This window comes from Magnolia sinica, chromosome 3 (assembly GCF_029962835.1).
Source record: "Magnolia sinica isolate HGM2019 chromosome 3, MsV1, whole genome shotgun sequence".
Lineage (NCBI taxonomy): Eukaryota > Viridiplantae > Streptophyta > Magnoliopsida > Magnoliales > Magnoliaceae > Magnolia > Magnolia sinica.
Genome location: NC_080575.1, coordinates 107,644,414 through 107,696,167, shown reverse-complemented (window position 1 = coordinate 107,696,167; position 51,754 = coordinate 107,644,414). Strand labels below are relative to the sequence as shown.

At 39.9% G+C, this 51,754-nt stretch overlaps 4 protein-coding genes and 1 non-coding gene across 6 annotated transcripts in view; 2 read left to right on the top strand and 3 right to left on the bottom strand.

Annotated features, from left to right (window-relative positions):
- Window positions 1-17,722: 17,722 nt before the first annotated feature.
- Window positions 17,723-19,884, bottom strand: LOC131240605 (ATP synthase subunit beta, chloroplastic). The gene has a single exon (XM_058238913.1). The coding sequence runs from the start codon at window positions 19,358-19,360 to the stop codon at window positions 17,864-17,866; it is 1,497 nt and encodes a 498-aa protein (XP_058094896.1). The 5' UTR covers window positions 19,361-19,884; the 3' UTR covers window positions 17,723-17,863.
- A 42-nt stretch (window positions 19,885-19,926) lies between these two features.
- Window positions 19,927-25,747, top strand: LOC131239064 (ribulose bisphosphate carboxylase large chain). Its single transcript, XM_058236624.1, has 2 exons — window positions 19,927-21,546; window positions 25,724-25,747. The coding sequence occupies exons 1-2, from the start codon at window positions 20,098-20,100 to the stop codon at window positions 25,745-25,747; spliced, it is 1,473 nt and encodes a 490-aa protein (XP_058092607.1). The 5' UTR covers window positions 19,927-20,097.
- Window positions 25,748-30,137: 4,390 nt separating this feature from the next.
- On the bottom strand, window positions 30,138-34,016 carry LOC131240604 (MDIS1-interacting receptor like kinase 2-like). The gene is made up of 2 exons (XM_058238912.1): window positions 31,349-34,016; window positions 30,138-30,757 (listed from the first exon to the last, which is right to left on the bottom strand). Exons 1-2 carry the CDS (start codon window positions 33,921-33,923, stop codon window positions 30,402-30,404), a joined length of 2,931 nt encoding a protein of 976 aa, XP_058094895.1. The 5' UTR covers window positions 33,924-34,016; the 3' UTR covers window positions 30,138-30,401.
- A 10,190-nt stretch (window positions 34,017-44,206) lies between these two features.
- LOC131241759 (small nucleolar RNA R71) lies at window positions 44,207-44,313 on the top strand. The gene has a single exon (XR_009169322.1). It is a non-coding gene; the product is annotated as a small nucleolar RNA R71 (small nucleolar RNA).
- Window positions 44,314-50,489: 6,176 nt separating this feature from the next.
- LOC131240603 (probable leucine-rich repeat receptor-like protein kinase At1g35710) overlaps window positions 50,490-51,754 on the bottom strand; it is a 2,258-nt gene continuing 993 nt past the window's right edge. For both annotated transcript variants that reach the window (XR_009168825.1, XM_058238911.1), the window contains exons 1-2: window positions 51,640-51,754; window positions 50,490-51,053 (exon numbers count right to left, since the gene is read on the bottom strand). The exon at window positions 51,640-51,754 is cut by the window's right edge and continues 993 nt beyond it. Coding sequence is in view for 1 of the 2 variants with exons in the window: in XM_058238911.1 (XP_058094894.1) it covers window positions 50,698-51,053; window positions 51,640-51,754 (471 nt within the window). In the remaining variant the exon portion in view is untranslated. The remainder of the gene's footprint in view (window positions 51,054-51,639) is intronic.

Genomic DNA, 51,754 nt, shown 5'->3' with positions numbered 1-51,754 from the left:
GTGGTTGGTTTGTTGGAAATATAAAAATCTTTTAAAAATTTGTCTTCTTATTTTGAAATTTGTTTTTCTTTTGTTGAAAAAAGATGTTATGTCATTTAAGTGTCTATATATATTTTGAGTGAATAATTTAATATGGGCTTTTTAATGTTTTGATTATAAATATGGCAAAGCAAATGTATGAGGCAAGCTAGAAAATTTTTGAATGAAATTTCTTTAAGTAGAACTCTTATTCCTCTCCTCCTAAAACTTTGACCTTAACAAATCCTCAGTTTTTGGATCAGTTGTAATCCTATATCTTGGAGTTCCCTTCTCATCTACCTGTTTATCTCTCTGCGCCTGTGTTTTCCTTCTCATTGGGAGGGTGAGTTGCATCACTTCATCACATATAAAAATTTTGAGTGCCTGCTATTCAAGGAGCATAAATTACCTCAGTATCTTATGACAAGAAGAAATTTTCTTTTTCTTTTTTTCTTGTTTTTAGTGGAAAGATTTGATAAAGAGAAACTTTTTTCTTGTTTTTAGTGGAAAGATTTTACAAAGAGAAACTAGACTCTGTTTTAGTGGTATCTTATGTCAGACAGGAAGAAATTTTTTTTTTTTCTTTCTTCTTTTATCCTTTTTTTTTTTTTAAGTGGAAAGATTTGACAGAGAAGCTTGAATCTGTTATAGTGGTATCTTATGACAGACAGGAAGAAATTTAATTTTTTCTCTCTTATTGTACAGTTATAATAAAGAAAAACCTCCAAGCTAGGGTCCCATTTTAACAAACAAGTGTTCATAGATAAGAGTTTAAGATTGCTGAATCAATCTGATTTTGTGATCGTGAGTTATCAACGATGGATTCCACAATTTACTCCCTTTAGCCTGAGCTAACCTACAACACGTGTATAATTTTTAAGTGCCTTCGAATCAAGCGGCATGGACTGCGTATCTTGTAACTCGTTGATAAATGTGGGTGCATTAACAATTAATATGGCCATCGGAAGGAAACTTTTAAATTAAAAAAAAAAAAACAAAAAAAGACAGAGTGCGTATGTCTGTATAAAAGGCGCATGGATGACACCAGCTCACAAAACACACCCATTCTCTCTCCCCATAGCTACAAAACACAATTTTCAACGTGTTAAACTTGTCTAGCTTCACCATGATTTATTTATTATATCTACACGGTCCATCAAATTTTCTAGATCATTCTTGAGCAGAAAGAAAAACAATCGAGGCACATCCAAAGCTGAAATAGATCACATCACATAAAGCACCAAGGATTTAATAATTACTGTTGAAACCATCCTAGGGTCCACCGTAAGTTTTCTTTGCTATATAACCTCTTCGTAAGGTCACACAGACCTGGATGAAGGGAAAATACAAACATGAGCTTAATCAGAGCACTCCGTGGCCCCAAATTTTTTTTAATGATAAGCATCCATTTCTCACGGTGTGGCCCACTTGAAACTGAGATCTCCCTCGTTTATTAGCTCATGTCCTAAAATAATATGGAAAAATAAATGAACCATGTGGATCTGCCACAAACATACTAATTATGACCATCCAAATTTCACATGTCAACACTACAGTTTTGTTATCTTTTCCGTACGTGCTGCACCGTACAGCAATTCTTGACACGTGAATTTTACGCTGACACCGTCCATCCACTTTTTAAAGATTATTCTAAGATATGGGCCCAAAAACAACGCGGATCCATAGTTCAAGTGGACCACATGACAATAAACAGTAGGAATTGGATGTCTATCGTTGAAAGCCTCTTGGGGCCATAGAAGGACCTTCTGATCATGCTGATATTTGTATTCTCCCTCTATCCTGGTCTTTATCCAAGTCCCCACCCAGCTGCTGCCCGCCGCACCCCCGCCCACGAGCAACAGCAATCCACTGGGAGTCCGCGTCTGTTGAATTAACGCACTTCTGTGAAAAGGTTTATGTCTCTTTGTTGGAGAGTCATGTCCTTTATTTATTTATTTACTTATTTTTTTTATTTTTTTATACTATAAATATGTGTATGGATTTCATTTCCATATACGAAGAAGCAATACAAACAAAAATCAGCATTCTCCTTTTCCCTTTTAAGTTATTTTTTTTCTAAGTAAAAAGGCTACAATAGCCTGCAGCGTCATGGTCGCAATCCGTCCCTGCTCTCTCTCTGTCCTCATCGATCGCTATCGCTAGGTCACAATCCGTCCCTGCTCTCTCTCTACCCCCCAATATCGCTTGCTCCCTGCTCTCTCTCCAACAGCCCACGCATCATTTCCCTCTCCCTCCTACCTAGGGTTTTGGTAAACCCCTTACCTAGGGTTTTGTCATTCTAGCTCGCGCGTTGCAGGGGAGTCTCCACCGGATCTCAGTTTGTTTGAGCTACAGCTTGCTATGGTAACGATACGAGTAAGTTCCCGGAGAACAATCTGTTTGCAGCAGCCGGCGAAGGGATATGGTACAATGGAGCGTCTTGTGGGAGGCAATTATTGGTATAGTGCTTTAGTGCCGCCACCCCAAGAAATGCTTGTGTTGTGGGTCAGACAATTCTGGTCAGGATCGTCGATCGAACGTCTACTTTGGGTTCGCGCCCTTCCGTTTCTGGGATAACAATGGCACTGTCTGTCAATGCATTTGGGATTATCGCCAACAGGTCTCTTACAGAGATGGCCAATGACTCATTACAAATTGCATGGAAGTTTTGGTAAGGATGTGTTGCAGACATTTTATTTTATTCTATAGATTATCCAGAACAACATGTTGAAGATGTAATATATCTTCACATTGGGTCAGATCATCATCTGTCCATTGATTTCTTTCTTAATACGGTGTGGCCTGCCTGATGAATGGACTATTCCGATTTTCGGCCAAAAAATAAAATAAAATAAAAAAATGAACAGTTTAGATGTCAAATAAACCTTCCCATAAAACATGATGGGGGACAGAGAAGTTCTGGGGGTTAAAAGCTGTATCATGTAGTATGCACCATGTGCCTTCCAGGCAGACCATCCGCACTCTAAAACACACCATCATAGCTAGGTTGGTAGATTTCATGCCTACCGCACACGAGGCATATTTGTATGGTGATCCAATCGATGCATCTTGTGGGCTCAGCCGTTTTTGGCACTTTAAACTAAGTCTTCTATTGCTGGACGATCCAAACCACACAATAAATAGGGCTTTTCTCCCTTAATGGGAGCAATTGATGATGTTTGTCTTTTAAGAGTCGTTTGGACAGTAAGTTACTTTAAATAAGCTAATTATGCTAGCTTATCTTATCTTGGTTTCTACTTAATTAGGAGACGTATCTTTCTTTTTTTTCTTATTTTCATATTATTATTTTTTTAAAATAAAAGATATCTTCACTAAGGAAAAAAGACTATACAAAGTTTCGGGCACCACTGTCGACCAAAGAACAAAAGAACAGCCTCGCATATTGTGAGAAGAATAAAGGAGGGTTATCCCTCTCTCAATCTGCCTAAACCTACTCTATCCAAAAATAGTACCCCTCTAACGGTAGAGGGGAGATGGGACTAGGACCAGTAGAATGAAGGCAATCGACCGATGCTGACCCCGCGAACTAGGTTGTCGACTACTGAGTATCTTTGATAAGCAACATACATATTAATAAATGGGCCCATTTCTTAGCCATCCTTGTTGTCTCTTTCCTTTCGGATCAATCTGCAGGGGGTAGAACATCCCAATGGTGGGCGATTGCCAAGGATTCCTCTACTTTGGGAGTCCTTAAAGGGCTTTCCCCGGGTCTTATCCTTTGGGAAATCTGGAAGGCCAGAAATGAACATCATTTTGAAGACTCCTACTCCAGAATCGCCCACGCCATCTGCCAGGTGAGGTCCTGGTTGTTCCACCTGTCCAATGCATTTCCCCTTCCGGCGTGCAAATCCCAGGAAGACAGGGAAGCGGTAGTTGACCTTCGGCTAGTCCCAGGGAGAATTTCCACCCTCTCATGGTCCTTGGTAAAATGGATCAAACCTCCTCGGGGCTGGGTGAAACTTAATGTGGATGGCTCGTCTAGGGGTAATCCAGGCCTTTCTAGGAGTGGGGGTGTGTGTAGAGACGATAAGGGCTCCTTCATGTTTGCCTTCTCAAAAGGCTATGGCATGGGATCGAGCTTTCAGGCGGAGATGAAGGCGGTTATTGATGGCCTCAAGTTTTGTAAGGATATGGGCCTCTCCTACGTCGAGGTGGAAAGCGACTATCAGGTCGTGGTTGACCTTTTTTCTACAGTAGGGAACCCTCTTGGAATGCTTTCTATTAGAAAAACCAGTTTCAAGCTCTTAGAGTCTCGTTGTCTTTTTCAATCAAGCATATCCCCAGAGAAATTAACACCGTTGCGGACTGCCTAGCCGGATGAGGCAGCTCTACTCAGAAGACCAAGTTCATCAATTCGGCGTCCGATCTCCCTCTCTTCGCCAAAGGGGAGTTGGTCCTAGATAGGACAGGATTAGGGACAGTTCGAATCTCCTAACTTTTTCCTGATTTTTTTCTCTGGTATATGATAGGAGAGCCATAGGATTTGTACCTCCCGAATGTGAATTTCTGTACAGCTGGGGGTCTTAGGCTATTTTTCGCCTCAACCCCCACGCAATGTTTTTTGTAAGCTCAATTCGCCTTGTCAATGAAAATTTGAGAATCCTTTTTGAAAAATAAAATAAAATAAAAAACATACATATTAATAAATGATTATCAGAAAGTTTGTTTGGTCCCTCTTACATGCACCGCCCATCATGTGGGGCTAACCTTTGATTAGATCGTTCATTGTGTGGGCCCCAATTTTGATGTGGGCCACCCATCATGCACAGCCCACCTTGGTTGCGAGCTATTCATCATTAGGGCCCAACTTTTAACGTGCACAGTTCATTAGATAGGGCCCACTTTTGATATAGTTATCTATTATGTGGGGCCAACCATCAATGCTATTATCCAGCATGTGGGGCCCATCTTCAATATTCATGGCCCATCATGTGCAGCTCACCTTTGATGTGGACCATCCATAATGCGAACCCACCTCCAACATGGGCCGTCCACTATGAGGCACCTGCCTTAGATATGGGTCACTTATCATTAGGCCGACCTTGATGTGGATTGTCCATCATGTGGAACCCACCATTATTAATTGCCTATCAAGTGGAGTCCACCTTTGATGTGGGTTGCCCATCATGTGGGTCCCACATTTAATGTGGGTTGTCTGTCATGCAGGGCTCGCCTTGGATGTGGGTCATTTATCATGAAGGGCAGATCTTTGATGTATATCATCGTCATGTCGGGCCCACTAGATCATCTATGTATTCATTTGATGATTTTCCAATCTCATGAACTTAACTAAGTTGTTATGTGGCCAATAAAAATTAAGGATGATCAAATTAACTTATTTAAGGAAAGTAATTTATTAACTTAAAAACACTACTTATTTGGTGGTATCCAAACCGACCCAGTATCTATGGTTTCCCACTATATTTCATCCCAACATTGTTGTTCTCTGACCGTGCACCTTCGCCGCGTGCGTGGAATACGCTACCAAAACAGGTACTGTTCACATGCAACTGAAAAGGGGTCAATATTATATGAACAGGATATTTGATCTTTATTGAAATTTTGTTAAAATCTTGATTAAGTGAGCCGCCCTCATGCAAGGACTCAAAACACAAGTCCAACATACGGCCCATTCATCCGGAAAGGTACGCCACCACCATGCGCATTCACCATGTGCCCATCTGATGAATGGTCCGGATTTATTCCGGCCCATCAAGAGAGGACTACTAACTAATTAATATTTCCCCTTTTTTTTTTATTACTGGACGGTGGAAATTAATGCGCATGTCAAGGATATAGAAACCATAGCCCACAGATCACGTGCTTGTGGAAAGTAGATCCACCTGCATTGTACAAACGAACAGAGATTTACGTAGATAAAGGAAAATGAAAGATATAGAAAATTGAAATATCTGAGGGAAACCGTCATCCAAGCCTATTGACAAATTGGTTGATGCTGATTTCAAGTCACACGGCGTCTACAATTTATTAAGATAAATAGTAATGAATCCGTGATAGGCGCTTGGATTTTATGCTTTCGTTTCGACTTTAGCTGTAGGTTCCTTTTATTAGAAAAAAAATAGAAATAAAAAATCGTGAATGCAGCTAGCTTATGTCCTACTCTTCCTACTTAGATTCATGTGCTTAAATTAGGGCTGTACACGAGTCGATTGAGCTAGCTCGTAAAGCTCACTTGACTCAAATCGATTCAGCTCGGATTGACTCGGCTTAAAGGGCCGACTCGAGGCGAGTCAAGCTCACTTTTGAAAACTCGAGTTGAAATGAGCCGAGTTCAAGCATAGTGCAGATCAACTCGACTTGACTCGAACTCGACTCAACTTGGCTTGAGTATCATATATTATATTATATTATATATATAACTTTAAAATAAAAAATAAAAAACAAAACAATACCCAACGCCGATCCTACCCGACCGTCTCTTTCCCCCTTTCCCTCTCTGTTCCTTACCATATAAACAAGCTCGACTCGACTCATACCACTAGCTCAACTCGAGATTGACTCGAAAGCTCGGGCAAACAAGCCAAGCTTCAATGTTGAGCTCGAAGGTGAGCTCAAGCTCAGGCTCAAACTCGAGTATAGTATGGATGAATCAAGCAGAGCTTGGCCTAGCTCGACTCGACTCGGCTCGATGCACAACCCTAGCTTAAATCCACTTTTTAGTGTGATGTAAGGTGTATAAGATTAGTTTTGTTTGGCTTCACTTCCTTGATTGTGCAATATCTTTTTTAAATGGTTGAAATATAGCAAATTAAATATTTGGAGTATGTGGAGTTGCTAAGAAAAGAATACGATTTCAGAATATGGTTGGTTAGGACTCGTAGAATTGACTAAAGGACAACAATTCATAAGATTTCTCAATTCGAGTAACTCCTTTATCAGTTTACACCATAGATTTTGGGTATGGAAATCGGTTATGGAAAATGAAGGAGTTAGACATCCTTTACTTTATAGAGTTGTACAATTTTTTAGGGGATTTAAAGGAACCTCCAATTATGTTACTGAATTAAGCTATATTGCGTTGGGCTACGTGACTCCAGATAGGTAAAATAAATAAAAGTAGAAAAAGTAATAGAAGTCGTGTATGTGTGTTGAAGTCATTGATGTTCAAGGTATGTATAGAGCGAAATGCGGTTTGATTTAAGATGCGAGAAGAAAAAGAAAAATCAAACCATTTTCGATCAAAAGGGATGACTGAATATTTCGAATTCCAAACTTATTCGTTGACTTTAGTATTTTTCTAGCCTTAACTTTGATGAGAGTAAGTAACTTGGCAAGGGAGTGCTTTAGAGAGGATAAAAGGGTCATGTGTACGTTGTTATATGAGTAAGGAGAGTATATGTCGCTGTTAAATTAAGCAGATTTTGGCGTAGCCTCACTCTCACAGCCAAATTCTTTGGCAACATCGCTCCTCCTGTCCCCCCTTACATTCATTAGGGAGCCCCTTAAATGGATGGTGAGGGCCTCTTTTGGCTAATAGTTTGGTTACCTGTGACTTCGAGCAGTGCACAAAGAGATTGTGGTAGATTCTGATTGGACTGTACATAGGTTGTGGCATAGGCGAAACCCAGAAATGATGGGCTGTGAACTCTGTTGAAATTTGTGGTTTTTTAAATAATTCAAATTTTCAAAATTTTGGGAATTTGCCGCCAAAATGTTTTTCAAAAATTTCAAATAGAAAAGTGCAGTGTGTGCTTTTAGTCCCACATCGAAAATGATAGAAAGGATTTTGGTGTTTATATGTGGATGTGTGTGTAGTATTCTTACTTGGATATTTCGAAGATGGAGATGCTCGGGTTGCGTGTTCCAGTGTGTAGCACTGAAACACACGCACACGCGTGCGTGCTTGGGCAAGGCGTGGTGTGGGCGAGGGCATGAGCAGTGTAGCTCCGTCGTGAGATGGTGCGAGTGGTCTGGTAGGAGCCTAGGTGCGATGGGTCTAAAATGATCTAGGGTTTTATAAGCGACTGAGAACAGTCGGATCATAAATCCGAAACGGTCAGCCGTTTCTGAAAACGGCTAGCTGCCTTGAAAGCCACAATGGTCCGAAAACGGATGGGCCATAATGATCCAACAATCAGATCTTCCAATCCGACGACCAAAAACTGCTAGAATTAATGATCAACGGTCAAAAACGTTTTTCAAATGTTCTGAACCATTGATGGCCACCTAGCAACGGTCCACTCCGAGGTACCTATATAAACTAGACCATTCCGATCCAAAATTCATTAACTCAACACCAAGCTCTCTCATTCCATCAGATTTTCCAGATCTCCTTTATAGAATATTGTGCACTATTTGATTCTGTCAGAACAGATGTACTACGTTAAATTGTTCTTAAGTGGACCTATAATGATTGCTGCCTGCCGGATCTAAATATGCTTGTCTTATCCTGAAAACAATTCGCCTGTAACCCATCAGCAATTGAAAAGGGGACAAATCGCGCTTTAAGGACAGCATATCATTTTACGTGATTCAACTTAGTGAAACGAAACTATTGAGATTTATTTTATTTCATTTTTAATTTTCAGTATATCCAACACTTTTCTAACATACTATTTTCACTATTAAAAAAAATGGTCCTTCCTAGACCTTTTTTGCATGGAAACAATCTTTGGCGGACCGTTTAGAAAGAGAAACGGACCTTTCTGATCCATATATAGCTGGATGGCCTTTTTAAATAGAGTTGGCGTCCTGTGGTTATTCTTAAGATCATACCCCTAAGAATACTTAGGTTCACCATATATTTACTAAATGCTCCCACGCTTATGCATGCAGTTTTTTTTTGTTTTTTTTTTTTTTTAAATCACTACCTGAACTTTTATTAAAGAAAGGAGCTAAACGGATATACAATATACCACATTTCGGGCGTACCCCCAAAAGAGGGACGAGGACTATCTATCATGTGCTGCACGCACATAAATAAAAAATAAAAAAATAAAAATAAAAATAAAAATCCTCCAGCCTCAAAAATTTTAATCATAATATAAATTTTAAATGTCCTAAATATGAAAATAGAAATATTCTTCGTGAAGCCATAAATCAAGAAATACCTTCAGGGCAGGTTATGAGTGCCATGCTTCACCAAAACCTACCATGTTGCTGAAGAAGTTTACCGTTAATAGACAAAACCGTTCACATTCACACAAAAGAGGCTAACTATTCCACACGTAGGATTTTTATTCTCACAATCGGCCATATAGGGGCCTCGTTACATCAACGGTAAGGATCACTGAACCACGGGCGGCACTTTAACAAAATTAAAACCCAACCTTACGTGAACCAGCCTGATTTTGTAAATATAGTGTCCCATCTTGTAAGTGGACCAGCCTCAATTTGTAAAAAGTGTCCCTTGTGACGGGCGGACCAGCCTCCTTTTCTAAAAGTGTCCCATGTGGTAAGTGGACCAACTGAATTTTCAGGTCAGGCGAATCTAGACAATGGAGCCTATCTGATAGACGGCTTGGATCTCACAGCTTGGTACCAAATGGAACACTTTCCCTTTGAGTGGGTACCTGAGGGAATTCAGAGGCAAGAGTACCTGCTGGGTCGTAGACGAGTTTTCCTCCCTTACCGGTAGAGACAGCAGTAATGAAAGCGAGACTCACGTCAGTCCCATGAGAGAGTGCTTGTTGGGGCGTAGGCAAATTCCCCTCTCTAACCTGCGAGAATGAAAGCGAGACTCACATCGGTCTTAGATAGACCGTAATTGTATACTCCACTTGTTTTACTCCAGGCTTAAGCACCCAAGTAATATAGGGTCCACATGTTGTATACGTCAAATCCACTCTGTCCATCAGGCAAGAATCCTTATTTGGACTGTACATATAGAAGCTAAGTCTGATTAACAACTCACATAGCCCACACTAATGAAAACAATGTAAAATTTCCCCCAAAACTGCTATCATCCGAATATTTCTTATCTTCTCCTCATCTTCATGAGTTACGCCTGATTAACAGTTTTCCGAAAGATAAACACCATGGTTGCCCCATCCACAAACATATGGTTGGCCCAATGTATCATGTGGTCTGGCCCTTGTGAGATATGGATCAGATGTCATTTGGCCTAAGAGCATAACATTGATGATTGAATGTGATTGATGGAAGGAATTCTAAATGGAATGATTTTGAACATCATTAGTTAGGTTTTTTTTTTATATATATATAAAAAAAGCCTTCTCCCACTGTCAAACAAGAACTTTATGTTAGAGTAGGAAGGCCGGAAAAGGAAACTGGGAAATTTTCTGTTGAGACCACGTACTTGGGTGTTTTTGAGGACGCCAATTTCCAGCAAAAGCATTTGGCTGGCAGTTTGTGTGATGGGATGCTAAGTGGGGCCACCATGAAGTTTGAGAGAAATCCACTCTGTTCATCTGTTTTGTCCGATCATTTTAGCACAGCATACCACAAATAAGGTGGATAAAAAACATAAGGTGGCCATACGAGAGGGAAAACTAGGGAAAGAGTTTCCTACCATTGAAACCTTCTTGCACTCCACCTTGATGATTATATGCCATCCAAGCCGTTTATAAGGTCATTACGACTGGGATGAAGTGAAAACACCAAAAAATCATACTGAAACAAGAAACTTTTGTGGCTATATATATGTTTCAACGGTGGTCACTTTCCTCTCGCCGCCTTGAGTTTTGGTCTATCGTACTAAAATGATCTGGAAAAATAGATGGACGGAGTGAATTTCTCTCCAATATTATTACAGTGGGCCCCACATAACATCCCGCAACTTTTGAGAAAGGCTTTAGCTGGAAATTCACGTATGGTGTTTTAGGCCTAAGAGTAGGGCATCCTTTGGCGAGGTTTAGACGTTGGATGACTGCCGGCAATGAAAGCGAGAGTCATGAAGGTCCCTCGGACGAACGTGGATGCCGCGCTACCTCGCCCTTTCCAGCTGGGAACGGTTAGGAGCTTTGAGTGTCCACCATGATGTATGGGTTTTATCTACACCGTCCATCCATTTGGTCATAATATTTTATGTAACAAGACCTAAAGTTAGGCAGTTCTAACCCAGGGGCGGGGGAGATGGTAAGGTCAAGGATTAGTCATGGATCGCCGATAGCTACTTCTCCTAGTGGGCGGCCGAGCTATTGTGATTAAATGGGAGAGGCCAGTGTCGGGATGGGTTAAAATTAATGTAGATGGGTCAGCCTGAGGAAATCCTGATAGATCAGGAGGGGGTGGAATCTGTCGAGGGGAGAAGGGTAATTTTCTGTTTGCTTTTGCAGCAGGTTACGGAGTTGGAACTAACACTGTTATGGAGCTTCAAGCGGTGCATGATGGGCTTTGTCTCGGTATGCAAGGAGGCTATCGCCATATCATTCTAGAGTCGGATTCTAGGCTGATTGTGGATTTGCTCAATGGAGTGGCTAAGCCGGGCTGGAAATGGAAGCCGTGGTTGTGTAGAATTCATCAGATGCATGTAATAGGCAGTATTAGATTTGTGCATATCCTGAGAGAAGGGAACTTCCCAACGGATTTCATGGCCCGTATAGGGAGTGCTTCCCAATCTTCTATTTCGGTAGATTGACTATCGGATCCCCCTCAGCAGGTCAGAGGTTCTATCTTTCTTGATAAATTTGGATTGGGATCGATTAGGGTGGTGTGACTCCCCTTGCTGTCTTTTGTGTAATTATTTTGGTGCATTCCTAAATGGGCCCTCGGTTTATGTTTAGGGGAGCTCAGTCGTATAGGTGATGATTTTTTGAAAGATCAATGATTTACACAGTTCTTTTGGGAAAAAAAAAACCCACACCAAAGCAACGCTGATAATGATGCTCATTTTAGGGGCTGATCCCAAAATTGAAGAATATCCAAAGCAAAAGCGGATCACGCCACAAGAAGCATCATAATAATGATTTCCATAGTTGAAACCTTCCTAGGGCCCACATTGATATTTATTTGTCACCTTACCTGTTCATAAGATCAAACGGGCATGGATGATGGGAAAACACAAATATCAGCTTGACCTAAAACTTCCATGGCATCCAAGAATTTTTCAATGGTAGACATTCAATGGACCCTCTTTCTTGTAGTGTGGTCCACTTGATATACTTCATTTTTTAATTCAAGCCTTAAATTTATCTGGTAAAATGGATGGATGGAGTGGATAAAATATATAAATCTTAGTAGGCCCCACAGAGTTTACTCAGTCCGCTATGCTTCGGGCTGCACCCTGATTGAATAGTTCAATTCACACGTTTCACTACAAATGAAAAGAATGAAAGGATGAAGGTGCAGCCCAGTTCTGGAATGAATAGCCGGTTGTTTTACTCTTTCCAAGTAATTCAAAAACAGTATGGGAATAGGGACCAACGAAGTGAGGAATGGTAGTTCAAGACAGGGCGTTTGTGTACAAAGGCTTAATTAATAATCTCCAGGTCCAAACATATGAAAGAAATTATTTGTTATTCAAAAAATAGAGAACTGCTTCATCTTTTTTTCCCCTCATTATCCCATCTGCGATGCTTATAGCTCTAGGCTTGAGTGAAGTAATTATGCACGCTATCCTCTCCTTTATGAACCTTCATGCTACAAAGTTCTATGTAACGCCAGGGAGCTAGTTTTTATCTTGTTTCTAGATTCATCAGGTACTTTAGCAAATAGACACTGTAGGTCTATTCAAATAAATAAATATCCTTTGGGTGTGAAAAAAAAAAGGCATTGCAGCCTACCTTTCAAACATGGTCTAAAATTAGAAGCAAGAGGGTGATTAGCCCCAATGGGAGACTATTCAAATTGGAGCTTCTTGTTCTATGGAGAGTATAGCTGTGAACTTAAAGGACTATTTGGTTTCTGGGGAATACATTTTCCCGGTTTTTGGGTAACCCGTGGACACTTAAAACAATATGGTGTTTGCAGAAACAACTAATTATGTTTGGTTGACAGTTTGTGTTTTCTTGGGAAAAGTCTAAATTCCATTTGGTTCATATTGATTGACACCGTGCATTTTCTCAGCCCTCATATCTCATCATCACCATCATTATCAATATAAAATAAAAGAAAGCAAAGTTGTACCTGTAAATTTGAGATGAAGTGCAAGCAACATAAATGTTTGAGATGACTCAAAATAATTTTTTGGAATGCACACGATTGAAGTAAATAGAACTTCCTTTAAACAAATCCACTACATTGCTTGATTGAATAGTAGACCCTGGCAATATCTTCTTACCTAAAGGGATATGAGTAGTTCAAAGTTTCTCGATGCGACCTTTTCAGCCATCAATCATGTGCATAGGAGGTTTCTCTTTGGAATATTGATACTAGAAGGTGATGAAAATGCATTTTTAAAAATGCCCTGTTCTAACAATTTGCTATCTTGGAAACAAGATAACACATGTATATATACACACTTCAACATCAACATATTCCAAGAAACAGAGTAAGCTAGGCCATGATTCAGGTTGGCAAGTACATTTGGACCAAATATAGGATAAGAATCTAACTTCCCAGTTATATATGTTTTGAGATCCAATAGCTGACACACTGTAGTTGTGTGGAAATGCTCGGGAATAGGAGTCTTGTTTGCAGATAGTTCCTGAGACACGTCCCGCATTGTTGGTAGAGATTTTGGAATGATACATATGTATGAAAGTTCTAGAATAACTGCAAAAAATCACTTCCTTTGTGTCTTTGACGGTGGGAAGAGGGAGTTGTCTGTCTAGAACATCCATTAGGAGTATCTTTTGATCACCTAATGATGATAAATAGGTGATGAATTCACTCGCATGCCTTCCCATTATCACTTCTAGAGCAACCACCCAAAATCTATACAGCACGTTTTTCAGTCAACCTCGCTGTTGAGGATGCTAGCCAAGCTTCCCCTTTCCATGTACTAGTACGCTAGAAACGTGCACCAAGCATGTAAACAGAACCCATAAAGCTTCACAATGTTGCAATGTCGGATTTCTGTTGATGCTTGTATCTCATTTCTAAAGCTTCTTTGTTCCACTCCCTCACCCCCTTCTAACGGGTTAAGTTTTTTCACAGCTGCTACTTGACCAGTTTGTAGATTTGCTTTATAAACTCTCCCGCACCCTCCTAGCCAATGCAATATTTGTTGTCGAAATCCTCTGTTACTACGATGATGTCTTCATACAAGGTCTTTCAATCAAAATTCCATATTGAGGAATCAAGGAATTTTTCCTATGGATTCTGAGAACTTGAGAAGCTTTTTTTATCCCTCGAGCCTACGGAATATCTTTCAAATAGATTGCCATTGTTCATTTCTGTCCCCTTTCTCTACATTTGTTCTTCTCCAGAGCAAAATGAAATAAATGACAACAAATAGAAATAGAAGAAGTAATGCTGCCACAATGGGAGTAATGATGAAGAACACAGTTCTGAGGTATTTCTTTCTGCCAACAGGGTCTATTAAAAAGTAATTACATGGTAGCATGCATTTTATTTCACTGCATAAACCTTTGTTTGAAAGGCTTTGCCCTCAGGGAGAGGGTCTTCCAAATCATTGTATGAAAAATCGATGGAAGATAAAGTGATCATCTCTTTGAAAGATGACAGGATGGAACCTGAGAGAGAATTGTGGGAGAGATTTAGCTTTTCCAACAATTTTAATTTCCTAAGCTGCTGGGATATATCTCCCATAAGCAAGTTATTACTGAGATCCTATATATCCTGTAGGTTCCCCCGGTTACATATCTGAAATGGAATGCTTCCATTCAAATAATTCTCACTCATTTTCAAATATTGTAGTTTGGAGCAGTCTCCCAGTCGTTGAGGTATTGTCCCACTAAGTTTGTTCATTGATAGGTCCCGAATCTTCAAATTGGATAGTTTCCAATTTCAGTTGGTACCCAACTAGACAGTTGGTTGCCTTCCAAACCCAATGTAATTGTGGAGCCCACCTGAAAGTTCAATCTGTACATCCTTGTTTCAAATTAAGAAAGATACAGGGTGCTAGTCCTCACTTTTTGAAAAAAAAAAAAAACTCAAGCTGTAAAGCATAGACGAACTCCCCAGGTTGCTGGGAATCTTTCCTTCAAGGTTGTTGGATGAAAGGTTGAGCTGATGTAGCTGACTTAATTTCTCAATTTCCAGTGGAATTCTACCAGTAATATTGTTGTCGGAGATTTTTAGCAGTGTTAGATTTCGGCATTCTCCCTAATTAGGCAACAACTCACCATGGAATCTATTGTAACTCGGGTCAATGTACTCTAAAACAGGATATACACTGAAAACTTGGGATATATTTCCAGTGAGCTGATTATGTTCAAGCCGAACTCTTGTTAAGCTGGTGCAGTTTCTCAGGATTTCAGGAATGGGACCAGTGAAATGGCTGTTAAACGCAGTGAAGTTTCTGAGTGATCCATTTCAGGACCAGAGAAATGGCTGGAGAAGAAGTTGTCAATCAAAGAGAGAATCTCCAAACATGTTAGATTTGAGATTTCTGGAGGTAATGAACCAGATAACTGATTAATTGATAGAGAGAGCAAGTATAGTTAGGCTACTCAAATTGCTGAAAGGAGGAATTGGACCAGATAACTGATTATCAATTAGAAAGAGTGAAGTTAGGCTGGTCAAATTGCTGAAAGATGGAGGAATTGGACCAATGAGCTGATTCCTACATATCTGTAGATGGTTCAGAATCTTAAGATTGCCAATTTCTTGAGAGTATCTGTCCTGAAAACTGATTTCCACAAAGGTATGAGCTGACAAATTCAGTTAGATTTCCTAAAGTGTAGGGTAAGGAACCAGTTATGAGGTTATGGGCCTGGTCTAGCTGATTCAGTTTCTTAAGTTTTCCTAACCCTTGAGGGATTGGCCCTGAAATACGATTCCTTAAGAGCTGCAAGTAAACCAGCTGGGTCAAGTTTCCTAAAGTGGAAGGGATAGAACCGTTTAAAAGGTTACCTTCAAACGACATATGTTTCAGATTCCTCATATTTCCTATTTCTTGAGGGATTGGCCCTAAAATATTATTTGTAAGGAGGTGCAAGTTAGTTAGCTAGGTCAAGTTTCCTAAAGTAGAAGGAATGGAACCGTTTAGAAGGTTACGGCCCATGTGCACTTCTTTCAGATTCCTTATATTTCCTATTTCCCAAGGGAAAGGACCTAAAACTCTGTTTTCTTGGAGGTCAAGATACGTCAACTGACTCAAATTACCCAGAGACGGAGAGATGACAACCGTGAGATTGATTCTACTCAATCTTAGGGTCAGGAGATCTTTAAGCATTCATATTTCTGAAGGTACCGAGCCAACTATCTGATTTCGGTAGAGGGTCAAGTGCTGAAGGTTTCTCAGCAGGCCAATTCTCGATGGAACATCTCCTGTGAGTTGATTGGTATAGAGTTGAAGGGATATGAGCCTGGTCCAATTGGCGAAGAAATGAGGTGATATTTCACCGGTTATCATGTTATCAAAAAGGTCGAGCTCTAGAATGCGAGTAAGATGTTCACCATATTTTTTCTTGACAGGAAGATAACGAGATGGCTCCATGTGCTCTGATTCATTATTTGTATTCTGATTCAGGAGCAATACCAAAGTGTTTCAAAGAAGGGTTACCTTGACGTAGGTCTGCCTCCGGCCTAGATCAACCTGACGTTAAATGGAGTCTCTATTGCTCCGCTCTAAGAGTCAAATATGATACTTCATACACCTTAAAGTTCATAGGACGAAAAGAGGTTATTTTGAGGTCCTTATACTCATATTCATTATGCCTAACATTGAATGGACTGGATATTCACCTTATCAATTATCAAATCAATGATGGGTTCTATTTGGCACCTGAATTGGTACCCGAAGCGGACCGAACAAAATATTTGTCAGGCTATTGTTCCCTCGAATCCATGGAGTAAGACATCGATTTCTCAATAAGATCAATTATGTTGATTGAATGATGGATTCCCCTGAAAAAGCATTGGCACGCGTGTAAATGAGGTGCTCTACCTAACTAAGCTATAGCCCTTGTCATAGACATCTTAACATCTAGATAATTTCTTGTCAAGATAGATATTCCATAATCCCACATGATAGCTCTCTGATAGGTTTCCTGCCAAGGATTGGTATTGCTTAGAAGTCATATTCCATCTATAATTCCCGATGTGATGGGTCCCATTTTTTTTTCTTTGTGATGATAAATAACCTACTTAACCCAGTGGTTAGAGTATTGCTTTCATACGGCGGGAGTCATTGGTTCAAATCCAATAGTAGGTAGAACTTATTAGATACCATTGACTCCGGTATCTAATAAGTTTTTCTACCCACCCTCTTTTCTTTTTTTTTATGGATTTTGTATCTTTTCCCTATTATCCTCCCACTACTCAGATTTGTTTTTTTTTGTTCGTTGCATCAGATTCCAATTGATTGTATCCAATTGGAGTAATCCAAATATGGTGTATAAACAGAACTTCTTTTGATTATTCTGATGCAACGGCTAGTACGAAATAGCATTGATAGCCTCTACTCGTGTCCTAGCTCGTCTGAGAGCTAGATTCGCCTCAATTGCTTGTCTCTTGCCTTCAGCTCTACTCAAGTTAGCTTCAGCTATTTCAAGAGTTCGCTGAGCTTCTTGTGGATCAATGTCACTACCCTTCTCCGCATCATTTACTAAAATGGTGATCTCATTATTACCTATTCTAGCGAAACCACCCATCAGAGCCATCGTTAACCATTGGTCGTTGAGGCGTATTCTCAAAATACCTATATCTACGGCTGTGGCAATAGGGGCGTGATTTGGTAATACGCCAATTTGGCCACTATTAGTAGATAAAATAATTTCTTTCACTTCTGAATCCCAAATAATTCGATTAGGGGTCAGTACACAAAGATTTAAAGTCATTTCTTCAATTTGCTCTCCACTTCTAAGTTCATAGCCTTCGCGGTAGCTTCATCGATGTTACCTACCAAATAAAAGGCCTGCTCGGGAAGACCATCTAATTCTCCGGAAAGGATCAGTTGAAACCCCCTAATGGTTTCTGCGAGACCAACATATTTTCCTGGAGAACCAGTAAATACTTCTGCTACGAAGAAGGGTTGTGATAAGAAACGCTCAATTTTTCGTGCTCTTGCTACGGTTAAACGATCCTCTTCAGATAATTCGTCCAACCCAAGGATAGCTATAATATCCTGAAGTTCTTTGTAACGTTGTGAAGTTTGCTTAACTCTTTGCGCAGTTTCATAATGTTCCTCGCCAACGATCCTAGGTTGGAGCATAGTGGACGTTGAATCTAAAGGATCTACTGCTGGATAGATACCTTTAGCAGCTAATCCTCTTGAGAGTACGGTAGTAGCATCTAAATGTGCAAATGTCGTAGCAGGAGCGGGGTCGGTCAAATCGTCCGCAGGTACATAAACTGCTTGAATGGAAGTTATAGATCCCTCTTTGGTAGAAGTAATTCTTTCTTGCAAAGAACCCATTTCTGTACTAAGGGTAGGTTGATAACCCACAGCAGAAGGCATTCTACCTAATAAGGCGGATACTTCTGATCCTGCTTGAACGAAACGGAAGATATTGTCTATAAATAGAAGTACGTCTTGTTCATTAACATCCCGGAAATATTCCGCCATGGTTAGGGCAGTCAAACCAACTCTCATACGAGCTCCCGGCGGTTCATTCATCTGACCATAGACTAGAGCCACTTTTGATTCTGCAATATTTTGTTCATTAATCACTCCAGATTCTTTCATTTCCATGTAAAGATCATTTCCTTCACGAGTACGTTCGCCTACTCCGCCAAATACAGATACACCTCCATGAGCTTTGGCAATGTTGTTGATCAATTCCATGATGAGTACTGTTTTACCCACTCCAGCTCCCCCGAATAGTCCGATTTTTCCTCCACGGCGATAAGGAGCTAAAAGATCCACCACTTTAATCCCTGTTTCAAAGATTGATAATTTGGTATCTAACTGGATAAAAGCAGGCGCAGATCTATGAATAGGAGATGTTGTGCGAGTATCTACAGGCCCTAAATTATCAACAGGCTCTCCAAGAACGTTGAAAATTCGTCCGAGAGTAGCTCCACCGACTGGAACACTTAGAGGAGCTCCCGTGTCAATCACTTCCATTCCTCTCATCAGACCATCTGTAGCACTCATAGCTACAGCTCTAACTCGATTATTTCCTAATAATTGCTGTACCTCACAAGTCACATTAATTTGCTGACCGACAGTATCTCGACCCTTAACTACCAAAGCGTTGTAAATATTAGGCATCTTGCCCGGGGGAAAGGCTACATCCAGTACCGGACCAATGATTTGAGCAATACGTCCCAGGTTTTTTTCTTCAAGTGTGGAAACCCCAGGACCAGAAGTAGTAGGATTGATTCTCATAATAATAATAAAGTGAAATATGTCGAAATTTTTTGCGAATATTACCGAATCGAAAATAAATGTCCGATAGCAAGTTGATCGGTTAATTCAATAAGAAATGGGAGCTAGCGCTTGATTTCGTTGGTACCATCCAACCGAATCCAATTCAATCGTTTACTCATTCAATGAGTGAATTTTCAAGTTCAACCAACCCTTTTTCAAAATCTCAAGTAGATGAATAAGAATCATGAGGAAGTGTTTCATTTTTCTATCATTATAGACAATCCCATCCATATTCTCTATGGAATTCGAACCTGAACTCTATTCATGATTCATTATTTCTATCTTATTGGCTGTTGTTCCTTATTTCAGGATATTGATTTCCACCTATTCTTGTTTTATACCTTTTCATGGATGAATTCTGCCTATTTTCACATCTAGGATTTACATATACAACATATATCACTGTCAAGAGTCAATTTCTTATTATTTAGATATTTAGATTAAAAAAAAAGGGGGGTCACTTAGAAAACTTGCAAAACAGGGATTGGGTTGCGCCATACATATGAAAGAGTATACAATAATGATGTATTTGGATGTATTTGGCGAATCAAATACCATGATTTAATAACGAACCATTCTAATTAGTTGATAGTTGATAATATTAGTTGATAATTTTGTGAAAGATTCCTGTGAAAGGTTTCATTCACGCCTAATCCATGTCGAGTAGACCTTGTCGTTGTGAGAATTCTTAATTCATGAGTTGTAGGGAGGGACTTATGTCACCAAAAACAGAGACTAAAGCAAGTGTTGGATTCAAAGCTGGTGTTAAAGAGTACAAATTGACTTATTATACTCCTGAATATGAAACCAAAGATACTGATATCTTGGCAGCATTCCGAGTAACTCCTCAACCCGGAGTTCCACCTGAGGAAGCAGGGGCTGCGGTAGCTGCCGAATCTTCTACTGGTACATGGACAACTGTGTGGACCGATGGACTTACCAGCCTTGATCGTTACAAAGGACGATGCTACCACATCGAGCCCGTTCCTGGGGAGGAAAGTCAATTTATTGCTTATGTAGCTTACCCTTTAGACCTTTTTGAAGAAGGTTCTGTTACTAACATGTTTACTTCCATTGTAGGTAATGTATTTGGGTTCAAAGCCCTACGAGCTCTACGTCTGGAGGATCTGCGAATTCCTACTGCTTATGTCAAAACTTTCCAAGGCCCGCCCCATGGCATCCAAGTTGAGAGAGATAAATTGAACAAGTATGGTCGTCCACTATTGGGATGTACTATTAAACCAAAATTGGGGTTATCCGCCAAGAACTACGGTAGGGCGGTTTATGAATGTCTCCGTGGTGGACTTGATTTTACCAAGGATGATGAGAACGTGAACTCCCAACCATTTATGCGTTGGAGAGACCGTTTCGTATTTTGTGCCGAAGCAATTTATAAAGCGCAGGCCGAAACAGGTGAAATCAAAGGACATTACTTGAATGCTACTGCAGGTACATGCGAAGAAATGATGAAAAGGGCCATATTTGCCAGGGAATTGGGAGTTCCTATCGTAATGCATGACTACTTAACGGGGGGATTCACTGCAAATACTACCTTGGCTCATTATTGCCGAGACAACGGTCTACTTCTTCACATCCATCGCGCAATGCATGCAGTTATTGATAGACAGAAAAATCATGGTATGCACTTTCGTGTACTAGCTAAAGCATTACGTATGTCTGGTGGAGATCATATTCACGCTGGTACCGTAGTAGGTAAACTGGAAGGGGAACGGGACATCACTTTGGGTTTTGTTGATTTACTACGCGATGATTTTATTGAAAAAGACCGAAGTCGCGGTATTTATTTCGCTCAAGATTGGGTCTCTTTACCAGGTGTTCTACCCGTGGCTTCAGGCGGTATTCACGTTTGGCATATGCCTGCCTTGACTGAGATCTTTGGGGATGATTCCGTACTACAGTTCGGTGGAGGAACTTTAGGACACCCTTGGGGAAATGCACCTGGTGCAGTAGCTAATCGGGTGGTGTTTGAAGCGTGTGTACAAGCTCGTAATGAGGGACGTGATCTTGCTAGTCAAGGTAATGAAATTATCCGTGAAGCTAGCAAATGGAGCCCTGAACTAGCTGCTGCAGCAAAGCAGGCAAGGCATCTGACTGTTGATTGGCGGACAAATCAAGGAGGACACGTAATAACCTTAAATTTTAGTGCATTTAAAAAATTAAAATAAATATTTAAAGATTTTATTTTTAAATAAAAAATAAAAATAAGTCAATAGTTGAGTTGGTAGAGACATTCTTAATTGAGAAAGATGTTTAGGGATTGATTTTTGAAGTAGTAATAATAAATTTTTTATCAAATATCATAAAAAAAAATTCAAATTTAAGATAAGGAAGGATGTGCTCATCCTATCTTATCAAGAGAAGTTTCTTTAAAAAAAAAGGTTTACGAGAGGTTTCTGCTTAATAGAAAAAAAGAAGCTCAAGAGAATAAGGGAGAGGAGATTTTAAGAAGGCTCAATCAGGTAAGTTCTAGCTGTTAGATCTTTTTAATTTTTTATTATGTTGTTAATTTCTTCTTGATATATACAATGGATGGTGTGGATCATCCACACGATCATTATATAGGTGTATAGAGCCAATTTTAATAAAGTGATGTTTTTATGATTTCAGATCTTATTAGTAATATTTTAGGAATATATTGAATGGATGGAATCTAATTGTGTTAAGATAGATCTGTACGGATCATATGATCCCTAAGGTCAAAATATACAATGACCCTAATTTTCAGATCAATCTAACCATCGGATGGGCTACATTAGTCAGATGTAGAAGTATTTAATAAAGGAATCCTAGATTTTTGCGCAAGTGTTGGTATCACTTGACGTAGAAGGTCGAGATAGGCCATCAGTGTATGTGTGGTTAGATCCACACAATCCATCTAATGTGTAAAAGCAAAACATGGTAACACCTCAAGAATCTGGATGATCTAATCATCCGGTGGGCTACCCTAATTAATTATTTAACATTCAATTTCAGAATCTTAAAAAGAAATTTTAAATCTTAATAATTAAATTTAAATAAACATATAATTTTAATTATTTGATCATTTAGGGTTTGGCCACTTATGATGTATATCAAGGTGGACCCCACCATGTAAAATAACTAGATGAATAATAATGTTGCTGATATAATTGATAAGATTTTTGAATTCAAACCAACTCATTTACCTTGTGGATTCTACACTATCAAACTCAAGTGAGTAATCAACTTGTCTCATAATTTATTAAAATTAAAATAAATCATTTGTGATTATTTGATTGATTGATATATTGATTTTGAGTATTTTGTTATGGTAATTGTACGATAAATTCATATGTGTATATTCTGATCTAGACAACTATGCCAAATATGAAAACAATACATCCATACACTATCCATCATTTATTGCATTTGCATAACGCATGGTCGATCATAGGGGCCCTCCTTGGAAGAAATGTCGATCATAGTAGAGCGTTACCAGATGCGGGCTATTCCCAAGCCTACCGAAAGGTGGAAGCCGGTTAACGACCTCCAACCCAAGCAGATAAACGATCATCCCATCTGATGCATTCATACATCATTTGCATCTATATCATTGTACATCTATTTTTATGTTATTTTAATTGCTATTATTATGAACCATGCTGGGTTATTTCACTAAGCCTGACCAGCTTACTTTTTTATTGATTGAAAAACCGTACAGAGGAGTCATTAGCAGATGATGTGACGCAAGAACCGGAAGGATGCACCGTACCTAAACATGATCCATGTGAAAGATAGTCATACTTATCTAAAGATGAAGTGACAACATTAGACTATTTCTAATTGCTTGCTAGCATAATTTGATTAACGTAAAATGCATATCAGTATTGATTTTGAGATTTAAAGAAATTATTTAGATTTATTTCATTAAAACAATGTTAGTATGGAATAAATATAATTGTAGTATGAGGATATAATAAATGAATGATTTTTAATGTTTATTTTATTTTAAGGGTTGTCAAGATTTATATATGTTTGGTTAATTGGTGTTAAGTGTTATGTATGTGTGATTGAGATTATGGTGAAACTTAGACTGAATATAATTATCATCTCTAATTAAACTGATTAAAGAATTAAATTAGTACACTTTGTGTAGAAGTCACGAACTGAAACTCGATTCTGAGGGTGCACACTCTATACCCGGATTTCAGGGCGTGACAGTACAAGTTTCGAAAGAGAACCAATCTAGGTGAGAATGGAGCGGATTAGATATTCAACGCTTCAGTAGCCAAAGTGATGTGGTGAAATACAATTGGGTGAATACCAAGAGTACGTTCCCTTACAATTAATGCTCTCTTCATTAAACGTTTCTCTTCGTTTGCCTGTGCACGCACTTGACCACACAAGGGTAAACGTCATTTTCAAGTCATTTCTTTTATTTCATCTCCCTATTGAAGTGACGTCACCACTTTCCATGGGCAACATCATAATGTATGTATTGTATCCACACTGACCATCTATTTCATGATATCATTTTAGGGCATAATCCAAACAGTGAGAAAGATCCAAATTTCAAGTGCACCCCACAGTAGAAAACAATGGAGATAGAACACCTACCATTAAAACCTTTTTGGGTCACATAAGCTTTTGATCAAGCTAATATTTATGCTTTACCTTATTCCATATCTTTTTAACTAATAAAAAGGTTGGATCTCAAATAAACATCATATTCTACCCCGGAAGGTTTCAATGATGGCCGTCACCGTCCCAATGTTTTCTATGGTGAGGTCCATTTGAACTTTGGACCTGCGTAATTATTTGGCTCACTCCTAAAATGATCTCTGCGAATGGATGGATGGTGCGGATACAACACATACAATATCATGGTGGGCACAAAGAATACTGTGATGTGACATCGGTAACCAGACTCGCTACTATCTGGTTCAGTAGCCAACCCGCGTCCCAACTCTATTTATTGTAAAGAATTAAAAATCCCATCCTCTACGAATTTCTAAAATGCCGTCACAGTATTAAAAGTAGTAACATGTCTAAGTGGCACCCACCGTAATGTTTTTGATAAATTTATCCCGGCCAGTAATTTTTCTAGATTATGTTACAACATGGACCTAACAATGATATTGATCCAAACCTCGAGTGGGCCCCATGATAGGAAAAGGTGAGAATTGAGCTTTCACCATTGAAATATTCAAGCGGCCAGAAAAGTTTTGGATTATGTTAATGTTTTTATAATTTCAGTTCATCCCAGTAGGAATGACCTCATGAACCATATGGATGACATATATACATCATGGTGGACCTAGGAAATTTTCAACCACAGGAATTCCCCCACTTACTGTTTCTAGCCATACGGCCCACATGAGTTTTAGATCTGCCTCATTTTTTTACCTATATTAACAGATGATATGGAAAAAATGATGGATCGGAATGGATTTCTAACAAATATCATGGTGTGCCCCACCAAGCTTGCCGTTGAAGGAAGTTCATGCGGATGGCTTTGGCCGCCATTGGAAACGGAAGCCGGTTGGCTTCTGTACCACGGTAGCCAGTCTGGTTGCCGGTGTTATGTAACCACGTTCTTTGGCCCCCACCATGATGTATGTGTTGTATTCACACCATCCATCCATTTAGAGGGATCATTTTAGGGAGGGGGCAAAAGAATTAGGCAAATCCAAAGTTCAAGAGGACCCTACACCACGGAAAACAGTGGGAGGTGACCGCCACCGTTAAAACTGTCATGGGGTTTATTTGAGATCCAACTTTTTTATGAGTTAAAAAAGACATGGAATAAGATAAAGCATAAATACTAGCTTGATTGAAAGCTTCTATGGCCCAAAGAGATTTTAAAGGTAGGTGTTCAATCCCCATTGGTTGGGGTGCACTTGAAATTTGGATCTTTCTCACTCTTTGGATTATGCCCTAAAATGATATCACGAAATGAATGGAGAGTGTGGATACAATACATACATCATGGTGGCACCCATGGAAAGTGGTGAGTCACTTTGGTAGGGCGAGCCAAGGAAAGAAATTACTTGAAAATGACGTGAAATCAAGTGGGTGAATAGCTAAAGGGAGAAAGACGTATAACGGAGCTCCAACTAAAAGAACATTAATTGTAAGGAACAGGCTCTTGATATTCAACCAATTGTACGTATTTCACCACGTCACTTCAGTCACCTCCTGGCTACCGAAGTGTTCAGTATCTAGTCCGCTCCCGGGTGAGAATGGTTCCATGGAGTGAGTTCTCACAAGGTTGGGAAATTAAAAGAAGCTCAAACTATTAAACTATTAAGCGTACCCTGTATTTAACCTCTTATTCCGCAGGTTTATTTCTGCTACACTTCGTGATTAATTGCGTGAGATTTTGGTCTAGTCGTATGGTAGCAGATCCTTCTCTTGTTTGAATCTTTCTTTTGTTACGTTTCTTGTTGTGATTGTTCCTCTCCTCTCGGCCAATTTTGTTTCTCTTTGTCGTCCTTTTATATCTTGAACTGCTCGGCCATGTTTCTTGTTTCTCTATTTGCTTATTAGACTTTTGAATTGCTCGACCACATCATTCCATCGACTACCCACTGACATGTAAAATTAGATTTACACCAACCGTAATCTCGTAAAAAGCGCTCCAAGCATTTTAAAGTTCTTTTCATCCATCTCTTATTTTTTATGCAATATCGCATGTCACTCTTTTATTGGCTTTCCCTGAACGGTCAAAAATAAGATACAACAAATACATTTAATCAAAATTAAAGCATTCAGCTAGTGGGCCAACTTTATACAAAGCATTGAAGGATAATGGACAATCTAAAATAAAGATATTGAACGGTCTAAATTCAACAAACAATTGGGTTGATTCAACAAACAATTGTCAACCCAACCCAATGACCTGATTGTTGCGTTCTTACCTACCTCTGGTGTATCCCATGATTTTCAATGTTAACTTCGATTTAGATATATGACACATATTGCATGTGCAAGAACTATCACAATGTAGTGGAGTATCAAAATAACTCTCGTTTTTGGTCGAAACTTGAGACTTCCTTGTGGAGGTGAGATTTAATTTGCTGCATCCAGGACAGGTGCAAACCGACAGCAATGAAAGTGAGACATGTCCAAATTTTAATGTTGTAATTGATGTCTTAAATTGAGTCAGTTGTAGGGTAGACTGTTCGATGTCTTCTTCGATGGCATCGAATAGTATTTGATCCCATCAAGAATTTTCGAATTTTCTCCAGTTAGTTACTAGACTATCATAGTGTCTTTTCGCTACCATCAGAAGATGTACGATGACATCAAAGGAAATGTTCAATGCCATCGAACATAGCATGATGCAATCGAGAATTTTTGAAAAATCATGTTTTGTCTCTAGATAGTTTGGGTGTTAGATTGATGTCATCGAATGATAAGTTTCGATAACATCGAACTATTTGGCATAAATTTATGTAAAACTGCGATTTTGTGGGATTTATTTCCGATTTCATTTGGGATTCCTTCTTAGCTTATAAATATAGATGTAAATGGGATCGGGGGGGATCATTCTAGGGTTTCTAAATCGTCTAAGGGTTTCAAATGATGTATTAAGGGTGAGATTCGAGATTGTTTGAGTCGGGTAATCTCTTTACTTTGTAATTCTACTTTCATAGTGATCATTTGTCACTTTGTGCCGTTATTTTTTTTTTTTTTTCGAAAGGGTTTTTTCACGTTAAATTCACTATGTTTATTTTATTCTTTCGTGGTGCTATCGGATTACTCTCCTAGATTTATCTCTGTGTGCTTTTGCAGTCCCCCAACATTCAATATCCTTCAGAAAGTTAAACACGTGTCGAGGCAGCGCATCTGTGCAGTATCTATATGACGTAGGGATGAACGTGATGAGGTCGATTGCCATCTTCCTCAAGGATAACTACTTCAAATCCATGAAGCTTCTCTTGACTCTTCACATAGACTTCTCGAATCCACGAGGAAAAAAAAATAAGAAAATAGAAATAATATTCTAGAAAATTCATAAATTGATTGATGAATGAATAAACGAGTTTACACCACTTTAAATAGGGATACTAAGCCATGGAAGAAGTTTCGGAATTAAACTACAACTAAAACTCCCATAAATCACAGCTTACTATAAATAGTAAGTTAAATCACGGCTTACTATAAATAGTAAACTTACTATTTATAGACGGTTGTGATTCCTACTGTGCACATGGTTTGTGGCCAAAAATAATAAGTGTCCTATTTGGCTTCACCACGTTGTTCTCCTAATTATTCTAAGCACTTTTCATGTTGGGCGCAACTCCTAAAGCCCAACAAATGAAGAGTTATAATCAAACTAAAACTTACTATAAATAGTAAAAATGAAATTAAAATAGGAATTCGCGATCTGATGGTATTTTGCAAATTCGGCATGCACAACCCGAGGTTGGTTATCTAAAAGTTCGTCTTACCCCAAATCATATATGGTACGTGCGATAGCTCATTCTAGTTCGCGAGATAAGTCCATTTTAAGTTCTGACGGTCTAAATCACCTCCATCTCCGATCAGACCTTTTCAGGTCCATCTTGACCATGAAACTGTTCGAAACCCGCTCTACATCACCATATTCATCTCTCTTTACCCCTTATGCGACCGCACATCAAATGAGAAAAGCATGATACTCTGACCATAGATGTTGGGTATCATTATTTTAACCACCTATTTCTTCATAAGTACGTGGCCCCGCAAAATACATGTACCGTGGAAATTTTGGCCAGGGAACTTTGACAATGTGGACCAATCTTTGATCTGACGGTGCCATTAATTAAGACCGCTTTGATTGGAAATCCTTCCATATTAGAAGATGTTAAATGTTGAATCACTTGATTATTCGCCCTTAATTTAGATTTTCTCCTTATATGTCTATTTGTAAACCACTAATCACAGGCTAGGATCAAATTTCTTCAACTAGGCACGGAAACTCATCTAATTTTGTGAAGGTCTCTTCAAAGATAGTGCAACCTGCAGGTCTAAGTCCAGCTAGGTCGACACATAATGCTATAATTAAAGGGCCACGCTTCCCTTTTACCGGTACCACTATAAGCTAAGGTGGCATGGGAAGATGTGGGGCCCACGTGATGCATGGATAAAATCGAATTTGTCCATAATATGAGTTAGATCATGTTATGCATGGCCCCCTAAAATCAGTCTGATGAATCGGGCCACAGGGAACAAATTGGAGAGAACTGTGGTGTGTTGATGTCATCAAGTGGAAGCGGCTCGCATGAGACCCTCAAGTTCAGCTCCTTACCTCAAGTCCCACCTCAAATAAGCGGGAGATCTTTCTTGATAAGGTGGGCCTAGGGAATATAAGGAAATCCTAACTTAGATGGTTTCCATTTTCTCACCTTGTGTATCGGCTCTCCCAGTGTCTTTCAGTGAGGCAGGGGTATATGATAGGTGTGGGTGGCTTCTTTTTCTTTTCTTTTTTTTTTTTTCCCTGAAAATTTCTCATGTAAAGCGTTGATCCCCGTGTGAATAAAATTTATATTCTCAAAAAAAAGAAAGAAAAAAAAAAAGAGTTGTATTGATCCCATAATGATACATCTGTCATGTCTGTATCATCTATCCATTTTTTAAGATTATTTTAAGGCATGAGTCAAAAAATAAGCAGATATAAAGCTCAAGTAGACCATTCCACAAAAAACAGTGGGGATCCCAATAAAAACTTCATAGAGCCACATTAGTTTTGTATCACACCAGGGTGGTGTTTGGCACACCACGCCAGGCAATCCGCTTCCCAATCTTGATTTGATTGGACGGCCTACAGTGTTGTATATATAAAATAGAGTGCATTCAGACCACTGATGTGATGTTGATGAAAGGCCAGGCTAAAAATCAAGCTGTTTGTAAATTCTGGTGGTCACCGATGTAAGCGTCGCCCACATGATTAATGTACCGGGAATTTTTTGGCCAGGAAACTTTGACAATGTCACCTGACCTGCCTTATAAAAATATATATATTATATTATGAGCGGACTTTTAGGCCAGGGACTTCGACCATGTGGACCATCCTGATTTGAAATCCTTCGGGATTAGAACGTGATTCTTTAATAAATTGATTATTTTCATTTTATTTTTATTTTTTTCCTTGGCTGTATATTTGTAAACATATTATCATATAGGACAGGATCAATTTTCTAAAACTTGGTACGTAAGCACATCCAATTACTCAAAGCAACCTGCAGTCTGAGTCCAACTTGGTGACATCATGAGTTCACCAAGTTGCAACCTTCCTGTTGTCTATCATGATGTTTTAATGTCATCCAAACAGTTCATAAGGTTATTCTCACTGGGATGAATTGAAAACACAAATATTAGCCTAATGCAAAACTTTCATGCCCAGGCTTTGCCAGTGGGCATTTCTATTTTCATTGTTTCATACAGTGTGGACCACCTTAGTTTTGGATCTGCCTCTATATTTGCTTTTTCGTTCCAATGTGAGCTTGCAAAACTGATGGACGGAGTGGATTTCTCACAGGGATCCACACGGTTTCTGCCTACAAGAATTGTGGGAGGGCAGGAATAAAAACAGCAAGAAGAGGTCAATGGTTGTATATATACAATTAACTTAAACTAGAAAATGGTGATCCTCGGCTCATGGATTCATAATTCCTTTAGAGACATGAACGAAATTTGTAGTGTTTGCCATTTGTTGCTCTACCATGTCATATAATGCACTTAAGTATCAACATACAAGCAACAGGAAGCATCAAAGAATAGACAAATGCTTGAATATCAAGGTACAACTACAAGAGGAACATCTAAGGACACAAATATACAAACACTTCAACATCCACAAATTGATATTTCTCCGTGCTGTGTGGGTTAGGTTGATGCGTTCTCCTGAGTAGGTGTATTTATCTATTTTAAAATAGAAAAACCATTGACGAAAGGCTCACTAGTTTGATGACTGATCTGCTCCATATTCCATGGTTTTTCCTTTTCTTCCCTGTCATCTCCTCCTATTACTCAATCACACCTGGATATCCGACAGTTGAGACAATGTAATCTTGTGGAAAGCCTCAGGAAGAGGATCCCTGCATGCAGATAGCTCCTGCGACACGTGCCGCATGGTGGGCCGAGAGTGAGGATTGGCACGCAAGCATGCAATTGCCAACATCACACAAGAAACCACATCCTTTCTGTCTTGAGGCACAGGAAGAGGGAGACGTTGATCTAACAAATCCATCAACAATGTATCTTGGCCACCTGATGATGCCAAGGATGAGAAGAGAAATCCAGGATGCCTTCCCATTACGAGTTCAAGTGATATAACCCCAAAGCTATATACGTCACATTTCTCAGTCACCCTCATTGTGTATGCAAGCTCTGCACCAAAAAAACGTAAAAAAAAAAATAAATAAATAAAAATAAATAAATAAATAAATAAATAAAAGAAAAAAAAAAGAAAAAGAAAAAGAAAGAGGTTGAGAAACAAGATCACGTTCCCATCTATGTATAAAGTTTGTTTTGAGCAAATGATCCTACAATTGTTAAGGAAAACATAGAAACTATACAAATACAGATAAGCTATATTATTTCACAAATTTGATTTAATAATATAGGTCATTAAATTTATTAAGAGGAAGTCCTTTTACCATTTAGGAAATTAAAATTGAAGTTTATATATCTTTGCATGAAATGAGATAAAAAAGAGGAAACTGAATTTAAATATTTTAAATAAGATGTGACTTAAAAAATTATTCTGCGTAGACTAGTAGTAAAATGATGATACAAAAGCATTTTAAGTAACATTTTCGGTGATCTTTAACTACTTTTAAGTATGCATTTAGACATTCCACACACACACAGATATATATATATATAAATTCCAAGATAATAAGAAGATTTAAGCAACATTAGGGAAAAAGATGGAAACAGAGAAAACTAGGCTCAATATACCAGTACCATCCGACGTACCTGGAGCTACATATCCGCAAGTGCCTGCAAGTTCGGACCAGTTTGATGAATCTGGTTTTACGAGCCTAGCGGTGCCGAAGTCAGAGACACAGGCCTCAAATTCCAAATCCAACAAAATGTTGTTGCTCGTTAAGTCCCGATGAACTATAGGAGGGGTGTGATCATGGTGCATGTATGATAAAGCATGGGCTATGCCTTTAATGATGTTCATCCTCTTCACCCAATCCAATTCTACAGCTCCTTCCTCACTGCTGAGGATGCAAGCTAAGCTTCCCCTTTCCATGTACTCGTACACTAGAAATGAGCACCGAGCATGCGAACAAAACCCATAGAGCTTCACGATGTTGCGATGTCGAATTTCTGTTAGTGCTTGTATCTCATTTATAAAGCTTCTCTGGTCCACTACACCCCCATCTAATGGGTGAAGTTTTTTTATAGCTACTACCTGAGTAGTTTGTAGATTTGCTTTATAAACTGTCCCGTACCCACCCACCCCAATGCAATATTTGTTGTCAAAATCCTTGGTTGCTCTGATGATGTCTTCATACACAGTCTTTCCATCAAAATTCCATATTGAAAATAGATTTCCATTGTTTACTTCTATGGCCCCTTTCTCTACGTTTCTCGTTTTCCGGAGAAAAATAAAGCAAATGACAGCAATTACAAATAGAAGAAATAATGCTGCCACAAGGGGAATAACGATGAAGAACACAACTTTTTTGTCTTTCTTTCCGCTAACAGGGTTTATTGAAGAGGAATTACATGGTAACAAACCTTTCACTTCACCACATAGACCTTTGTTTTCAATGAATGCCTCCAATGGAGCCAGGTGAAAGGCTTTGCTGTCAGGAAGAGGGCCCTCCAATTCATTATATGAAAAGTTGATGGAATATAAACTGATCATCTCTTTGAAAGATGATGGGACGGAACCAGAGAGCAAATTGTGGGAGAGATTTAGCTTTTCTAACATGTGCAGTTTTCCTAGTTGTCCAGGTATCTCTCCCGAAAGGAAGTTATGGCTGAGGTCTAATGTATACAGTAGGCCTACTAGATTTCCTATCTGAAATGGAATGCTTCCATTCAAATAATTCTCACTCATGCTCAAATACGACAATTTGGAGCAGTCCCCCAGTTGTTGAGGTATTGGCCCGCTCAGTTTGTTCTTCGATAGTTCAAGAATCTCCAAATTGGATAGTTTTCCAATTTCACCCGGTACCGGACTGGATAGTTGGTTATTGTTTAAACTCAACTTGTAAAGCATAGACAACATCCCAAGGGTACTAGGAACCTTTCCTTCTAAGTTGTTTGATGAAAGATCGAGCTCTTGTAGCCTACTCAATTGTCCAATTTGCAGCGGAATTGTACCAGTAATATTGTTGTTGGAGATTTTTAGGAGTGTTAGGTTTCGACACTCTCCCCAATTAGGCGACAGCTCGCCATGCAATCTATTGTAACTCAGGTCAATGTACTCTAAATTAGGATATACTCCGAAAACTTGGTATATATTTCCAGTGAGCTGATTATGTTCGAGCCGAACTCTTATTAAGGTGGTGCAGTTTCTCAGGCTTTCAGGGATGGGACCAGTGAAATGGTTTTTTTTGGCAGAGAAGCGTCTGAGTGAACCGCCTTGGCATACTTGAGGTAGCTGGCCTGAAAAATTGTTTTCAACCAAAGAGAGAATCTCCAAACGTGTTAGATTTGAGATTTCTGGAGGTACTGAACCAGATAAGTGATTATAGCGTAGAGAGAGTGAAGTCAAGCTGCTCAAATTGCCAAAAGCTGGAGGGATTGGACCAGTGAGCTGATTTTCAGGTAGGGAGAGTTCGGTTAGGCTTCTCAAATTTCCAAGGGAAGGAGGGATGGCGCCTGTGAGATTGTTTTTGTGCAATCTAAGGGTGAGGAGATCTTTAAGCATTCCTATTTCTGGAGGTATCGAACCGACTATATGATTTTCGGAGAGGTCCAAGTGGCGAAGATTTTTCAGAAAGCTAATTCTTGATGGAACTTCTCCGGTGAGTTGATTGGTATAGAGTTGAAGAGAGATGAGTCTGGTCCAATTGGCAAAGAAATGAGGGGATATTTCACCGGTTATCATGTTATCAGAAAGGTTGAGCTCTAGAATGCGAGTAAGATTAGCTAGTGAAGGAGGCAAGGTACCTGACAGTTGATTGGCAGACAAATCAAGAAAGACGAGTTTTGAAAGAGAACCGATTGGGGTTGGAATGGTTCCATGGAGTGAGTTTTGGCTAAGATTGAGGTTGATGAGGTTGGGAAAGGAGGAGAAGCTAAAATTATCGAGCATACCTTGCAAGCTTGTATTCCAAAGGTTTATTTCAAATACGTTGTGTGCATGATCGCATGAGATTCCGGTCCAGTTGCATGGAGAGCTCTGTTGGGTGGCAGAAGCGTTGGCAATGGGAATTAAGGACCATGAACGGAGAGCCTCTGTTTGAGAGAGACTGGCTTTCCATTTGAGGAGAGCTTTTGCTTCCTCAGATGCTGATGATGTTGCTTCATTGGAAGAAGCTATCAGTAGTAAGAAGAGGACAGAGAGAAGAGATTTCTTTGAGGACATGTTTGGATATTGGTTGGTAGTGCTGTGACTTGTTAGGCCAGGATGCATCGATTTTATAGTGGGAGTCTGGAGTCTAAACGCTTTGTGCGTATGCGTTGAAGTCACGGGGAAATTAAAATTTTGTGCCATCGCACCTCGTTGGTCCATGTCATGGCCGATGACAACAGCTCACAGAATACTCTTTCCTGAATAGACTGCATATTACACTACACAACTTTATGTATTAGATACATACCGTCCATCATTTTAAAAAAGAAAAATCATTCTATTCTAGAGTATGATCCAAAAAATGAGGCACATCCAAATCTCAAGTAGACCACAACACAGAAAGCACCGGGGATTTGAAACCTTACAAGGGCCAACCGTGGGGTTTATTTGTGATCTAAGATCTTCATGAGGTCACACATACGTAGATGAAAGAAAAATACAAATATCAGGAGCCTTTTATGGCCCGGAGAAGTTTTCAATGGTAGGCATCCAATTTCAACTGTTTCATGTTGTATGGCCCATTTTAGCCTTACTCTGCCTTATTTTTGGTCTCATGTCCTAAATGCTATGAAAAAATAGATGGGCAGTGTGGATCTGACACATACATTATGATGCAGCCCACGGAAGTTCCACGTGTCAACCCGTCCCTTTTCTTCTATCTCGGGAATGAGCTGCACTGCACAGCAAGCAACGGATTTTCTTGACGTCTGAAATTTTTGTGGGCGCTACCATGATGTATTTCTTAGATCTTCAAAATATCGTTTTTTTTTTCAAAGATCGTTCTAAGTTATGGACACAAAAACAAAGCAGAGCCAAAGCTCAAGTGGACTATAGGAAACAATAGAAATTAGACACCTACAGTTTAAAACTTCTTGGGCGACGGAAGGATCTGATTTAGCTGATACTTGTGCTTTCCCTTATACAAGCTTACGTTACCTTACCTGATGAACAGGCTAGATGGTAAATAAACCCCATGGTGCATATTTCCAAACACTATTGCCGAAGCCAGGGCCATGCTAGATGGTATCTTGATCGGTAGCGAAATGGGTTTATATAACATTCTAGTTGAAACTAATTCGCATATCATAGCCAAGGTAGTATCTTCTGGTTCTGATAATTGCCCTTGGAACATCTGGGAGTATGTGGGGCGTATTCTAGAGAAGCAGAGCCCCTTCTCTCTTTCGCCCACACTTTGCTGGAGGGTAACTCTGTAGCTGACGCTCTAGCTAAGAGGGCTAGCTTCGAATGCCCCAATAAGACTTACGTCAGTCTTTCAGACATTCCTTGAGACATTCGGGGCCTTTTGGATAGAGCAGGATTTGGGTCGCTTTGCCAATCCAACAAATCCAAAAAGGGAAAGTTGGTTCTGTTTCTTCTTTTCCTGCGGTGCTGGTTCCCCTGAGTTTCCCTGCTTTTATCTGTTCGTCCAGAATCCAGATTGCTCTCTAGAACTGCTTCTAGAGGCCAGTTTCTCTAGGTGGCTGGAGGCTACTTCTATGGAGATGTTCGGCTTGGTCCTGCTATTGGGTGTAACAGCCTTGTGATCACGGTGTGTATGGAGATTTTGCTCTGATCTCTTGATAACTTCTGCTATGCTGCTGCGATGTTGCTATTCTTTAGGATGTTGGGCGCTATCATGCTCTCCACTGCATTCAGATAGCACTGCCTTGAATTGGGCTGCTTGTATTACCTGTTTTTCTGGCAGCCTCCCTTTATAAAAAATAAAAAATAAAAAATGATTGTGTTCAAAAAAAATAAAAAATGAGGCATAACTAATTGCATTGCCTTCGCTTGGTCTGCTGCTCCTAGTTATCTACAGCCAAGGTTGCAGTTTCTCCTTGTTGGTACAGCTTTCAAAGAGCCTTGACGACATCTTCAGACTGGGCGGCTCTAACCCCAAGTGCATTAGGGCAGCGTGCTCTGTGCCGGACGCTGGAATATGGCTGGATACCAGTCTGCAATCGCTGGTGGGCTGCAAAAATTCTGCTCGGATGCTGGAATATGGCGGGATACCAGTCTGCAGTCGCTAGTGGGCTGCAAATTCTGCTGAATGGGGAAATCGGTTTTGGAAATTTGTTTTCTGCAGGGAGGACAGTGCTTTTGTTATCCTTTATTGTTCACTCCCCAAGTGTAGGGTTGTGATGTAGTAATAAACTCGGTAAGACCGAGGTCGAATCCACAGGGACTGAAACTTGTACGTTTCCTGAAACTAAATAGAACTAGAACTAGCCTAAGATGCAATCTAAATCAAATATAAATCGATGAATAATGGTGAGAGATTAATGTAAAACTTAAGGAATTCAGAGGAAGGAAACTAGGGATTCAGAGGATCCACTTGTAGGGATCAGGGAGATCTTTTGCCTGCATCAAGAATCACGGAAATCAAACTAAACCTACTTGATCTAGTCTTCACAAGATGAAAGGTATATGAATTAGAATGGATTCCATCATCTAACCATGCCCAGGAGACAAAGCAAACAACATGATTAAACTAATTACCAACCAATCACAGTGCATGCAAGTTAGAAAGGGTACCATCATCCTACCATGCCCAGGAGACGATGGTGAACAACAGGGCTTCCTGACGTCATATACATCAAAAGGGAAAAAGAGATATTCAAGGCCATTGCAGATCCATTGAAATTTCAGTCACAACAGACCATTAAAGACAAAAAACATTCCTTCCATAATCAACTAAAATCAAATTCAGTTCAGAAATTTAAAAGTATGAAATAGTATCTTCCATCTCGCTACAGGCTTCACCTCTTAGCCCTAGCTAAGAGGTTTAGCCACACATGAATGGGTTGAACCTTTAACAAAGTAAACAAAGCAAAAGAAATATAAAGGGAAGAAGGAAACCCACAACTGCTTCCTTCTCTCTCCCACGTTCTAATCGTCCAAGCTTCCTCTCTTTCCAGTCACGGCTCCTCCTTCAATCCTCCTCTCTTTTCTTCTGTTTTTTTCTCCTTTATACATCCAGGGGCGGTGGAGGGCTGGAGTCCCCGAACGAGTCAGCTGCGGAAGCTCTCTTTACGCACAGCAGTCCGCAGACGAGTCGGCTGCGTGAATAAACCTTACGCAGTCAAATTCGGAGCCTCCCACTCCCATTTTTCTTGCTTTCTTTTTAAAAGGAGAACGTCCTCTGGGAGTTTCTTGACAGACCTACATGATGAACGGTTCAGATCAGCTGTCCGATCGCCCCCAAGAGCACACAACTCGCCGCGAAAGCCGGACGGCGTCCAGCTGCGAAACAGAGTGCGTTACGTACGTACGCTGTATGATGGTGGGGTCCACAGTAAGCTTCAAATGATCAATCCAAGCCGTCCACCGGATTTATCTCGATTTTTCGGTCAGAATGGGCTGGTTTTTGTCGAGTTTTTGTGTGGTCCACCGATGTTTCTCTTCCACCGTCTATCGTCCGTTTTAATGATCGAAAACGGATCTCCGGAGTCTTTTGAATTGTTATCCACCTAGGCCTGAGTGAGATTGGCGGTGTGAGTCTCATAAATGGTTCGAATCCTTCGAATAACTTCTGTGTGGGGCCCACTAACGAAAAACGGACGGATAGCGTAAAGACGCTATCCGTTCTTTCGCAGAAGAGAGGGAGACGGGTCAGAGTCGGGTTTGACCAGACCGTCTGGTCCGGCGCAGCTCACGTGCGTGTGCACTATATGCACGTCCAACTCGTTTGGAGTCCATGATGATGGATCCCGGAAATCCGCTCCGTTCATCCGTCTTGTCTCCTCAGATAATGGGTTGAGACCAAATTTTAAGCATATCCAGATCTCAGGTAGGCCTAAAATCAATGGTTTATGGGCTGATCTGAGCGTTGGGCCACTTCCAGAAGGATCCAATGGCTGAAATTTGACGTGTACGGTTATTTTTTGGTCCTCGAACCATGAATAAAGTTTTGAGCCGAACAGATGATAGAAACCCAGTGATCTTGCATTCTGGCTGACTTTCAGGCCGCTTGAGCTTTAGTTTCTCGATTCTCACGGATCCCTGGCGTGTAATTCCGTCGATCTTGGTCTCCTGGGGTCCGTCCGTTGCCTTGGTGATTCTAGAGTGTCAAATCCATGCATTTAATACCTTTTCCCAGTCCAGGCTCGTAAATACACCTTGCAACAGAAACATGATTAAAAATGGGCTATTAAATGGTACCATGTTCGTAAATCTAGGCAACAACTGGGTCTGATATGCAATATTTGACCCTCAACACAACCCCCAACCAGCATTTTGCTAGTCCCGACCAAAATATGCGAAAAGTAAGTTGAGAATTACAGAACAATTTCTATAAACTCGAGTGGTTTTTGCAAAATAATTCAGATATGAGCATTCTCAGATTCATGAATGTTGGGTATTACTTCCTCCTAGACTCAGGCGCATGATAAACTTCATAATCAAGTTCAAAGCATTATTCCAGGAATTAGAAAAATTCTAAATATTGAATTCCATGGATGTATAGTCTAATCTCGACTTGTCAACATTAAGATTCACCTCTCTATTTAAGGATATCATTGGTAACCAATAAAAGAATTCACGATAACTCAAACTTGCCTCATACATTATCCTTTTATTCTTTTTAATTTTTAATTTTTCCATTAAACGTAATGCCAAGAAGGGGAATCAAATCCTCACCTAAAGGGAGCAAACCTATGATGAAGACTGTACACCCAAATTTTTCCACATATCATTCATAGGGAATTAAATCTACACCTATAGGGAGCAAACCTATGGTGTAGACCATTCGCCCAATCCTTTCAATTTCTCAGGTTGGTTCCTTTCAAGCTTAGTGATCACCAAATTAATCCTTCAATATCAAATGAAACCTTAATGTGTAAGCGAGATGTGACATGTAAGATCATAACTCAATTAATGTTTACAACTTCTAATTCTGGATTAACAATTCAAACTTAACTATGCAATCTAATAGATACTGAATCCAGGCGTCTTAAATTTCCAACATCATGTATTTTGAAATTTCAAGTGCCCTAGATGGCTGTCAAAATCCCTTCGAATTCACAAGAAAGTCCAGAAAAAATAAAAATTTTCACAATTTTTGTTCAAAACCAAGAAAATGCTGATTAGGTCACCTAATCTCCTACCCCCAACCTAAAATCTACATTGTCCTCAATGTAAAAGATATGAGCGTGCAATGCACTTGGGACAACGAACAGTAAATATGAAGTGATGGGAAGATAGTACCTGGATGATGAATCGAGAGACACTTTCCAAGAGATCGTAGCATGGGCGTCGGTCAGCATGAAAGAGAAGGCAACATAAAAATCACAAAAAAAATAAAATCCTACCTATACCACTTTTGTAGGTGCTCTCGATTGCATTTGGCATATGCAACAAGCCTTTAAACCCCTACGTTGCCCCTAGTGGACGAGTTGTAGTCTCGTGAGGGTTTGCAGTAATGTTACCCACAAACATTGAACTAACTAATGATAGAAATGAAATGAAGAGCTGGGTTGCCTCCCAGGAGCGCTAAGTTTACCGTCTTCAGCCAGACAAATAAAGCAACTACCTTAGTCCTATGAAAGCGATAAACCTACCTATACCTCCATCAGACTAGGAGATCAATCCTAGTAAACAGGAGCAGTCAGGGGCATGAACATGTCCTCTGAATCAAATTTCTCGACAAATGGTTTCAATCGATGTCCATTGGCTTTAAACTCCTTGCCATTGTCGGGATCTCTTATCTCAACGGCCCCATGAGGAAAAACAGTAACAACAATGTAAGGGCCGGTCCAACAAGATCGAAGCTTACCCGGAAAGAGATGTAATCGAGAATTGTACAAAAGGACCTTCTGACCGGGCGTGAATGATTTTCGCAAAATGTGTTGGTCATGAAATGCTTTCATCTTGTCCTTGTAAATTCTCGAATTATCGTATGCATCATTCTGGATTTCCTTAAGTTTATTCAATTGAAGTTTGCGTAGCGAGCCAGCGTTGTCCAGATTGAAATTAAGATTTTTAATCGCCCAGTACGCTTTATGTTCCAGCTCCACAGGCAAGTGACAAGCTTTCCCATAGACAAGTCTAAAGGGAGACATTCCAATAGGGGTTTTAAAGGCAGTACGGTATGCCCATAAGGCATCGGTCAATCGGATTGACCAATCCTTACGATCTGGGTTAACCGTTTTCTCCAAAATGTGTTTGATCTCCCTATTGGAAATCTCAGCTTGTCCACTTGTCTGTGGATGGTATGGGGTGCTCACCCTATGAGAGCTACCGTGTTTCTTCATTAAGCTCTCAAATGGTTTATTACAAAAGTGTGAGCCCCCATCACTAATGATGGCTCGAGGCGTTCCGAATCGAGAAATGATGTTTTCTTTTAGGAATTTAATGACCGTGCAATGGTCATTAGTTCGACATGGAATCGCTTCGACCTATTTAGTGACATAATCCACAGCGAGCAAAATGTACAGATTTCCAAACGATTAGGGGAATGGTCCCATGAAATCGATGCCCCAGCAATCAAATGCTTCAATAATAAGGATGGGATTCAAAGGCATCATATTTCGACGGGACAATGCTCCCAATTTCTGACAACGCTCACAAGCTTTGCAAAACTCATGAGTGTCCCTAAACATAGTAGGCCAGTAAAAGCCACATTGCAGAATCTTGGCCGTGGTCTTTTTAGCAGAAAAGTGACCACCACAGGCCTGTGAGTGACAGAAGGAGATGACGTTCTGATGCTCATCGTCTGGTACACATCTCCTTAATATTTGGTCTGGGCAATATTTAAATAAATAAGGATCATCTCAGAAAAAGTTGCGCACCTCGGTGAAGAATTTCTTCTTATTTTGTGCAGTCCACTGTGTCGGTATGGCACCTGTAGTAAGATAATTAGCAATATCAGCGAACCAAGGTGAATGGGAGACTCGAAACAATTGTTCATCAGGGAACATGTCGTTGATATGGATCGTCTCAAGGAAATCAGAGGTATTAAGGCGAGAAAGGTGATCGGCCACTACGTTCTCTACTCCCTTTTTATCTTTAATTTTCAAATCAAATTCTTGGAGTAGAAGGATCCATCGTATCAAACGGGGCTTAAAATCATTCTTAGAAGAAGATACTTAAGTGCCGCATGATTTGTGTAGATAATGATCTTGGATCCGATCAAGTAGGACCTAAATTTGTCCAAGGCGAACACTACAGCTAAGAGTTCCTTTTCCGTAGTCGAGTAGTTTACCTGGGCAGAATTTAAAGTTCTACTTGCGTAATGAATGACGTAGGGCCTTTTATCTTTTCTCTGGCCTAGGACCGCCCCAAGAGCATAATCAGAAGCGTCGCACATAAGCTCAAAAGGAAGGCTCCAGTCGGGTGGCTGCATGATAGGTGCAGTGGTTAACGTGCCCTTAAGCTTGGTGAAAGCTTCCTGGCATTGCTCAGTCCACTTGTACGGAGCATCCTTTTGAAGAAGAGTACATAAAAGACGAGAGAGGAGACTAAAGTCCTTTATGAATCGCCTGTAAAATCATGCGTGTCCTAAAAAGGATCGCACGTCTCTGATGTTCTTGGGTGGAGGTAGGTTAGAGATAAGATCGATTTTTGCCTTATCTACCTCGATTTCCTTAGACGAGATGATATGCCCAAGGACAATTCCCTTCTGAACCATGAAATGACACTTCTCCCAATTAAGTACCAAGTTCTTTTCTTCACATCTTTTCAGCACACATTTAAGACTTTCCAAGCACTCGCTGAAAGATGGACCGTAAACAGAGAAATCATCCATAAAGACTTCTAGATATTGCCCCACCATATCAGAAAAGATACTAAGCATACATCGCTGAAAGGTGGCAGGGGCATTACATAGTCCGAATGACATCCTTCGATAGGCAAAGGTGCCGTAGGGACATGTAAATGTGGTCTTTTCCTGGTCTTCAGGGGCTATCTCTATCTGGTTGTAGCCCGAATACCCATCAAGGAAACTGTAATAGGAATGACCAGCTAACCTTTCCAGGATCTGATCAATGAATGGTAAAGGAAAGTGATCTTTCCTCGTGACGGTATTCAACTTCCTATAGTCAATGCACATTCTCCAACCAGTAGTGACTCTAGTTGGCACGAGTTCATTATTGGCATTAGCTACGATGGTGATTCCGGACTTCTTAGGGACCACTTGAGTTGGACTCACCCATTGACTATCGGATATAGGGTATATGATACCCACGTCTAATAGTTTAAGAACCTCGGCTTTAACCACTTCCTTCATGTTTGGATTTAGTCTACGTTGTGGTTGCCGAGCGGTTTTTGCATTATCCTCAAGATATATGCGGTGAGTACAAATCGAGGGATCGATTCCCTTGAGGTCCGCTATCGTCCATCCCAGGGCTCCTTTATGCTCAATGAGAGTAGATATGAGCATACTTTCCTGTTCTTTCTCTAGGTGGGCAGAGATCACCACCGGGTACGTCTCATCTTGACCTAAATAGGCATATTTCAAATCAGAGGGCAAAGATTTTAGGTCAAGCTTCGGCGGCTTGAGGTTAGACGGTAGAGGCACTACATCGGTTTGTGGCAATTCTTCAAATTGTGGCCTCCACCGGTTAACTTCAAGTACCGGTGCAGTATCAAGCAAGGCACACGTCTCCCTAATCATGTCATCATCAAAATCATGGGAGTGGGCTAGGCACGCCTCTAGATGGTCGGAGGATAAGGTTAGAGGTTTCGTATCTTCCACGAAAGAGTCAATCATGTTAACGTCTTGGAAATCGTCATCCTCCTCTAAGTTTCTGCCGTTATTGAAAAAGATGTTTGATTCCAATGTCATATTCCCAAAAGACATAGTCATGACACCATTCCTACAATTGATAATTGTATTTGAAGTGGCAAGGAATGGGTGGCCAAGAATGACGGGGATCTGAGTGCTTATGTTATTGATGGGTTCGGTGTCCAGGATGATAAAATCTACAGGGTAGTAAAATCTATCAACTTGGACCAACACATCCTCGATTATCCCTCTTGGTACACGAACAGAGCGATCAGCAAGTTGTAGTGTGGTTAGGGTGAGTTTTAATTCACCCAAACCTAACTGTTTGTATACCGAGTAGGGAATCAGATTGACGCTCGCTCCTAAGTCAAGAAGTGCGTGATCAATTCGATGGTTCCCGATTACACATGATATGGTTGGGCTACCGGGATCTTTGAATTTCTGTGGCACGTCTTGCTTTAGGATAGCACTCACTTTCTCAGTCAAGAAAATTTTCTTTTGAATACTTTGCCGTCTTTTGGTCGTGCATAAGTCTTTCAAAAATTTGGCATATAAAGGAATCTGTTTCACGACATCAAGTAGAGGAATGTTGACTTTCACTTGTTTCAACACCTCTAGAATATCCTGAAAGTTAGAGAGAGGTTTTGGTGAAACCAACCGTTGGGGGAACGGAGCAACTAGCTTCTCTCGAAGTTCCGGTTCTAATTTTTGTGGGGCATCACTGGATCCATCATTGTTGTCCTCTTCTGGTTCTTGAGGCTTTTTGGGCCTAATCGGAAGAGTTTTATCAATGATCTTTCCACTCCTAAGAGTGGTGATGGATTTAGCGTGCCCCATCTGATTTGAAGAGCTGGGATCATTAATCTCGTACTATGGTTTAGGATTGAGGAGAGGTTGTGCAGGAAGCATCCCCTTTTCTATAACCGTCATACGAGAATCTATTTTTTGCATAAAATCTGTAATTCCCCGCATTGCTTGAGCCAGCTCTTGTATGGAATTTTGAACCGGTTCCTCTTGAGGTTTCACTTGATTTGGATTTTGATTGAAGAAACCTTGAGGGGTAGCCGTCTGTCCATTCCTCCAACTAAAGTTTGGATGATTTTTCCAACCAGGATTGTACGTATTGGAGTTAGGTCCAGTAAAAGGTCTTTGATAGTTGTTTACGGCATTAGCTTGTTTATTCAACACTCCTCGAAAGGCGGGTATTGTAGGACAATTTTCAGTTGTATGAATGTTGCAATCACAGATGCCGCAAACAATTTCATTAACCTTATCCTTCTTTCCTTCCATGGCCTCAACTTTCCTTATGAGCGTAGTCATTTTACACTTGAGATCATCTTCTTCTTTCAAGAGATATAATCCACCTTTCTCCTTTAATTGAGTCGGCCTAGACGTGGTGTTCGACTTTGGGTAATAGTCCCATGATTGTGTTTTTTCAGCAAGACTATCGAGGTAATCCCATACCTCGTCAACATCTTTATTAATGAACTTTCCATTACACATTGTCTCGACCATTTGGCGCATGGAAGATGTCAGTCCATCATAGAAAAAATTTGTAATGCGCCACGTTTCAAATCCGTGTTGTGGGCATGAACTGACCAAATCTTTGAACCTTTCCCAACATTGGAAGAATGTTTCATCTTCCATTTGGGCAAAGTTCATGATTGCTTTTCTAAGGGTAATCGTTTTATGATGTGGGAAGAATTTTTTTATGAATTCCCTCTGCATGTCGTTCCATGTGCCAATGGATCTAGGATGCAGTGAATGTAACCACGTCTTAGCTTTCTCTTATAAGGAAAAAGGAAAGAGTTTCAGCCTGATTGTATCCTCAGATACATTAGGAAAACATATTGTAGCTATAATCTCATCGAACTCTTTTAAATGTAAATATGGACTCTCTGATTCAAGTCCATGAAATTTGGGAAGGAGTTGGATAACTCCTGGCTTGATGTCCATTTGTCCTGTGTTTTCAGGAAAAATCATGCATAAGGGCATACTCACTCCCACCGGTTGTAGATAATCTCGTAAAGTACGAGGCGGGGGTGCCTGATGCACCTCGTTCTCATCTTGGGTATCCTCCACCCTGGGTGGAAGTAGAGGAGGCTGGTCTTCAGCCATAACTTCAATTAACTCAGGGGATTTTGAGCGGTGTCTAGTCCTGTGATGGGTAGTCAACCCCTCAACCAATCCTCCTTCAGTCAAGAGACGTCGAGTGTCGTCACGGGCCCACTTGGACATGAAACACTCGCAACCCTCAATTTAAATTTGAAACCTAATCCTAAGAAAGAAAATCTAAAAAGAAAGAGAGGGTTGGAAAGGAGTTACCAAATTGGAGGCCCTGAGTTGAAGACTTGCAAAATAGAACAAAATAAGTTAGATTCTAAAAAGGAGAAGAACAATCCTTTAAAAGAAAGATAGCAGTGAACTGGTTTATAAAAGAAGGAATTCCTAAAAGAAAGTGGAAATTTCTAAAATAAATTAGGAAAGTCCTAAACTAGAAAGTAAATTACTAAAAGAGAACTGAAAAATAGAAAGTAGGGAAGGATCTTACCGAATTAGAAATTTCTATCTTAAAGGCCTACAAAATATGAAGGTTAGTTTCTAAACAAAAATTCAAAAAATAAATTTGGAAACAAAATTAGATTCTAAAAGAGTTAAAATTAGAAAGTTACTAAAGAAATAAAAATAGAAAGTTAATTCCGAAAAAAGGAAATAACTAACCTAGTTCTAAAAACAAAATAGGAAAATTTCCAAAAATAAACTATTTCCTACAAATAGGAGAATACTAGAATTAGAAGATTTCTAAAATTTAAACCCTAATTTTAAAAGTAGAAAAAAAATAGAGAAATTAGGAAGGAATTACCAATTTAGGAACTTATGTCAGGATCCTACAAAACATGGAAACAAGTTAGTTCTAGAAATCAATTAAAAATCTAAAACTAAAGTTATTAAACTAATCCTAAACCTAATTAATTTCAGAGAATCGCAACCGTCAGTCCCCGGCAACGGCGCCAAAAACTTGTTCACTCCCCAAGTGTAGGGTTGTGATGTAGTAATAAATTCGGTAAGACCGAGGTCGAATCCACAGGGACTGAAACTTGTACGTTTCCTGAAACTAAATAGAACTAGAACTAGCCTAAGATGCAATCTAAATCAAATATAAATCGATGAATAATGGTGAGAGATTAATTTAAAACTTAAGGAATTCAGAGGAAGGAAACTAGGGATTCAGATGATCCACTTGTAGGGATCAGGGAGATCTTTTGCCTGCATCAAGAATCACGGAAATCAAACTGAACCTACTTGATCTAGTCTTCATAAGATGAAAGGTATATGAATTAGAATGGATTCCATCATCTAACCATGCCTAGGAGACAAAGCAAACAACATGATTAAACTAATTACCAACCAATCACAGTGCATGCAAGTTAGAAAGGGTACCATCATCCTACCATGCCCAGGAGACGATGGTGAACAACAGGGCTTCCTGACGTCATATACATCAAAAGGGAAAAGGAGATATTCAAGGCCATTGCAGATCCATTGAAATTTCAGTCACAACAGGCCATTAAAGACTAAAAACATTCCTTCCATAATCAACTAAAATCAAATTCAGTTAAAGGTATAAAATAGTATCTCCCATCTCGCTATAGGCTTCACCTCTTAGCCCTAGCTAAGAGGTTTAGCCACACATGAATGGGCTGAACCTTTAACAAAGCAAACAAAGCAAAAGAAATATAAAGGAAAGAAGGAAACCCACAGCTGCTTCCTTCTCTCTCCCACGTTCTAATCGTCCAAGCTTCCTCTCTTTCCAGTCACGGCTCCTCCTTCAATCCTCCCCTCTTTTCTTCTGTTTTTTTCTCCTTTATACATCCAGGGGCGGTGGAGGGCTGGAGTCCCCGGATGAGTCAGCTGCGGAAGCTCTCTTTACGCACAGCAGTCCGCAGACGAGTCGGCTGCGTGAATAAACCTTACGTAGTCAAATTCGGAGCCTCCCACTCCCATTTTTCTTACTTTCTTTCTAAAAGGAGAACGTCCTCTGGGAGTTTCTTGACAGACCTACATGATGAACGGTTCAGATCAGCCGTCCGATCGCCCGCAAGAGCGCACAACCCTCCGCGAAAGCCGGACGGCGTCTGGCTACGAAACAGAGTGCATTACGCACGTACGCTGTTTGATGGTGGGGTCCACAGTAAGCTTCAAATGATCAATCCAAGCTGTCCACCGGATTTATCTCGATTTTTCGGTCAGAATGGGCTGGTTTTTGTCGAGTTTTGGTGTGGTCCACCGATATTTCTCTTCCACCGTCTATCGCCCGTTTTAATGGTCGAAAACGGATCTCCGGAGTCTTTTGAATTTTTATCCACCTAGGCCTGAGTGAGATTGGCGGCGTGAGTCTCATAAATGGTTCGGATCCTTCGAATAACTTCTGTGTGGGGCCCTCTAACGAAAAACGGACGGACAACGTAAAGACGCTGTCCGTTCTTTCGCAGAAGAGAGAGGGAGACGGGTCAGAGTCGGGTTTGACCAGACCGGCTGGTCCGGCGCAGCTCACGTGCATGTGCACTATATGCACGTCCAACTCGTTTGGAGTCCATGATGATGGATCCTGGAAATCCGCTCCGTTCATCCGTCTTGTCTCCTCAGATAATGGGTTGAGACCAAATTTTAAGCATATCCAGATCTCAGGTGGGCCCAAAATCAATGGTTTATGGGCTGATCTGAGCGTTGGGCCACTTCCAGAGGGATCCAATGGCTGAAATTTGACGTGTACGGTTATTTTTTGGTCCTCGAACCATGAATAAAGTTTTGAGCCGAACAGATGATAGAAAACCAGTGATCTTGCATTCTGGCTGACTTTCAGGCCGCTTGAGCTTCAGTTTCTCGATTCTCGTGGATCCCTGGCGTGTAATTCCGTTGATTTTGGTCTCCTGGGGTCCGTCCCTTGCCTTGGTGATTCTAGAGTGTCAAATCCATGCATTTAATACCTTTTCCCAGTCCAGGCTCGTAAATACACCTTGCAACAGAAACATGATTAAAAATGGGCTATTAAATGGTACCATGTTCATAAATCTAGGCAACAACTGGGTCTGATATGCAATATTTGACCCTCAACATTTATCTTTCATTGTTCGGCTTCCTGCATAGCCTTTTTCTGTCATCTGATTAGCTGATATGATAGGTGAGGCCCAAGTTGTGTGAAGCCCACCTGAAAATTTAGTTTGTAATTCGTCTGCTCTTATCAACAAAGTTATAGGGGCATGGCCCTTCTTTTGAAAAAAAAAAAAATGATAGGTGAGGCCCTGTTGTTTATTGTATTTTTGGCTCCCACTCGAATGACTGTATAGCTATTTTGCCTTTTTAACAAAGTTAGTGTCCTCCCACACTCCCTACCAAAAAAAAAAAAAGATTATGCTGTCGTATCCACAGCTCATGGATTCATAATTCCTGGAGAGACTATAACGAAATTTGTATTTCTTGCCAATTGTTGCTCCCAATGTTTTATAATGCAGTAAAAGAGCCTTGCTGAATGCACACACTTCAATATCAACATACAAACAGAAAACATCTATAAACAACTACATACTTCAGTATCAGCCTACAACTACAAGATGAACATCAATTGATAAATATACACACACTTCCCCATAAAAACAAACAAGTGAAATCTTCTAATGGTGCTTGTCCATGATAGGCTGCACTTGATAGATGGTCCAAATTGATAATTCTCCTGCCCTATGCATACAAGAGAGAGAGAGAGAGAGAGAGAGAGAGAGAGAGAGAGAGAGAACTCTTCCATATTTCGGTTCTACCAGCTCTACTGAATCATTGCCCCAGTGATCAGAATGCGCTTCTACCAGCTCCACTGAATCATTGCCCCAGTGATCAGAATGCGCTTTTAAAACTGCTCTCCCCCTTGCAAAAATCTGGCTGCAAGATCATCGTTATACGGACCTTTTTTTTTTTTGTTAGCTTGTTTGTACACACCAACTGTCAGTACACACACTCCATGTTAGCCACCCCTGCTAGGGATCGATACCAAGACCTCGAGTGTTGAAACGAGGTATCTCCACTCAGTCTGCCAGTTGAGCTATGGATCTGGGTGTCATTATACAAACTTCAATATCATTACATATACCATAACATTTGAGGCGTGATTAATCAAACTTGTCAAATAAACTAGGACCCAATGTAAAAAGACCAATTCTATACTTTTGGTAGTGTGACTTTTAATATACATGCAATCAGAAAATGTACATGTACTATACACATACCTCAAATTAAATAGTCTAAACTCTGGGAACCACTGTAACTAGTCTTGAACCCCAAATAAGGTTGCTTGGATATTTGGATGATCCTCATGACTACTGATTGGTGGACATATTTTTGTTGAAGTCGAGCCATTTCATTTTAAAGATACATTGGTTGTTCATCAATATGAAGTGGTTTCCAAAATTTGAACCATCTAATTAACACCATAGAAACTTCCCAATTGAATGTAGTCTCCTGTATTGTCTATGCCATCTGACCTAAAGGTGGGCTAAACCTGGAAAATGTAAATGTGTTAGGCATGATTGGTACATTGCTCCCTTTGGTGTACCGAATGAGTTTGGGTATGAATGTATGGAGAACACAAGGAGGTGGGCATGATGCATGGTTTGGATTTCACATACACATCATGGGGTGCCATACCCTCGGACACATGGAAATTATAAAAGATACGCGCCCCTGCGAGCAAGTGCAGCTTACTTGTGTGCATATGTTTATCGAGTGCACGCGGATGATCAACCATCTAACCTTGCCTAAGCATGAGGTTTTTCATGTGTAGATAAAGCATCTGATGAATACAGGCTATCTGGAGGCGGATTGCGTGGTGACCCCAACACCAGCCTTATTACTGGTGACCGGACTCCATGGTGCCCAGTGTGATGTATGCGTGGGGCCCACCAAGATGTATATGTTTTATCCTCACCATCCACCCATTTTTCAGCTCATTTTACTGAATGAGCACGAAATTGAAGCATATCCAAAGCTCAGGTAGATCACACCACATTAAACAGTGGAGATTGAACACCTACCATTGAAAAGGTTGGATGGCAAATAAACAACATGGTATAAGGATCGATGGATGAATATACAAAAATATATTTCCAATCGTAACCAGATCTTCCTTCTTCTTCTTCCTTTTTTTATTTTTTTTTGGTAAAGGGGGAGATTGAAGCCAAATAGCTATTAAACGGCTCATGCCCTAAATTGAGTTGGCAAAGTAGATGGATGGCATTGATAAAACACATAAATCATGGTAGGCTCCAGAAAGTCTAGTCGCTAGGGACATCGTCACCGGCCAATCTGCTTCTAGGAGAAGCAACTCTGTATGGTACAAGTGTCAGGGTAATAAATCAATGGAGTCCGTCTATCTAGTTGCCCTACTTTGTATGGAAACTTAATTTTTCCAATTACACAAATATACCATTTCCTACCCACCTCAAAAAGGTGTGAGATGAAAAAAGTTGAGGGCCAAATATAGATATCTTTTGGGGGCCTGTTTGTTTTTCGAACTACCTCAATACGTGAAAGGAAATAGGCAATGATTACTATTTGCTTTGTTTGATGATGTCAGGTCCATTTAACAACGATTATACTATTCTTTCATTGTTGTTTTAACAGTGTAAATTTGTACAATTGAGATTTTATAATGTAAAATTATAATAATTACAAATGCATTTATTTTTATTCTATCACATATGAATTTAACCCACAATTTACATGCCGTGATATTTGTTTAAACAAACATTGAGAAGTAATAATTATGGCCAACTTAGATATTTGGAAAAACAAACAAACAATTTAAAAGATAGGCCGATGCACTCACTAAGTAAGTGTATTTATCTATCTTTAAACATAAGCTTGGTATGATTTCTTAAACATAAGCCATCCATGATATACTGCCCACTAGATGGATAGTTCTGATGATAAATCTCCTTGCCACGTATTGTGGAGAAATGACTCTACAATATTTCAATTTTTCTGTTTCTGCACCATCATCTCCTTCTATTTAATCAATCATACCTGGATATCTGACAGTTGAGACAATGTAATTGTGTGGACAGCATCAGGAAGAGGAACTCTGCCTGCAGATAGGTCCTGCGACACTTGCTGCATAGTGGGACGAGAGTGAGGATTGGCACATAAGCATGCTAGTGCCAACATTGCCGCACAAACCACATCCTTTATGCCTTGGGCTGTGGGAGGCAGGAGGAGTTGGTCTAACACATCCATCAACAATGTATCTTGGCCACCCGATGATGCCAAGGATGTGAAGAAATCCCCGGGATGTCTTCCCATTACAAGTTCAAGTGATACAACACCAAAGCTATATACATCACATTTCTCAGTCACCCTCATTGTGTATGCAAGCTCTGTAAGAATAAAAAACAAGGTTGAGATGCAAGATGATGTTTCCTTCTGTACCCTACATTCTGGCATGACATGCTCTAGCTGCTACTTTTCATGAATTCATCTATGTATAAAGTTAGTTTTGAATGGATGATCTTATAATTTTAAAGAAAACATAGAAACTATAATACAAATAAAGACAAAGCTAAACTGTTTCACAAAACTTCTAATTTTAATTTAATATAAGTCATTAAATTTATTAAGAAGAAGTCTGTTTACCATTTATGAAATTAAATTTTAAAGTTGACATATCTTTGCATGAAATGAGAATTGAAAGATGAAATGGAAATTAAATATTTTAAATAAGATGCGACTTAAAAACATTTTCTCCATAGACAAGTAGGAAAATGATGATAATTAAGCATTTTAAGTAACAATTGAAATAAAAGCAACTTTTTGAGTGATCTTCAACACTTATAAGTATGCTTTTAGACATTCCACATTCCATAATATTGTCTGACATAATAAGAAGATTTAAGCAACATCAGGGAAAAAGATGGAAAGAAAGAAAATTACGCTCCATGTATTACTATCAACTATTCACCATACCTGGAGCGACATATCCGTAAGTACCCACAAGTGCAGACCAGTTCGATGAATCAGGTTTTAGGATTCTAGCAGTGCCAAAGTCAGAGATACAGGCCTCCAATTCCAAATCCAACAA

Bases quoted from the DNA above. Each gene is read 5' to 3' on its own strand.
- LOC131240605 (XM_058238913.1), bottom strand. From the start codon at position 19,360: ATGAGAATCAATCCTACTACTTCTGGTCCTGGGGTTTCCACACTTGAA.
- LOC131240604 (XM_058238912.1), bottom strand. From the start codon at position 33,923: ATGTCCTCAAAGAAATCTCTTCTCTCTGTCCTCTTCTTACTACTGATA. The intron at 30,758-31,348 runs GTACGTCGGATG...TTTTTGGTGCAG, and splicing joins TTGCGGATATGTAGCTCCAG to AGCTTGCATACACAATGAGG.
- LOC131239064 (XM_058236624.1), top strand. From the start codon at position 20,098: ATGAGTTGTAGGGAGGGACTTATGTCACCAAAAACAGAGACTAAAGCA. The intron at 21,547-25,723 runs GTAATAACCTTA...CTTATTCCGCAG, and splicing joins GGACAAATCAAGGAGGACAC to GTTTATTTCTGCTACACTTC.